The sequence below is a fragment of the Balearica regulorum genome, chromosome 1 (assembly GCF_011004875.1).
Source record: "Balearica regulorum gibbericeps isolate bBalReg1 chromosome 1, bBalReg1.pri, whole genome shotgun sequence".
Classification (NCBI taxonomy): Eukaryota; Metazoa; Chordata; class Aves; order Gruiformes; family Gruidae; genus Balearica; species Balearica regulorum.
In genome coordinates this window covers 121,150,656-121,220,945 of record NC_046184.1, presented here as the reverse complement: position 1 = coordinate 121,220,945, position 70,290 = coordinate 121,150,656, and the positions used below count along the sequence as shown (strand labels likewise).

The window sequence follows — 70,290 nt, the reverse complement described above, 5'->3', positions numbered from 1 at the left end:
GCACAGCGCTGTTGCTCAGCTTCCTCCAGCCTGGAGCACCTGGTGCCTCCTCGCCCCCCTACTCGCCCCCCTCCTCATTCCCCACTGCTGTTCACCCCGCTGAGCTCTTTGACCCTGCAGACGCGTGACCCACGCTCCGGGGTGGACGTGGGGCTTCTCCCAGGGGAGGGAGGTGTGCTGCTTCCTCGGGTTCAGGACCTGCTGCAGCGTGCCACCCAGCCCATTAGTAACAGCGTCCTTTGGGCAGGCAGGGATGTCAGGGCTGTCTAGGTAAATTAAAATCCCTTCAATTTGCTGTCACATCAGCTCCTGCTCTGCCTTGCTCGTCTGCTTGCTTTTCTCACTTGGTTCCTGTTGGCACTGGAGCACTTAAACTAACAGATACCTTGCAGAAGTTTTTCACAAGCAAGAGTCAGATTGCTCTAGGCAGAAACTGCATTTCTGAGGTTAAAGAGATTGATTTTTCCTCTCAACTTTATTATTATTGTTGTTGTTGCCATTTATATTATTACTTATGCTATTACTATAACTATTACTTTTACTACTCTGACTACTATTTTATTCCATCTATGCCAGACTATGCCTGCTTTTTGTCACCCCAGGCACTACAGAGTTAGGACTCTGGGGTTTGCGACAGCACAATCTATCTCAGGACATGGGAACAAGTTTTGAAGATAGTCCCGTTGCATGGATCTGAATATCCGTAATTATCGATGACGGTGGTGGCATCTGACTCAGGCCCGAGTTACCCAAACAACCTCTGTCATTGTAATACTGATGAGGTGGATCAAAAGCCCATTCTGATCCTACCTTGCACTGCAGTGTTTGCTGCCTGGATCTACTAGCACCATATATCAGACATTAGCAGAGAAAATCTGAGGAATCAGTTGCTTTCAGACACCCACTGGGGAAACGCAGCTCATGTCAAAACCCTTTTGCACATCAGAAAATGCTCCCATCCTGTATAAAGGTGTGGAGCAGTGGGACACTCTCACTCTTGTCTCCCTGTTCTCTTTTGTACCAGAGCAATGACCCCAAATCAGCTAAAGGAGGACATTTTTTTCCATGGGATTTCTGGTCTGAGGGCAAGGAGGGACAACTGGGTGTTTCATGGACAACTCCTTCCCCTCCTGCCATCTCCCAGGCTGTGCTGGGCCAGGGTGAAGCTCACCCCTGAGTCAGGGGAGGGTGCTGCAGCCCTCGTGTCCCACACCGCCAACCCTGCACACTCTCCCACTGCTCCCAGCACTATTCCAAGATTAAATCTTACTTGACTTAAATTTCCTTCCACTGCAAACATTTCCTTGAATTAATAGTTTCTCAACAATAGATAATCAAAACACTTGCCTGTATTTTATTTTTAAATAAACCAGGTGAGGGTCAAAAGCAGATAGAAAACAGGCTGATTAATGAAAGGGGGTGGTTTTTTTTTTTTTAAACTTGCAACACATGGAAAAGCAATTAATTTTCAGTCTGATTCTGTTGTTTTGATTTATTCTTCATGGGAATCCTTATAAAGGCTTCCAGCGAGTTGTGGCCCCAGTTAAAAGCCCAGCTGGGAAGGAGGCCACAGCCCAGCTCACTGCAGGAGGGCCAGCACGGTTCCCTGGGGAGGATGAGAGGATAAGATGTGTCAGCTAGTTGAAGCAAAGCAGGAACCCTCATTTGTTTCAAATACCTTCTTTAAACAAGTAAGAGGATCCTGGGTAGGAACGTAATTAAAAGGAATCTCTCTCTATCTCAAGGAAGCCAAATCCTAAGGACTTTTACCTCTGTCTGGGCAAAACTTCTTCCCCACGTTACCTTGAAAGGTTTGCCTTAGCGCAGGGTAAGCAGAAGACCTGGCAGCATCCTGGGGCTCGGGGCTCTGGCTCCGCTCCAGCAACGTGCCGGCACCCAGCCTGCACAGCGACTCCAGACCCACACGGCAGATGTCCGCAGCGCAGGGTGGCCCATCCTTGGATTTATACTGGGAGCTGGGTTTTGACTGGGAGCCACCAGCCTCCACTTGCAATCGTACACGCGCTTAGGGTGGGGTGAGGTTCCCAACATTGAGAAGCCCCAAATGCATATATTTTGCCTGCTTTGATTTCAATGGGGAATAAGGACCCTGAATATTCAGAGCATAGGTGGTTTTAAACTGGAAATATTTTTTCCTGGTTGCTTCAGCCAGACATATTGTCACACAGCTCAACAGGAGCAAGAGAGCACGGTGAGCAGGGGCCGCCTCACTTTTCCGAAAATTGCCTCACTGTAACTTCTGCCCTTCTTCAGAGAAAAGACAAGCCCTCCTTTTAATGTGGTTAAACTCACCAACCTTAACTGAGCTGACCTTGCCCATGCCCTTGAGCCAGAGGAATCTCCAGGCTCTCCCACGTGATACTTGTGCCCATAAACACCTGGATTAAGCGACCCGTGTCAAACACGAAATGACAGCTACGTGGTTTGCCCAGCACTCACCCGTGGTCATGTGCTGCAGCCCTTCCCAAGCAAGAAGGAGGTGGTGTTCAACAGGTGACCACCCACGGCCACGCTGGCAGACCTCAGCAGTGACAAGAATGGATGACCGGAAGCAGAAACAACCCGTGGGGGGTCCCTGTGGACCCAGGTCCTCCCAGCATGGGCGGCTCAAGAGGCTGGTGACAGGAGCTGGACTTGTGCTCCTGAGCCAGGGTCAGCGTTGTTTTTCTTTTCCAAAGAGTGCTTTTTTTTAATGTGAACACAATGTTATCTCATTATGTGTGCTCTCAGGGCACCGCAGCGTGAGGAAAGCAATGAAAACATCTCTCCCCTTAGGGCAAGGCGATTTTCTAACTGGGACGAGAAAAGAGTTGTCCTGGGCCAAAGCCAGGCAGAAGGGATTGCTGGCCAAGGGAGAAGCTTTAGTCCTCTAAAGTGTCTCCAAAATCCCATTGGCAAAGCTGAGTTACACCATTTAGAAGTAAACATCCTCATTTTAAGATGAACTGCAGTGACCAAAGCTGTACAAAACACAGGCAATGGGCACTGGCACTTGGCACTCATCCCTTGCATTTGACTTTGTCTCAGTCCAAAACAGTTACGGACCTTTTGCCTGGCTTGACCTAAGGTAATATTGCTTTCCTAAGATCCAGAGAGTTTTCTTAAACTTGGCCCAGACTGATGTGATTCTCACCTCAGGCTTACTTAACCTTTATGAGTCAACCCTTTGGTAAGGCTAAGGGACTCCAGGGTTAGTAACTAGACCTGAAACTTGGGGACTCTTGCAGAGCACAGCCCAAAACCAAAATGAAAGCTTCAACTTGTCCACTGGAAGACTCCTATCACTCCCTAAGGCTGTGCTGTGGAAACACACTAGATAAAATCTTGCCTACGCTAAAGCCACAATGCAGATGAATGACCTGTGCTGCTTTGAAAAATGAATACATTTTATCCCTTTAGATTACAACACAGGAATATGTCTTTTCCTATCAGTGAAAAGCATCCTACTGTTTATTTTAGTTGGCAGACTTGCTGCCAGAAAGGAAATGAGAATATTATCTCTAATGAGTCTTCTCATAATGGCAATTTTCTAAAAGAGGTACCAATTCTAGGTTTGTGTCAATAGTCCCTCATCTGCAAGCCATGGAATAAACCTCCCAAGCCTATTACAGTATACAGCCTCACTTCTCCAGAGCCAATGTGATAATGTCTTGACAGAGCAGCAATTCCTATTTTAACAGTGATATAGATTCTTCCCAAACACATCTAAGCCCAGACTGTGCCTCTGGTCTCCTCTAAACCAAACAGTCTAACCCACATTTCTCTTCCCCACTTATCTGTTGATTCTTTGCCACATTCAGGCTACCCGCCATTTAAAATGCAGCCCGGTGGGGATGGCATCCTGCCTCATTTCTTTGGAGGCGCCACATTTTAAGTCGCTTGACCCATGTCTGCCAAAGCCATTTGAGAGAATTAAGGCAATGTCTCAGGAGGTCTCTCTGGCATCCGTGGGAGGCATGAAGCCACAATGTTCCTCACCACATCTACAACTGGGCCAAAGAGTCCACCTGCCTCCTTATGGATCTTGGCAGCCGATGGGTGAATAAAGCCCTGATCAAACAGCCCTCTGGTTTTCAGGCTTTACAGAACCAAGATTCATCTCCTTTTAAGCCTGTTTCCAGGTGTGACTGAGATGTGTCAAAAGCCTTTGATCCTTGCACCATGTGGCAGGTGAGGTGGACAAGCAAGAACAGTCTGCAAACTAATCCCACTGCTTTGAGTTTGTGTTTGGTAAGATTTTTGCAAAACCATCTTTGTGCCTGGCCTTTGCACAAAAAAGGTCGTGTTGAATTGAATGCCTAATTGGTTCCACTGGTCTAGGTTTCACCACTCTTGGCCACTTTTCTACGTTTCTGAAGCGTATGTGTGTTAAAAAAATAAGTAATGCCTGGGGCTTTTTCAGAAACTTGGAGGTCCTACGTGCCCCTGTATGGAGAATGCTGTTTAAGATGTGGCAACACTGTTAATGATAAAGGCATGCAGCTGAATAGGACAGGATTTTAACAGACCACTAGAACAGAAACTTCAGCCATGGAGTACATATTGAGCATACATTACACTGGCTTGTTTATCCCAGTGTGCAAAGACCCCAAAAACCTAATGAGAAGCCAAGAGCATCTGAAATCTTTGCAGGATGCCCTTCAGCAGAACTTCAAAAATGAGCATTCCTGGTCAAGGACATGCTGGTTAAGTATACCCCCAGGGAGCAATTAATTCCTGTGCCCTGGCAGTGACTGCAGACCCAGGAGGTACTTTGAGTTGTCCTGTGGTGGCAGGATCCAGAGCTCCCTCCAAGAGCACAAACACTTCCCATCTTCCCCTGGACAAAACTCTCCATGGACACAGGGTCCCAGTCGTGTGTTCAGCTGCATCGCCCTCAGCTTCCAATCTGCTGTTTGTTTCCTTGAAAATGACTGTCATCGGTCTAGTCTGGTTTCCCACAGTTCTCCCCTCTTCTCTGCCTTGGGAAACTGGGGGCTTGTGTCTAAGTCGTCACTCAGAAAATGTTGAGCCAGCCTCAGACCAAAGAAGGAAGGTGCCTTTCCTATGGAAATCTGTGTTTTAAACTTTCAGGGAAAAGGAGATTCCAGTAAAAACTGGAAACCCAGAGCCGGGCTCTCCGTAGAGATGGGAACTACAGACAAAGGGGCTGCACAATGCTTCCACAATGGCCTGAGCATTTGAGACCCACGTGTGCAAATGTTGCATTGGCGCACATGACTATGCATATCAAAATGCAGTACTGAATCTTTTGTACTTCATCATAAGCCTATAAAATGAATGAGCCAAACCCGAAGGTTTGTGGAGGTTCACAGATTTTTCAGTCAAGCCAAGGCCAAGTCTCAAGCAAACCTGAGCCAATGACTTTCACTTGGAAATTGCAGGGTAACTTTAGACTCTGATAGAGCTATCAGCACAGAGGGGTTATAAGTCCAAATCCACCAGGTTGTTGTGAGACCCTTTCAAGACCAGAACAATGTGTCCAACCCCATTTCCAAGTCCAGACTTGATTCTCACCTGTAGGAAATAGTTGTGCAATGTGAATAAAAATGTAACAAAGTTCAATGCTGGACCTGATAAGAGGGGAAGAGTGATTTATTTTAAAACAAAAATAATTTCACTTCCTCATACCGTCATACCCACATAACCCTAAGCACTGAGAAGCGTGCATCCTCCTGATCTGGCCGGGATTCCTTGTGCTGGCACAGACGACCAGGAACACTGGCTACACAGTCCTCACCAAGTCTGAGTGACACTGTCCAGGTTCAGATATGCTATTTTTTACCCTTTGAGAGCTGACAGTGATAAGTGTCTCCATCCTGCCACACCTCTCCATGAGTCATCAGAATTTTGTCTCCTGAGTGCTTTGTCTCCTGATCTGGGTGTCCTGAGAGGCTGTGTCTAGATGTGCTTCTCAGAGAGCTGCTAGCCCAGCTGCCACCAACAACTGCCATCCCTCCTGTCGCCCTCCTGCCAGTTGCTCCTTTTGGAGTTTCACATCCCAATATTCCCACCCATTCTTCACATTTCTATGACAACTTTCTCCACTGCCACATGGGTTCCACATGAGGCTGTGCTTGGGCATACCTTTCAGCTGAGCTCCAGGATGCTACAAAGAGGGAGAACCCAGCTCTCAGTCCACAGGAAGGGTTCAAGGGGCTCAGACAAGAAGCAATGTATGCTCCAGCCCAGTCCTCCACCAGGTCTTCTGAACTCGGTTTTTCCTGAGCACATGGTGGGTGCTTTGAATAAGATTCATCTGCTCAGACATAGACAATTGCTCCCTTATGGGCTTGCCCCCTAGCCAATGGGCATAGCCCATTCTGGGAGCAATACCTCCCTTTCTGATGGAGATGGCTAAGATGGGTTAGATGGAGTGTGCCATGGAGTGGCTATTTCTTTCCATTGTCTACCCAGGCAGACAAGGACAGCGAGCTCAGACTGCTATGTCTACCCTGTTAGGTGAGCTGAATCCTCGCCCTGCAGCCCAGAGCAGAGCAAGCAATGGGGGTGGGAAATGCATGGGTGGTGGGCTTGCCATTCACAACTTGATCCCAAGCCCTTTCTCAGCTGCACATTGCACATGCAGTTTGAGCTTCCCCATGCTTCCTACGAACTCTCTAAAAGTGTGAGCAACCCAAGAGCGATTTCCCAGGATTGTTCCTCTGCGGACTTCTCCCTGCATTTTCATCTCACAAGCATCCTTCTCCTGCCAAGCTGCTGGGATGCTGGCAAGGCCCTTGAGTTTGCCTGCCATCCCCCTCTAGTGCAGCAGAGCTTGTGGCTTTTGATCTTTTGCCCTATCGATCTAAGTTGGCTCAAGGATGGTCAGGAAGTGCTTTGTGGTCTAGGGTGCATTGAAGCATGGGAAGAAAATGTTCTGCAAACCCTGCTGGGCAGGACAGGCTTTTATGTGGTTGCTCTAACAGCAGGGGACTGGATGGGGTGACCCAGGCGGTCACTTCCCCACCGATGTTCCTAAGTGCATGGGCAGCCTCCAGTTTACCTGCCCTATTGATGTGCAACTACCTTCTGATTTTTGCCCGTGGCTTTGATTCTTGAAGGACAAGCAAGGGAAACCTCACATTTCTGCTGGCCTCCTCTAAGCACGGGGGAGTTTTGTTGCCAAGCAAGAACAAACTGCACACAAAGTAAATGTACAACCAGGGTCCAAGGGGAGCACTGAACGCCAGCCAGCGTGTCGGTGGCAGCCAGTAAGTTTGCAGGCTCAGGAAGGACATTGCTTGGAAGTGTTACAGAAGACCTTGATGACTCCAGACATCTCTGGTGCATGTGTGCGCAATGGTTACCTCAGTAACAGGTGTTAAAAAGTCCCAGCTTGCTCAGGAATAGGCTTCGCCACCTCCCCTCTCCCCATAAAATCCTATTATCGGCATGCTGGCAATAAATAAACCCCTTGTCATGCACCATGGGCACACCAAGTACTCAAACAGGGACATCCTTTGGAAAGGAAGGTTATTTTCAGCAGCGGATTTTATCTGAAAAGGGGAAGGGCTGAATAGAGGCCCTGGCATTTTGCAGGGCTTAGCTGAATTGTTCGTGCCCGCTGGTTCCCACAGTCCTCCTGGCACGGTGGTGTCACTGTGTCCACAGGAACGAGGGTAAAGCGAGAGTTTGATTAATGTCAGCAGTCCGGCACTGGTGAAGGTGCAGTCTTTGCTCTTTCCTCAGCTGAAAAACAATATGGCTTTGTCACTCTTCAGCAGTCAGCAGGGACACATCCTGAGAACCGGCTGAACCCAGCGACTTGGTGAGGAGAAAGAAACAGGGGGAAAAACTGTTTATTGTTTTGATGGAGAGATGCTGTCTCTAAGATGCAAGGAAAGGGAAGAGCCAGATGCTGTGTACAGTTAATGGTCAGCAGCAAGTATGATTTCAATCTGACAGGCATATCCAAATGGCCCTCTAAAATATTGCTGGATCAGTCCCTTCGTCCTAGAAGGGACATGTTTCTTGGTTTCCAGTTGCAACCTGAATGTATTTCTTCTATATTAGAGGCTTTAATAAACCAGACTGTCTGCAGGGGTATTTTCTTGCCTTGATTCAGTTGGGATTAGCATGAGGCTAGTTGCTATTCCCTATCCTCCTATTTTCCATGGCTCCCATCCATACATGTCCACGGGTTTTCTGTGTGAGCTTTGGTCTGACAGAGGTGCTCTGAGGACCTGCAGAGGCATTGCAAGGAATGCTGGAGAAACTGGGGCTGGTCAGGGCTCTGCACATGGCTAAAGCTAGCCCTGCCTCCTGGGCCTGGCAGAGTTTTACAAGTGACCTGCTGCGTAGGCACAAAGCAGTTGTGGTTGGGGAGAATCTGAGTCCTTTGCGGGCAAGAGGGCGGGAAGACCATGGGTTTCCCCTGGAGATGCAGCCCTGGTTGCCACCAATGCAGAGTGGAAATGCATTGCATATACGCTTAGATGCATCCATGCTGTCTCTATCACTTCTTTGGCTTTCCCACTGCATGTTTACAACATACAAATCGGTGCCTTCTGTTATGCACACCAGATGTGTCTGTTCATTGTTTGCCACCTTTCCTTCCCAGCTCAGAAGAAAAGCCTCTAGTCCTTGGAAAGCACTGCCACCAAATTCACCCTGCTGAGCAGCTGCCACAGAGGTGCAACATCAGGAATTAATATCACCAGCTGGGCAGGAGAGAGCTGCAGGAGGGCAGCTGGGAGCTGGAGGGAGGTGATGCGGAGGCAGAGTGAGAGCTGGAGTCCAAAAGGCTGCGCCAGTTTGGGTGCAGGGCAGTACTGGGCACCGGCGAGTGGATCAAAAGCCAGTGGCCTTTCGGGGGAAGACGCTGGCCAGAAGGAAGCTTCAAAGGCAACCCAGTAAAGAAACCCCTGAGCTTCTCTGGAGCAGGGAAAGTTGGTGCTTTCTGTGGAGCACGTAGCACATAATAATATTCCCTCTCTTTGTGCTCTCTCTGCAGGGGCCCAGCTAATGCCCTGGAGATGCCCCAGGCAGTCTTGCTGTACCCTCACCTACAAACCCATCCCAAAGTCAGGCCCTGGGCCCTTCCCTCAGGGCGGGTAGGGGGTTTTCCACCTATGCACAACTTTGTCTTCTCCCTTGAGGCCTCCTCTCCACCGCCTCATGCTGCGGATAGTTTGGGGCTTTCCCAGAGAGTCTCTAAATTGCTAGCTACAGGGACTTTCCCCGGGAGCTTTTTCTCCCCACCAGGAGGTGTCTGAAGTTTTGTCCACTCTGTGCGAGCAGATGTTGTCAAAAAGCTGACTATTATGAGTAACAACACCCACACTTTTTCCCCGGGCACTGACCCACCAGGTGCAAAATACCATGAAAGCCATCCTCCAGGCACACATGTGCCTGGCTCACATGGGCACAGCAAACCCCCGCAAGTATCGCTGGCTGGCGTTGGTGCCGGTGCCCCATTGGTGCTGATGAAGCTAATGGAGGAACTTCAGCTCAGTTGATCTTTTTCACAGAATCACAGAATCACAGATTGGGGGGGGTTAGAAGGGACCTCTGGAGATCATCTAGCCCAACCCCCCTGCTAAAGCAGGATCTCCAAGAGCAGGTTGCACAGGATGGCGCCTGGGAGGGTTTTGAATCTCTCCAGAGAAGGAGACTCCACAGCCTCTCTGGGCAGCCTGTCCCAGTGCTCGGTCACCCTCACAGTGAAGAAGTTTTTCCTCATATTGAGAGGGAACTTCCTGTGTTCCAGTTTGTGCCCATTGTCCCTTGTCCTGTTGCTGGGTCCACTGAAAAGAGTTTGGTCCCATCCTCTTGACACCTGCCCTTTAGATATTTATAAGTATTGATGAGATCCCCTCTCAGTCTTGTCTTCTCCAGGCTATTTTCCTTAATATCCTCCTGGGTGCTGGTAACCAAATAGCTGTTCCCCATCTCTGGTACCTTCCTGGGCACTGGGAAGAGCTTGGCAAGACCTAAGGAGCTCTTGGCAAGAGCTAACTCACAGACTGGCCCGGTAAAAGAAAATGCAGCTGCCAGGAGCCACCTTCCTGCCCGTGCACTTGCTCTTGCAACTCCTCTTCTGCCTCTCCGCCGGCTTCTTAAATCTTGTCATGCTTAAGCTTTTGTCCTTACTGTCAAGGAGCTCAGTAATTCCCTCTCTCTGGCTCGGCTCTGCCCATGCAGGTCTCGTGCAGCTGCCTGAGCCCCTGTAATCTCTCTGCATAGAGCTACCCCAGCAGAAGCACTTCGTGCAGTTTCTGTCCCCAGCACTTCCAGCCTTAAAGTAACCCCATGTACAAGAAGAGTTTTCTCTCCAGCACCTGTATATTGCACATCTACAGAGCACTTTTTAATATAAAAAATCATGCCTATTTTTCACACTTATCTTATACTAAGAAGTAATGCAGAAGACATACCAGTCTTTTTTCCGTTCTGTATTTTTTACTTTCATCTTCTCTTTCCTTAAGATCTATCTAAGAGATTAGAGCTAGAGATTAAATGAGATTTTTGCTGCTGTTGCACGGTCTTCTAATTCTGCTCCCATTTACCGGCAGATACCTTGTGTCACCCGAGTGCTGACAGTGACTGTGAGCCCCTGGAAGGGCTGCAGCATAGGCATTGCACAGGAAAATTTTGGCAGACAGACTGGCAAATCTCGCTGCGGCCGTTGCCCCCCCCCACACCACCCTGCCCTCTGCAGAAGCGAGCACTGCAGACAGGAGGTTACAGCAGTGGAAGGGGATAATGTCTAACCCACCATAACAACCACGGTCAAGGCTCATCTCTCAAAGCCCTCACTGACTTGTAGATTGGCTTCAGTGCCCAAAACCTCCTCTAAATTTTCCAGCTCTGCTAGCAGATATAATGAAAAATATTCCCTCTGTCTACAAACCTTTGACCTGGCTGTGTCCTGAGACATTGCAGCTACAGCAAAATATGCTGGAGACCTCGGTGTCTGGTTCTCTTCCAAGGTAAAGAGAGTATTCCACCTCAGATGCTTGAGAAACGTGAGTTCACATCTGATTTATTTGGGGACTTTATTCTGCAGTGCAAACAGGCGGTAAGTAACTCCTCTGTGCCCTGAGCACTGTGGGGGTCACAGGGAGAGGGGGTTTTGCCACCCTAACTGCTCACCTCAGACTGACTCCCTCTCGCCAAAGCATCCCCGCATACAAACCCCTCCTGCAATGGCTGGCGATGAAAGGCCCGTGCAAAATGAAACCACAAATGCTACAGATATGCATTTTTCCTTCCATTCATGCTGTCTTACTCCAACATTTACAGGTAAAATGCTGTCAGCCTCTGCTGTCTTGGGTTTTGTTTTGTTTTTTTGGTTTTTTTTTTAATCACTCAGTTAAATGAACGCATTTTCAGCTGCTTGGTTAATGACCTAAATGTGCAAGTCATGCAGTGAGGCTACCTCCTGCAACTTGCCAGGCACAAATCTGAACGAGAAGCTTAAATGAGAGTTAAGCCCCCATCAGCGTTAGACTCCGAGCATCAGCTGCAGGGAGGGAGAGCAGTACAGTCCGGCTGCACAACGATCGCCCACTGATTTCTGCTATACTCTGCTGGAGGGCGTTTACAAGGATTTCAGATGCTAGGGTGGCTCCTGCACTTTTTTAACTTATCAAAGGAGGAATCAGATGAAAATGCATATAGCCTCTGTTGTGTTTTTTGGGGTTTTTTAAAGTTGGTGTTACTGAACCATAAATGAGTTGATCTATACTTACCACTTTAGCTGAAGACTTTGCCTCCGAGATAACTGCCTGCTCCCCAGGGGAGAAGGTGAAGTGTGGCTGGGCTGCTTTTTCCGAGGAAGATGGAAACCTTTATTATAGCCAACTTCACCCGTTCCCCCACTGGCACCATTTCTTGTCTGGGTCTTCCATGCATCCCAGCCTATACCTGTTTTACTCCATGCTCTCTTCCTTTCTTAATAAGTTAAAATGAGAGGGCATTAGCAGTGCCTGGAAGAGAAAAGCCAGCCTGGCAGGCTTACAAGTCACCTCTGGTGTGTACTGCTAGAGAAAGTACTGCCTAGTAAAGAACTGTGAACGATTGCTTTTCTTTGCAAAACCCTTTCCCAGACTCCACTGAATCTCCCTGCCATTGCTGATTAAGTTCATTGTATTCCATTTTCTCTGTGTTGATGTGACAGGGTATTTGTTTTGCATTAAATTCAGGTGAGAATTTGAGCTGACGTGTTGAAACTCAGTGAGAAGCAGACATCATCATCAGGGGAAGTCAAAATGCTACAGAGGCTGAACAAATGTTGGGCTTCCTGCTTTCAGTCCCATGGACAGGGTTGTATATTCTGGAGTCATGAACCTCACAAGGGAAATAATGACATATCCAGAGATTGAAACAAAGCTATGTATAGCTTTTCTTACCCCTGTGGCCTGCTGAAGCACATAAATAAGTCAGGCATTTTGCATTACTGTTTTGTGGACTGTTTGGAAATAGTTCATAAATTATCGGAGAATAAAGGTCAGGCTTTTAATGAATGCTTTGGAAAATCAGCATCTTTGGGAAGGATTTGACACGCTTTGTTTACAGTGTGAGAGAGTTCAACATACAAATCCTCTGAAATGCCCAAGGAGCCTTCCAACAAAACCAGCGGAGACAAGGCTAGACATCCCAAATATTTCTCCTTAAGTAAAAACAAACAACAACAAAAAAAGCAGGAAATTAAACCCTAGACCTTCCTTAGTCAGCACCGAAAACTATGAAGCAGGCTTCTTTTGAAGGTCTTTATAGCTCACCTCTGAGCTCTGGCAACAGACGCCTGATAAGTTATCTCAGTATAAACACCGGCAGAGCCAAATGCTGCTCTGGTGTAAGACCTCAGCCAGGTATCACGGGCTCATGCAAGGGACAAGGGTGGACAAAATGGGACCTTTCTGACCAGAGGCAATGGCCTGCATGTGGGGAGAGCAAAACACTTTGAGGTGCATTTCCCCCACTCAGCTCCCCTTTGTTTCCACCCCGGCGACTCTGTGGCCAGAGACTGTGTATGCCCTGTTCTCCAGGCTCTGGCACAGCTCGGCACAGCTCAGCATGGGGAGGGCTCAACGGGGAGGAAAAGGGCTGTCAAAGGTGGGAGAGAGCCTTCAGCTCTAAGCCAGTTCTCCAGTGGAAACAAACCAAACAACCAAACAAAAAAAACCCAAAAAAAACCCCAAAAACCAAACCCCCCCAGTGCTGCAATTAGCAATTTGGAGGGCAGACAGCAGTGCATTAAGTCCTGTGGCGAGGGGCTGACATCAGCCTGAGTGGGTGGAAAACCGAGACAGTGCGGACAATGGTGCTGCTCTGCTTTCCTTCTGAGCACATTGTCAAAGAAAAAAGGAAAAAGAAAACTGAAATAATTACTGCCGGCGGAGGGGGGACGGGACACACCACAATCTCTGGAGGAGCATACAGGAGATGCTCAGAAAAACACCGAGCGTGACCTTTCAGTTGGGTGTTTCCTTCCAAGCAGGGGAGGCCCCTCAGTCCCAAAGACGAGGGGCTGCTGCCACCTCTCGGCGCTCCCGGCCGCAGGGGCTCCCGCAGCCGCCGGGGAGCGGAGCGGAGCGGGGCCGGGTACCGGCCTCCTCCCGGGACGTGCCGCGGAGCGGCCCCGCTGGTGCCCGGCGGGCAGGGAAGGAGAGCATCAGCCCGCCGAGGAAGGACCCAGATGCAAAGTCAGCGCCGTTTGTTTGAAAGAAAGCAGGAATGGTTGGATGAGTATGTAAAAATCCTTCGGTACGGCATCTGTGAGCACAGCATTTAAGGCAATGAAATAAAACTCTGTGCGTGCAAATATGTCACCTATGCAAAGTTTTCTGCATGCTGAAATACACGTATGTTCAGATAACTATAAATTCGCTACATTGATGTCCTTAAAGACAGAGCAGAGACTCTGAATTAAGCCGCGTGTCTTTTCCCCTGATAGGAGGCTACTGAAATGATCAACCACCTATGAAATGTTCACAGAGAAAGCACTGCAAGCAAAGCACGGAAATTCCCTTTTTCCCAACTGGGACCTGACTGCCAGCTGGGTCGTTGGTTCCCCTGGGACATACCAGTCCATCCCAGGCAATGGCACCTGTCCATGAGCCCCTCAAGAGGTCACGTGCTGAACCTATCCTGCGCAGGGCATCCCTACATCTGGACCTTCACACAGATGGAGTAACCATCCCAAAATAGCTCCAGCAAGCTACGGCAGCACACTCTGGAAGCAATGAATGCTTTAAGGAGAAGGGTCCCTGCACCGGTTCCCAGGGACTTGCAGATCAGCCTCTGCCTATACCCCAGGGGTAGCTGTGTCTCTCCCCAAACCCCAAAGCAGCTGATTGACATGTACTGGCCCGTGGCCCTTGGACCTCCTCATTACTGCTACTGCAGTTTAGGTACATCACCTCTTTGCACACTGTGGGTTGAGAGAGGGGAACACTGCTCCTGTGTGTTAGGATCTCAAACAGCTCCTGTGCTAAAGCTCCCATCATTTCCTTGCCAGGCCAAGGAGATGCATCTATAGCTGTGTGCTCCGCAGCATGCTGGAAGTGGCAGCCACCCTGCCAGGCATGACAGACGCCTGTAGGTGGTGGCTGACGGCTCTCCCAGCAGCCCTGACATGGCGGGTGGTGTGTGTCCCTCACCCTGCCCGCTCCCTTGGTGGCACCCCTTGATTTACAGGTGCCTCAGCACAGCAGTGGTGGTGGCAGTGCCCGCTGGCACCCCGTCCCCACAGCCGTCTGGGCAAACATGGGCTGTGAAAGGGCAAGCCAGGCAGGACGTCAGGCGGAGCCGTGGGGCGATGTGCGGCGGCTGGCAGGTATCGCTCCAGCAGCGCTGGGTTTTGCCAAGCCCCTGCCCAGCTGTCGGCAGCTCTGCTGAGGTAGGGCAGCTCCTCCAAGTCGGGCTGAGTCCACCCTTTCCGAGCAGAAGGACTATTTGCTGAAAAGTTCAGGGCCCTCATGGTTTGCGGTAGGTCTGTGTAAGACAGCTAGAGGATGGCCTTTGAGGTGGGGACAAGTGTCCTAAGTTTTGGTTGAGTTACATCACCCCACAATCTTGCCTCAGCCTCTCCGACTGAGATTTCATTTTTACCCCGCTTGTGCTGCACTCTAAGATATGCCACAAACATCTGTGCCATGTCCCAACCTCATATTTTTCCATTAAAGTGCCAGTTAATTGCAAGCTAAGTGCCTGCCACGTAACCCAAGCCAGGAGAGGACTGCCCTTGGCTCCAGCCCTGCTGTGTGGCACTTCCCAACTGCACTTCCCCTGGGAAAAGCCTCGCGGCTGGATCAGGAGCTGGGAAACGAGGGACTCGGCAGTTACCTGCTCTTCTCACACGTGCTGGTATTTTCCAAGCCAGTCCTGATAAGAGGCCACACCAGAGGGACAAAGTCCAGGTTGGGGGGCCCACATCATCGCAGTATCCTCTGGCTGTGTCTCCCTAATCCACGTGCCCGACACAGCAGCAATAAACTGCAGAGGTGTGCCCAGTATGTCAGTGTTATGCACTTTTGAGGGAATACTGGGGGGTTTAAGGCGTGTTTGGAGCCCTTTTTGTTGCCAATGGAGGCAGTTACTGCTTTTTTAATCTCAGATCATAGAGACCTGTGTGGCAGATCCCAAATCTTGATGACGATGCCAAGGAGATGAGGGGTTATAGTAGTTGCATGTAAGAGAATTTGCTTTGAAGGAAAAAAAAAAGGGGGGAAAATTTTCAGACTACTCCTGATCTTTATGCAACACTGGCTAACTTGCAAATCAGTCAGAAACCAAGAAATGCCGGAGTTGTGCAAACCCCCGTTGGGTCCATGTGCCCGTTTGCCTTGTGCCCTGGGTTTCCATCTCTCTGGGGAGATGCTGAGACATGGGGCGGGGGGGCAAAGGGACCAGGGAAGGCTGCCATTCCGCGAGGACACGGCTTTGCCGGGAAACCCCTCCCTCTCTCCCGGGCTGTTGTTCTGCCAAAAGTCAAGGGACAAAAGTCTGAAACTAATGGAGTGAGAGGGGGAAAGCAGCATCTGCTGATTGCCCGAGCCCTTGCAGAGAGGGCTGTGTGAACTCTGTGCACCTTCTCCCAAAAAGGATGAGGAAGGGTCCTCCTTATCGCCCTGCCAAGAGGGGCCACAAGAGGAGAGGCCTGGCCCGACGTGCTCTGGGACAGCTTCCCGGCTGGAGGCCTGCAGGTCGGATCCTGCCACGCCTGGCTCCCAGTTTTTTCTCGGAGAAAATGGGATCCCAGCAGAGGTGATGTATCCTGCCCAAGCAGTGCAGTGCCAAGGAGGGGAGGGGGCAGGTAGAGCACCAGGAGCTGCTGCTGTCCCCCACGTCACTGCTGCAACCACTGGGTCACGGGGGCCTGCGGGAAGAGGGGCAATTGCTTGGAGTAGGATGCATGGCCCTGGACCAATGTCTGATGGATCAGACCTCAGGATCCTCAAACAATTTCTCTGGAGGGGAAGCGAAAGTAATTTCTGCGTTGCTGTAGGCAAGCAAGGTTAGCGCTCTGCATGGAAACGGACAGAAGGTAATAAAATCACAGTGCAATAAGGATGAATAGTCACCCTTAGCAGAAACCCTTGGTTACAGGCCACCCAAACCCAAACTGCCCGGATGCTGGAAGGTGCCATCAGTGCCCTGCAGGCAGGCAGAGTCCTTCGCTGCTGTTCTCTCCATGATAAAAACATTGACTGAGTTTCTAACCAAAAAACTTCCAAAAATTTTTGTTAATCCTTGAAGAGTGTTAGCAACACCTTCTTAACAGGTGAATTTGTGTAGAAAGCTGTGGTGAAGAGCTCCTGCTTGAAACTGTGATCATAGGTGATGAATGACAAGACTTTCTTTAAATGAAAATTAATCTCAGCAAAGGGAAACAATAATTTTTGCAGAGCCAAGCGCACAGAAGAGGAGGAATATCCCAGAGTGATGTGACTGACAAGACTTTGTGGTGAAAAATGTGAAATATTTTGAGTGACACATAGACACTAGTAAGCAGGGAGGCGTTATTGTCCATGCTCAAGGTCTTCTGCAGGCAGATGAAGCCCTGGGGGCCGGGGCGGCTCTGGGCCTGGGGACAGGCAGGGGAGTCTTTGGCAACATGCCCCCCCTCCTACACAAAACACCACCAGCCGCCCAGCGTGTCCTGGCACAGAGCCTTTTAGCAGCCGCTCGTGTTTTTAATTAGCTGATGGATTGCAAAGGGCTTTAAAATCAGCCTTTCTCAGAGCAGTGGGACAGCTGAGGTCTGGTGTCCTCAGGATTTACCCCAAAAGCGAGGGGCTGCACGTGTCCTTTGGCACCCGCTGCATTGCAGCACCAGAGCCGCCGCAAGAGCCACTGCCCCCTCTGCACAGCTCGTGGCTTGTCCCATACTGCCTTGATTTCCTATCATTAAAACTTTCACTTTCTGCCATCCAGACAGAAAAAGGGATCCAAAAATGGTTCAAGTGTCATTTCATGGGACAGACAGACAGACAGACAGACAGGCTGCCCAAACACCTGCAGCTAACGTCTGCACACAGATCACGCTCAAAATATGTTTCCCTGTTTTCACATCTCCGAGAGGTTTGAATGGGGGCTACATGTTTGGAGTTGGGTTTTGGGGTTTTTTTCCTTCCCTGCTTTGCTGAGTTTGTGTCAGGACGGAAAGAAATGTCAGCGCACAGCGGGGAGGTGCCGAGGCTCCGGCTGGGAGATGCCTCCGATGGGAGAGGAGCAGAGGCCGGGGGGCCATTAGCACCGGGCGAAGCAGCAGCAAGAGGCATGCAGCTTCTGTTAAAACACCCTTTCACTGCTTGTAATAAGGCTCCCTCCTGGTAGGAAATTGCCCTTTCCCCAAAGGCGCTCATTCATGCCTTTCCCCTGGAGATGAAAAAGCAACAGGCTGCACATTTATTGGTAGAAAGCTTTAGGATTGCCCAATAATTAATCTTTGTAGAAAAATAGGTTTAAAATAGTGTCAGACACTGAGGGGATTCCTTGCTTTCTAATTACCATCCCGTAATCTCTCTCCTTTCCTTCTCGTCCCTGCTTCTGCGGCACTTCCCCACTCCTGCAGCCTGGCCCCTCTCCCTGGGTCTCCCCCAGCCGCCCTGTTCCCAGCAGGCTCCACCACAGGCGCTTTGATGCTGGTCCCAGTAACGCTCCCAGCACCCCTGGCCTCAGGGCGTGCAGGCAGGGGACAGGGCTGAGCCCTGGAGCGCACTCACTTTCTCCGAATAAAGGGCAACGTCCTTGCTCCTGACTCCCAGCCCTCCCAGGGTTTTGGCCTAGATGTGGCAGAAGAAAGTGATTTTTAAGTTTAAACAGGCCCAGAGCTTCTGTATTTATGGCTCATATTAATATTTAAACTGTGACATGAGAAAAAACAAAACAAAACAAAACAAAAACCAGCAAACAAACCCTGCATATAGTTTCATTCTTTTTCACAGCTAATCAGCAACAAAGGGGAGGAGGTTGCTGGGCTCATCGTCTTGGCAGAGCAAACCCTCTTTCTCCAGCTGTCCTCACCTCCCAGTGAGGGCACGGACCTGTGCTTTTTCCAGGGAAGGATGCGCTTGTTTTATTGTTGCCCTGCCTTGTTTTGTAGGCGTGATCTGAGATCACCCAGAGACATGTTGATTGAGACAAACTTGTATCTGCTCCTGGGGAAGCAGTGGCCTTAACAGTCAAGGCAGACCTCAGAAGCTCCACTTCATATTGCAGGTCTTGGATGCGAAGATCTCTACCAAGAGGAAAAGCACTCACTGTCCAAGCTGATTTTACTTATGGGGCTAACTATGGGGATGCGGGGTTATCAGTGATGCTATACTTTTCCTAAACGCCCCGGATTTCCATCTGCATGGAAAGCTATTTGAGTCAAACAGGAGTGCTGAAACCTTCAGTCTTGAGTGCTCACATCTATGTAGGCTTGGGAGCCATGGATTTCATAAATGGCAATTGCAGGGAGAGCTCGTACCTACATCCTCTCCACCCTGCCATTGAACAGATTTTATCATTCATTTCAGATTAAATCCTTCACATCATCTCACACAAATGAGGTCTGCATTGTCACCTTTACTGACGTAATGAACTTAAGAAACGGTGTGGTTGTTGGGCTGTTGAATTTTGTTCTTTTTTTGATCCTTTTGTTTTGTTTGCATGAAGGAGAACAGAAACATGAAAGAGCAAGTCATCATCACAAAATGTACTTCCAGCGGCGGAAAGCGTGTCCTCCAAGCAGCGTTAGGCACCGTGCTAACCCTTCAACTTCAAAAGTTTTAGAAAGGCAGAAATGAAACCCCCAAAGCCAATTGCGTGTTTCCTATATCTCTTTATTGACCGCCACTGACCGCGTTCTCAGGTTGAGTGCCAGATACCAGTGGGAGAGGTGGAGCTACCCTAGAATTACAGCGAGAGCAAGGGAGACGGTGTGTTACGCGCAGGCTGGGGAGAGCCGGCTGGGGACGTGAAGCCTCTGCACAGCGGTGAGCCTCCCTCTCTCCCCTGAGGACCTACTAAGACAGTGGAAAGACGTGCTTGTCTTCGTGTCGGTTGTCCCTAAGGGAAACGACAGGGTAGTGGTGTGAACAGACACACTTAAAGGTTTTGCTGAAAAAAAGTATATGTTGCAACCCCCGAAGGCAAGACATTATTATTTCTCCTGCGGTTGCATGGAACTCATGGCACGTTCATCGCGTGTATGCAGGATCTCAGGCGTGGGGCTTGGCTCTGTTGGTTTGATTTTTGTTTTTTTCAAGAGTAAACAGTTTAACTCTGCATGGGGTAGAGCAAGTCTGCAGGGCTTTTCCCCTGCTCCAAGCCCCGCCTCAAGCCTCGGTGCACCAGCAGCCATCATTACTTGTGCACTCCCTCCTACCTGGTGGTGGTTATGGACTACAGCACCGGACGAAGACCCTGTCAGCAAGTACAACAGCGTGGCAGCACGCACCATCCATGCCATCCCCACAGCACAGCTCGCAAGTTTAAGCTTCAAAGTCCACCAGCCGCTCACCCAGCCCCTTGTCCCGTCTGAGGGAAAGGGAAAAAAAAAAAAAAAGAAAAAAAGGGAGGGGGGGAACCAACAAAATAAACCCCTCTAGATATTCACTGATATCTATGCAATGGCTCTGGGAATGAGACCTGCAGACGGTGGCAGCCTGCGTACCGCAGCGACAGGCGGGCTTAAGAGGAAGGCGCGGAGGTGGGCTTCTCCTCCCGGGACACAGGGATGGGCCTCTCGCTGTGGCTGGCGTCCATGTTGGAGGGGACCTTGGGTCCTGAGAAGGTCAGCATGCCGTCGTTGGACAGGGAGCAGGTGATGGCAGCCTGGTCCACGTTGGCGGGCAGGCGGTACCGGCGGTGAAATTCGCGGGAGATGTAGCCGTGGTCATCCTGAGAGGCAGTGGGGAAAGGGGGGAAGGTCCGTCAGAAACCCCCCAGCACCGCGCTGCACCTCCCTCTGCCCAACCCCGCGGCTCCGTCAGACGGGGGTCTACATTCGTCCTGGCTTATCGTGACACTGTACTGCCGGTATCGCCGGGTGCATCTCTGCTTTTTATTCTATTATTTTACATGTTGTAGGGGCAAATGTCCCCTCATGATGCCCCTAAAGCTGCAATAGCTGAGCAGAGCAGCAGGGTGTGATTTTGGCCATATTATACCTCGGGATCTGATTTGAATGTGGGCCCTGCCACAGCCTCCGATTTCAAAGGATGCTTGGAGAGAAAGTCTGGGATTCTGCGAAGGTAAAAGCACTGCATGCCTGTGCGCCTGTGTATTTCCTTACTAGGCAGAAATGCTGTGTCAGCCAAAGTACACAATCCTGCCACCCTCTCTTTTTTGGCCAAAAGAATGAGAAACGCAATAAGTTTTTTTAAGTCAGGCATGAAAGCAGCTGGTCTCTTTCTCTGGAAAAAATAACTACATTAAAAAAATACATACTGTTTCCAGGCTAGAGCTTTCTCTGGCCAAAAAAGTGTATGAGAAGAATTAAACCCCTGCTGGTATAATTCACTTTTCGACCCCCACAGATATTTCCATGACATACATGTTAAAAGTTTCCAAGCCTGAGGCACTCGGTTGTTTTTCTTTTGTTTTGTTTGCTCTTGCTTTTCTCCCCCAGATCAGCATATGAAAACTCTGTTTTCACTAACGATTCTGGCTTATGAAAACTCAGCCATGCTTCGGCCGCGCCAGATGATGTTCTTTGTCTGAGCCAGTGTTATTAGTGAACAATGGACATCACCATCTGACGATGAAAATTGAAAATAAACAAAAGAGGAGTGGATTAGCTCATCATTGTCAGATATCAGGTTGGGGCTCTATGGGAACGGACCATGCCAATAGTGACAACCGATAAATAACTCCTTCTTCTGATATATTTTTTTTCCTTCAGCTGAGGACCACTGGAAAGAAAGAAAATGGAGCTCAACCAGTTGCTCCACCATCACCATCACTTCCACTTACCTGTCTTTCACTGTGCTTGCCATGGATTTCCACAAAGTCATCGATAATCTTCACACTCAGGTCTTCGGGAGAGAAGTGTTTTACATCCAGCATGATTGTAAACTTGTCCCGGTCAGACCTCACCTGAAACGAACATTGTTAGACAGTAAGACCCAAGCTCTAAGCGTGGAGGCAGCGCCAGCATTGCTACAGCTTAAAAGCCAGAGAAGGGGTAGTCTGGCAGCGGCATGGTTTCCCTTTCGGCAACTACGGGACTCAGTGGGGGTTTTCCTTCCCATCGCGGGGAGCCAGGAACACTGGGAGGCTGCAGCAGGCATCTGTGCCTTCGCTACTGCTCTGGGGAGAGGCGTCACTTCTCACCACTATTCTTGTGGCGGGGACCTCTTTGCACTCAGCGATCTGCCAGATGCACCGGGCGTTCGTGCTCAGCAGCAAGAGGGGATGGAAACCAGTGTAATAGTCCCTGATAGCATGTGTTTCGTCCTTTCAGCGATTTATAGTTTCTTTGTGGTCTTAGCTCTGGGAGGAGACCAATAAGAGAGGGCTAGAGAAATCACCGGTCCCTGACCTTTGGACCACAGCCCCCATGGCTACATGCTCCTCCTACACGCTGCCTTCGGAGAATTGCTCCTGGGTCGTCCAGCATGGGCTTGCAAAAACCACAGAGCTCCTGAGGAAGAGGAGGGAGCTGGAGGAAGCTCCCACTCACCGGGGTCCTCTCCCACGCAGAGCTGCCCTCATGGGCGCTTACTCCAGGAGCAGCCTAGCTCTTCCCTCGCCATACGACCAGCAGGCATGAGGGCAGCAAAGACAGCCTTTTGCGTGTCAGAAACAACCGTCGGGAGCCAAAATATTTTCCATTTCTCAAAGGGAAGCCTTCTCCCCAGCGAGGGTTTCCCTCTGTGCCCAAGAAGGGGTGGGCGGGCTGTGCTTGGTGGTGGGCCGGAGGTCTTCCTTGCCCCCTCGCACCCCAGCGTGGGGTTACAGTCGCTGGCCCCCGCTGGTGAGCCGTGGGTGGGGAGGAGCAGGCGGAGGCGTAAGGAGGGAGAGGAAGGAAAAGGAAAGGAAGCTGAAGAGCCCTTACCTCTGAAATGCCCGACTCCAGCACGCTGCGGAAGAGGGACTGCCTGTAGTAGGGGCTGATAGTGGAAGAGAACAAAGGCAGGAGATCATACTCAAGGAGACCCTCTCCGAAAAACTGGTCAAACAAACGGCTTGGAATGAGGGGTCCCAGAGCACGCTTGAACCAGGGGTGCTGGATGGTAATGTCCATGCTTGCTGCTGCTGCGACCTGTGGCTGTGAGGGGAGAGCGGTGCGGGCAGTGCTGCTGCTGGGGAGACAGCGATGCCTTGGCTGGACTGCGCAGTGCAGCCCCAGGGAAGCTCCCCCTATATATACCAGTCTCGCAGAATGAAGGCATTAGTGGGATTTCTCTGGAAAGACATGATCTCATGATGGAGGCAACGTGGTCAGCAGAAATGCGGAGACTGACCTGGAAATGACAGTCTGGTTGGAATCGGTGCCAGGTCTCCTGGAGGGACGATGCCAGGCAGCAGGCTGTGAGACATGGGATGCCCAGGGGTACTGGCAGGTTCTCTACGGGATCAAGCAGGTTAAACAGGACACCCTGGCGGGTGTCTTGAGGATGCTTGTGAAGGAGGTCTGTTCTGTGGGTCTTTGTAACCCGCCCTTGGCTTTTTGTTTATTTGCTTCTGTTTCTGCCCCTCCTTGAAACAGAGACACGACGTCTCTTCCAAATAAATAAAACAGCTTTCTTCCAAGTCAGGAAAAAGGGTCTGATTCCGGTTGAGAAAGGGAAACTTTTTTTGTGATGTGCTATACAGCGTCCCCACCACTTAGGAGGGGCCTGATACCCCTGGTGGAGGGATCCTGGTGAGGCTGGCAGGGAAGCAGGACTAATGCTTGATGCAGAGCATGAACACGGGTTTGACAAAACAGAAACTTTTAACAAACAAATACTTTGGCAAAAGAAAGAAGAAAAAATAAGTTTGGTCACCAACCGTAACAGCAGTCCGAGAGCTTCTCTTGAGAGTGTCCTTGTTTTGATTTAGGTGTTTTGTGGGAGATTCATTTATCTCCTGGTGTCACAACACAGATCCTGCTTAACATGCATTTCTGTTTATGGCTGGTTTGCATTTCTGTTTCACTTAAAGCTGCCTTTAAGGGGTTGTTCACCATCCTGGATGGACCAGGGAAGGGGTAAGTGGGCGTCTCACTGTGGGAGCAGCAAGCTCTGCCAGAGAGCTGAAGCGGCTGGGTGGCAAAAGGATGGCGAAAGCACAGCAAGGCTGCACGGCTCCAGAGCAAGGCTTGGCACGAGGCCACGGCAACAGCCAAAACCCCATTTCCACTGGAGCCAGTGATGTAGGGACTGCATCCATCCTAGGGGACTTCTGGAGAGCAGAAGCACCTACGTTAGGAGTCTTGTGTGTCTTAGCACCTTTTGCAGTCAGCGGAGAGCAAGGGAGAAAGAGGAGAGGGCACCTCCAAAAGGCAGTTTGGAACTGACGGGCTGGATGATCCTCTTCTGGTGTCAGAGACTAAGGAAACCAAGGGTGGCGGAGATCCTGGCATCAGTGCTTCAGGAGAAATGGGATCAGTTCAGAGGAGCTAAATTCAGAAAAGCACTGAGGCAAAGTGACATACAGTTGAACATCCTTGGCTCTGACTCCCACACAGTGCATGGAGGCAGGTGAGGAAAAATGGGAACCAGAAGATCCGGTTACAGAGGCTTTCCTTCATGGAAAGCAAAATGTTCAGCAGAAAAACACCCAAAAAGGCAGTAGAGACCTCTAACAAGACAGACAAGAGTTTAGGTTGAATCTCACCTAGTTTCAGCAAGAAAAGGCCCTGTGGTCTGGCCATGGCTCTCGGCCATGAAGGCTTTTCTAAAATCAGGTGCCAGAATGAGATCAATCCCTCCTCGAGACATGCAGGAAAAAATCACAACAGGCAGACCTAACCTCCATTTAGTCCCATTGTCCCAAATCTGTCATTTTGCTTGAGAAAATGAAGGGAAAGCAAACAAGAGTCATAAAGCTCTTGACAAGAGTCAAGAGTCATTTTCTTCAAGAGCTCTAGAAGATTTGGGTCTTTGCCCCAGGAGAGAAGAAAATTTCTCCTCAGCCACCCAGTACCAGAGACCTGCTAACCTGTATTTAACCAAATGGCAGCAGTGACCCAATATACGCAGAAAGGAGAGATACAGGAACAGGTTCAAATCCCAAACCACTTGCTGGAGCACACATAGCAAATGATTTATTTGGCTGGTAGAGGACCAGGTGGGTGACACAGAAAGCGAGACATGTTTTGGGGTCTGACAAACCATATGGGCCCCAGTGATGCGTGAGGGGTGGATGCAATCCCTGCAGTGTGTTGGGAACATCCCCTTTCCAAACCAGGGGTTACACACAATGGCAGGCTCCTCCCTGGGCATCTTTCAGTCCTTGAGAAACTGCCAAACCCTTGAGGTCTGACCTCCAGCATGTTCCCCATGCAGGAACAGGGGCAGATTATTGGGGTGGGGAGGAAGGAGGGAGACCAGGTGGGCTGTACCTCTCTCAGCAACACCAACCAGCAGCACATCAGTACTCTCAGGCACCAAGAGAGCAGTCGCTTGCCTACACACCACCACTTACCTCACAGGGAAGCCCAACAAAATCCATCATCCACCCATGGCCTGAAGCTTGCTCCAGGATCGGAGCATGTGTGTGTTTGACATGTGATTGGAGCATCCTGTATGTACACTGGGATGATGGGAATGGGCTCTTGAAAGAAAAATGACAAATATATCTTCACTTAAATTTCATCTAAAATTATGTATATTACTACACATTCAAATACTTGAAAAGTGGCAGCCAACTTTATGATTTTATGTCTTTAGTTTCTTCTGGACCCACGTTCTCATGGCTCTCCCTAGAATTAATTACATCCATTTTGTCTTTGATGGCCATTTTTGTCTTTTATGGGCAAAATATTTCACCGAGGAAAATAAATGTCATTTACAGAAGTTTTTTTTTGATACAGACTTCGCACTGCCTGCATGCCTCTGGGCAACAAGCAGTCTCCTGAGACTCATGACATCTAACTTCCAACAGTCTAAAACTTAGGTGTCCAGCCCAAATGAGTGGCCCAGGCTCCCTGTCCAGTCAGTGGAGAGAGACAGATGCCTCCAGATGGCTCACATGATAATGCAGGTGGCTAGGAAAGGTGAAATGAAACACCGTTCAGCAGTGCTTACATCTCACCTGACTAAGGAGGAAGCCTGGCCAGCTGCCTTAGGGGAGGCAATTCTAATGCCAACCTCCTTCCGGACAAGCAGGGCTGGTGAGATGAATCCCGTCTAGTGTGATTTGTGCCTCCTCTCAGAAGGAAACTACACCTGCGAATACCAAGAGGGAAATGGCAGTTACAAACTCCACTTACTGGATTAAATAAAGAATTCAGTATGAGAGGAGAAAGCAACCACTTTGCACCAGTTCAGGGGACCAGACTTCTCACAGGATGCACGACATTTGTGCATCATTATCACCTACTGAGCAAAAGCAGTGAGATCTGTTGGCGTTCCTATAAAAGGAAGAAAAACTTGTGCATATGCTCACGAGCGCACCCAAAAGCAATGTATCAAAGGCAGGTTTTCCCAAAGCTTTGTTGCAAATTTGGAATATGAGTCCAACTCAAAAGGTCTTCCAGGAGGATCTGCTTACCTTTGAAAGAATCCCTTCCTAAACTATCATGGATAATTGCCAGCACATGAGATGTTTATTAAACAATGTTGCCCAGGACAAGCTGCAGAAATCCTAGATCATGTTTCTGAGTAAAGCAGGCATTCAGTGATCAAGTACAGCCCTTGCTTGTATTTAGCTGCTATTAGTTTGCCCGCATGACTGACTCTCACCTACCGATTTCTAGGTGAGTCCAGTGCTGTTTCCAACGCCCATACCAAGCCCTGTACAAGACCAATGTGAAGAGAAAAGCAAGTATTTAAGTGAGGCAGTGACTGCTCAGGTGTAACTGTAGAGGATTTGTATGTGATTCTGAAGCACTAATGTAACTGAGATTACCATTTCCACCTGGTGTGTTGTAGCCCCAGGAGAACCAATCTCTCTGCTCAGGTCTGCATGTCCTCTTGAGTCAAGTGGTCTCTGTTACCCTGAAGACGGTGCAACTCTTCAGATAGCTCTTATAGAAAACAGGAATGAGTCCCGGTGCTTTTTCTTTCAAATAGACCTGTCAATCCAACAAGGTACGACCATACTTATTTAGATGGTCCTCGGCATTTAGATGTAAGCTGTTTAGTGACAATGTAAGGGAGTGAATAATTTCTGCAATATTTAATGATAAAATTGTTGCAGCATGCTAATCAAACTAAGTTTTCCCTTTGGAGGAACCTTTCTATGAGGTACAAAAAAGGAGTACATGACAGCCACACAGAGTTAGGGCAGGTAGTAATGTGATTTTGTTGCAAGTTTTCTTCCTACCAGTCTTGCTGTGGTGGAAAATACTACATAATGTGTGTGAGGGAGCTGGTGAGTGGGAAAAAAACCAACCATGCTTTTCTTAATCTTACATAGACCTAGCTTTGGAAAGGATGCAAGAAGTCCATAGAAGTCAGTATGCAGGCAGACAAGCTAAGAGGGCACTAGGGAGCCGGCATTTTCAGTTTTGGCTCCTGAGCTGCTAAGCACTTACTAAAAGCTCTCCCTAGAAATGAATACAGAGCATTTATTTCTTTCTTTTCAAGGGAAGAGTCCTTTCTTTAGAAGACTCATATCCTGTTCCTCAAACACAGCATGCCACCCAGGGCAGTTCCATGATCAGGAGCTTCAAGCCTTTCTACCACAGTTTTCCCTGGGATACTGGTGGAGAAAGGAGCAACTGACTCATTTTTCCTCTGCACTCCACCCCCCCACAAAATATCATGGAAAGCACTAGAGTAGTTATTTCTGTCGAGTTCTGAATGTTGTTGATATCTTGCTAAAGTTTGTAATGGGTGGGAGGAGGTGAGGCCATGTTATCAGTGCAATTTACACACCATGCTTAACTGTGGTTGGGGCTGCAGGGCTAACACAATGGGAGGGCTGACATGAGAGAAGGCAGATGTGATATTCTTTTTTTATTAGATGAATAAGTGTTTCTTGTTAAAAGCAAAGAGAACACTTGAAAACCCCTCTTTGAGGATAGTTCATAGCAAGAAAGAAGCCAGTTAGTGGGAGGGTTGCTACATGCTGAGTACCTTTGAAAATCAGGCCATGTATTAAGAAGTTTAAATATAGATCTAGGAGCCTAACTTTCGGCAAGTATATTAAAAAAAAAAAAAAAAAAAAAAAGATTGCTTTTCTTTTAAAGAGAGTGTCCCTAGAGAACTCTGCAAATTCCCATGCCTCCCAAACAGCCATCAGCTGCCCAGCTGGGAGCAGGTGAGCAACCCCCTGCACTCCAGCAGCTTGGCTTAAAGAGCCAGAGACAGCCTGTCCTGATGTAAGTCATCAGAGCTCTCCCTTCCCTCATGTCTGCATCTCTTGCCTGATGAATGCTCAACCCCTGTACCACAGTTTTGTCCCAGGTGGTCCCGACTCTCGCTCACAATAGTTTTTGTCCCACAGGCACCGTGGTTGCAAAGTTGCTGAACACCGGGACCAGGGAGAGTGATCACAGAGGGGACAAGTTGAGGTGACATTTCTAGTTTTCTACCTAAAAAGAAATCTTTGTCTCACTGATTTTAAGGCACAATCCTCTGTTTTATTGCTGGCCTTTGGGATTCTTTGTCCACTCCAACATCTCCTTCCTCCCTATTTTAGAGCTGTGGGACAATTTTTATTTCCTGGCTTGTAGTGATCCACAGTCAGATTTACTATTCAGCTGTATACTGGAAAAGTTAAATATCCACTCTCCTCATACAAAGACTGATATTTATTTTATCTAAAGAATTTATATAATACCAACAGTCTGCCTTGGTGCAGCCAAAGAGGCTTAAAAAATTACTAGCAATCCCTTTTTTCCACCTCAGAGCCCACATCCTAAACACTGAACAAATCCCATCAGTGTTTAGGGCACATAACATCATTGTTGTCAAATCAATGGTGAATTTACGTGCTGTTAATCCTTGGCATTTATTCAAACAAGCTCAGCAAGTTTTAGCAGCACAATGCATTTTATGTTTTCATCATTGGATTTGCATAGGGAATGAGAGATGCTCTTTGCTTCCCAGTCTGCAGCAGCACTCCCAGAGTGGGAGATGTGAAGAGAGCATCTAGCGCGCCCAGAGAGAAGGAGAACTGGGACGGGAGCAGGTTTGGAAATTTACAGCTGCTAAGCATTGATGCTTCTCCCCATCTGTAGATCTCAGAGCACTTTCCAGAGGAGGTAAGTATCATCATGGTGACTGGGAACAACAAGTAAAATGACTTCTCACCCAGAAAGGCAGAGGTACAATTTGAGTCCTTTTCACTCCCCTAGTGTTTTCTGCGAATAAAACCACCTCTCTTGCAACTCCACAGAGCTTGCTGCTGACAGTCCCTCTGCCTTGCAACCAGACCTCATCTCTCTGAGCTTTCCATGGCCCCTCTTCCTGCAGTATAAAATATGCCCTTTGCTCTGGAAATTACACCCATTTTTTTCAGACCAGAGAATTTGAGAGTGTAGGGTTGGTTTGTGACATGATGTTTACTCATCTAAAGCAAATAATTATGCTAAGTGATATAACAGTTTGAGGAATTAAAACCTTGACTATTTTTCAGAGGAAAGGAGAAATTACGTTTATTGGGTTTTTTTGGATGAACCTCTACCAAATAAATAGATAGATAGATAGATAAGAGAGATCTTCAGATTGAGAACTCTTAAAAAAATAAATCAAAACTTGCTATATGGTTCTTTGATTTTATAATTTTTTTTTTTCTTCCAGTATTCTTGACAGCTTAGATGTGCGTTATTTCTGCATGGTTAACATAAGCATTCCTGCAATGAGCAGATCATCCTACGGAGCCTATAGCAGAGCAATCCTATAGATCATTTTTTTCTCCAAAGGATCGATACCCAGCCTCCACACTGGGAAGGTACAGCCTACAGGGAGGAGCAGGGGTATCACAGGGAATGCTCTACCACAATATTCACTCAGCAAAGAGGCAACGTGGAAGGCTTGGGAAGCAGACGAGACTAGCGGCAGTGTCTGGAGAGGGGGAAAAGAGATTGCAGGAGGGGTTAACCAGGAAGAAAAGTGGCTTTATCTGCTGGTCCAGGGAAACAGGGAAATTGAAGAAGTGGTGCTGATGTAGTGGGGAATGAGAGGCAGGAATGGGAGGAGGTCTGTAGGAGCACTGGAAAAAGATTGGCTCACAGGGAAGACAGGCAGACAGGGCAAGAAGGCAGTATTAGATCTAAAAGGGACACTGATGAAAGGGGGTTTGGGCAGGGAAGTCGTATTATTGATTCAGCTTAGAGAGTGGAGAGGCATTGAGAGACCTGTTGGTACTACAGAGGCTGAAACCAACACAATTCTCCACCAGGTACTGTGGGTACACAGGCTACCTGTATAATTAGGTTATTTAATCTAGATAACCTACTGTGATTGCACAATAGAACCAGCATCCAGATTCTACTGCAGGGAGCACGTCCTTTAACAGACAACCACCAGAGTGAACCTCTCTGAACCTCCACCAGGTTCAGAAGTACCTGTGTAGCGCCATAGGATCTGCAAATCTCCCTGTACTGAGGAGAAACACAAAATAATCACAGCTTTCAGCAGGCTCAAAGGGATCCACTTTGTTCATCCAGCAGCCTAACTGAGAGCAAAACAGCTAGCTCTTGATGGGATAATGATAACCGTCCCTTACGCCTGGATGCCAGACGAGTCTGATGCGGTGGCAGCTGTCTAGTGACTTGGAGCACTTATTTTTACAGTAGCTCAGTGATGGGAACCTTAGAAAAAAAACATCACTTGGCAGAGAAAGACCCTAATGAACCATTTGTCTAAGCTGCTCCCAAATCCTCTTGCTGGGTTTATGTGCACTCATGTGAGGACGAGCATTAGTATGAGGGTGGTGGAGGTTAGCGGCAAAAAGATTAGCACGATAGGCTAGCGAACAAAATGCTGTGCCTGGCTGTGTGTGCGTCACTGTGTGCGTGCACCAACGCCAAGGCCCTCTCTCAGCGGTCCTCAGCTGTTATGCGCCGCAGGTTTATGGCTGCTTTGCATCACCGGAGGAGGGGAAAGAGTCAGTATGAGCCAGCGATCCCCTTGATGTCTCTTATGATCTTGCAAGGTAAATAGAGCACACAGGCTGGGGACTGGAGCACACTCCTGGGGAGAAGACCGCAAACTAAGGGATAATCAAGCTGAAAAGCATCACATTTCCCAGACTTTAATCCATAGGAAAGTGTTACGCTCAGGCACAGCAGACGGGATAAGACTTCAGATAGTTGATGTAAACACCAACGACCATGGCTCTGCTGTGCATAATTAAGGTTAAATGATAAAGATCATCACAACATCACCAGTCTAAACCCCTCTTTTCCCTTTCTTTTTTTTTTTTTTTTTTCCCCAGATGCTTTATGCATTTTGTCAAAAGGTTCTATCAGGGGAACCAAATATAGTGAGGGAAAACAAGCAAACAGAAAAATCCCCACTGCAGCTCTTGACTAAAAGCAAGAAAGGAATTTTGTATTTTTTTGAATTTACAGCTGGGAAGAGTGGTGCAGAGGGGGGCAGTTGCAGCTATGGGTGCGATAATAGGAGGGAAATTTAGCACAATCATTTTTAAATGCAGGGGCCCAAATCTAAACTTACAGCATGCAAACACAAAAGTCCTTGCATAACACTGCTCACTTACAAGGGTGACACAATGACCTGTAGATCACTGAGGAGCTTTTTCAGTGACCCAGTGAGGATGCTCTCAGTTATGAAGGTTTAAGTAATGCACTTTATGAGCGGCTGCAGATGTAGGAGGGTGGTTCTGGAGGCTTCTGACAGCATTCTGGCAGATTAGCAAATAAAACTTTTCACTAAGTAATGTTGCCCAAGGCTTGGTGTTCTTTCTCCACCTACTGCATGACAAGAGGAATGCTCTATTGCCTCCCTGAGCTACCAGAGAAGTGATCCTCTTCTAATGCTTTGCACTGCTTTGCCTCTGACTATGTCCAACCTTCCTTTCTCACTCCAAAGTCTTGTCCAGCTCTCCCCTCTGACTCCCCAGTTCTATTCACTGGGATACCTCCATGTATTTCTGTGCTGCTGAGTGATTCAAACCTGCTGTCAACGCTGTTCAGTCTTCCTCTGGGCCTGTGTTGCTTTACAATCCTGTTCCAGGATAACTAACAAACGTGTAACTTCCAAAGAGCTGCTTGCTCTTCACAACACCCCAGCAAAAAGCAGGCCACCATCCTCTGAAGGGCATGAAGACTTGACTGCTTTTCTGGCCCTATTGTGGCCATCCTCTTCCAGTGTCCCAGGCTATGCTGGAAGCTGTCTCCTGCCCCAGGGATGAACTGAGGGTAAGAGGGATAAGAGAAGCACGGCAGACACTCAACCTTCCCTGTGGTAACAAAATGTCCTGGGGTGTCCATCAGCTCTGCTCCTCTCTAGGATGGGCAGTACATCCCAGCTGGGAAGGTCCTACCTGCAAGCAGACATTCAGACATTGGTACTAATTACCCTGGAAAGGGAAAAACGGGAACCAGGCACGACCACGTTGGCTATAGTACTGGACCTGCCTACTGCCCACTGTGCTCCCCCCCAGAAGGGTTGTAAAGAAAGTGTTTACAGAGGGCAGAGTCATGTTTCCTGATGGGAAAAGCATTCCCAAGAGCCTCACAACTCAGCCTGGCACATGTCACCCTTCCCCCTGCTTTTCCAACCCACACCGCTAACACCAGCCATCATGCCAGTCCCTGTGCACTCTGCTCCTCCTCTCTTGCGCTACCTTCTTCTGGAATTTGGGGGTTTCTTTTTTTCTGCAGACAAGACTTTCAAGAGGCTGGCAGCTGTGAACGGGCAGTCTTCGGCCACTCGACACTGCTGTGGCTGTGCCACTTCATTTCAACCCTCTGCCCTGATCCAGGGGCTGGGTTATCTTGACCTGCAAGGATCCAGCTTGGCTGAAGAAGTAAACAATCAGCAATGAGAATAGCTGCTGTAATCAATAAAAGCATGAAAAGAGATTGGCGTGTATCTTTGAGAAAATGAGGATGGCCTTCCTGAAAACTGCTCCCCTCCCTTTGGGATTCACAGAGCCCGAGAATTTCAGGCCATGTAAGTAAAAGCGCAGCCCTTGTAATGCTATGATGTGATAAATATCTTCACACAAAGCAGAAGAGACATTGCCCTGAAAAAAACTGCCCTTCTTCAGTGAATGTTATTGCACGGGGTTTGATGTGGCCGCTCCATGGCTTACCGCAGTTGGCAAGTGCTTTTTATCTCCATAAACTGTAGCACAGGCAATTTTTCCAGTGTGCTCACAGCATATCAGAAGCAATGTGCAGTCTTCGGTTGAGATCACAGTATGCTCTACATCCATTTAGCATCTATTCCCATAGGTTGCCACACTGCACAGTTGGCTTTTCCTTCGCAAAGCACTCCGGCAAAACACAGTCTATGGTCTGAAAATTTGCACAAGTCTGGAAAGGACTCAGCGGGGTTCCCAGACACACGTAAAAGACTTTTTTGAACCTCTGAAAAGCATCAGCACCTAAACTGCCTACAAGATGACCCGAGTTAGTCAGGAATCTCATCCTTCCCATCAGCTTGCTCTATCAACATTACTTTCTACATAAGGGACAAGCTTAGGTGCTCATTTTCAAATGAGCTTAGTTTTCATTTTCACACTTAAACCAAGGCCTAATTTCCAAAGTGTTCATCTTTCAGCTCATTCTGGGCCACAGACAACCAGATTTTCCCGAGTAGCCCCCAGGCAATGTGCCATATTCTTTTAATACTTGGCCTATAGCACAAGTAGGCAAGAGGAGGGAAGCTGCGTTATCAGCTAAAGAAAAAGAAGGTGCCATGGAAAAAGCTGAGGTTTCACAAGTGCTGCTGCCTAGTTTCACACCTTTTTAGCTTACTACCTTCCAGCCAACAGTAGTCTTTGGAGGTAAGCACTGGTTTTACCTTGCCCCTGCATGCTTACTTCTCAAGCTGAGTGTATTTCCCCGGCCCAAACAGCCAAAGCTAAACCCTTCCAACTGCGAAGGGAAGCTCAACTCCAGAGCAAAGCCATGTTATGTGACCCTCAGTCTAAAGGCCCTACGTTGTACAAAATCCAGAGCTGAAATGTGTAGCTTGAGCCCTCCTCAGCTCTCTAAGCATGGCTGCTGCATCCATGGCCAGGGAGGCTCCCATCCTCCCACATGTGGCATCTCCTGACCTTTGCACCAAGTCCTCCACTAACCCAGAAGTGGCACATGTACCCCGCGCTACATCCAGCATCACGCCTTCGCGTGAAGGGTGCAGAGGCAGGAAGTGACCTCACTGCGGCCCATCAGCTCTTCATCGCTGCACAGTCTTGTACTGTCTGCAGGCAAGGAGTGCGCTTTAGGGCAATGCCTCAGGGACCGGGTGATGGAAGAGGGACTGGCACCCCCTAATCAGAGAGCCATATTTGCAAGCCTGCTCCACCCCCACCCAGTGATACGTGCTGGAGATGGCGCTCTGTGCTCAACTGGTCACAGGATGAGGATGGGGAATCACGAGGAAAGATGAACTGAGCAGCAATTTCTCTTTTTTCCCCCAACCTTTAGCTGGACTGTAGGAGTGCTCAGGACCAGATGCACAGTATCTACCCCATCAAAACAGGGCGAAGAATGACAGCTGTATGATTTGACCTTGTTAATCCAGCTATTTAGTAGAATGTGTAAGTCAATAGCAGCTGTTAATGAGTCTGCATCAACATACCTGCTCAATAACCAAGCACTGCTAACAGAACATTTTTTGCAGCTGTGACTTTAAAACCACTTCTGGTCCAGAAACACAGTATACCAAATTCCCATGACATTCCAGCGAAGACAACTGCTTAGGAAAGCAGTTTATATGGGGAAAAAAACAAGCAGGCTCTTTTGTAGGCATTGGCATTCTGATTAAAGTGCCATGTATCTTGCCTTAGGGTCCTCAGTGTGGCTGCTGATTTGTTGGGAGAGACAAAGGGCAGAGAAAGCATGCATGGAAAAGTGCACGACAACAGGCTTGGATGGGTATCTGCTGCCATTCAGCCATTGCAAAGATGAAAGTGGTCCATTTTAATGACTGTTACAAAGGTAGACCAGCAATTCCTCTTCATCTCGTGGAGATGCGCCCCTCAACATCCATTTCAAGGTGGTGAACACCCTGACTGTACACCACAAATGCCACTGGCTCCAAAAGAACTTTTTTCACACATTCTTTTCAAAAACTGTAGCAGGTGCGTGCACTTATTGGGCCAACGATTCAGCTATTTTCAAATAATTTCAAATGTCCCATGCCAGGTCGGGTTACGGCCAGCCACTTTCAACCTCTGGATAATAACGTCTTCCCTCGAGGTGTGTCAGGCCCATGGAGGAGTCCCAGGCAGAGCCAAGGAATCCGGTGGAGCCTGGGAAGCCCTTGCTGCAGGCTCCCTCCAATCTAAGTCCATCTTCAAGTAAGAGCAGTAATTTTATCTCCTGTTTTGTTAAGGAGGGTTAAGGAATACAATTTTGGCCCTTTTTTCGTGGTAGATGAGACGTGGAAAAATCACTGAGAGCTGTGACATGAGTTCATTGAGACTGCAACACCATGGCTGCAAAGTCTCCTGACCGCTGCCACGTCCCGGCCCACATTTGCAGTCTCCCTGAGATCAGGCAGGACAGGAGGGTGTCTGCAGGCTGGGAGCTGGGGGAGAGCGAGGCATGGGCGGCTGAAGCGAGGTCCCCCCAGGTCCCTCTGCAGCTGCCTGAGCTCCTCCACCAGGTCCACAGGGAGGCTTTTAGCCCTTCAATACGAGAAGAGGCAATATGGGCTAGAGAACTGAAATCAGCAGGGTACAATCTGAGCCTAACGAGTGCCAGGGGCTACAGGAAAGCTGTTCCAAGTGACAGGAGGCACAGTGGTAAAAAACCTTTCAGCAGCATCAGTGAAGGGACAGGGGAGCCTCTTTAATTTAGGATCAGCTAAATGCCTGAGTAGCCTCACGCCAGTTCCCGAGCTACTGAGCTGTGCGGCCAGTCCTAGCAGAGTTCGGGTTCCCTTTTCATGACAGTCATCTTCCAGCTCTCTCACTACCTCGTATCAACAACATTAGCAGAAACTAATGCTCTTGCTGTAGCTGTTTTAAATAGATTTTAATCTTGTGGGGAAATAGCTGTTTAGTATTACTCCAGCATTTAGTATTGCTCAGCTGTGAAAACTAACTCTAAAACTGAGCGCCTCGGAAACCCCCTTTGTCTTTTACTAATCCAGGCGAGGAAGGTAGGTCCTTTCCAGGACCCTGGTTGTGCTACACCTAAAGGACATTTCAACAGCTCTCCAGTGTTGCGTATGTTTCCTGCAGCAGATTTACACCCCTAGTGTTACTTATTGAGCTGGTGTTATTTCAGCTACAGCTACTTTATAGTTCTGAAACTAGCAATGTAAATACTATCAATCATGGCCCCTGCTCTGAGTAATACAGTTCTGCTGGATGCTGTGAACATTTATTTCTTGCTAAGCTCCAGGGAAATGCATTAAGATAGCAAATAACTTAGCATTAACAATACTGACCTTGTTTCCTAAGCCTCATCAGTTCCTTAGTCAGGTGGTAGAAAGGAAGTCTGTTGTTGCAGTTACTGCCCTGAAATTAAAGGCTAAAATAACAATGAGAAGAATTCACACAAGGCAACACAGCTCTTCAACTGCGTCAAAGCCAGCAGCTTTGATGCTTGTGCTTTCATAGGACTGACTAAACAGATCGATCAGATCTGCATCAGCCATTCTGCAAGTCATAACTGGAAAAAATTATTTTCACAGGATCAGAGTTTCTTGCTTTGAAAATAAGTGGCTTGGCTTTGGGCAAAATTTTCCAAGGCACCTATGTGATGCAGAGAGAAGAGCCTGATTTCAGCATGGTTCAGAGATGCGTGGCAGCTTACCTGGCCTCAGAATGGCAATGGTGGCAGTGGAGAAATGACAACTTGGGCTTCACCTCACGCTATCCCTCACAGCCTGCTTGATGGTAGGTTTCTACTGCAATTGCTTTTGCAGGGTGAATCTCCTCCTCCGCCTCTTTATCTGTGGTAATTAAGGCTCTCTGACAAAGGCCAGAAATGCAGTCCCATGTGCAGGCTTGTCTGTCATCCATTTTATGTACCTGTGCATTCACATGGGACAGGGACAGCCTGGACAGTGCAGCTGTGTAGGGCAGAGCGAACCCCTGGGAGCTGAACAAAACCCCATGGCAAACCTGCAGCCTCCCGTGCCTAGCTCTGGCGCCCTGGGAAAGCAAGGGGGGGTTGCAAGCAGGCTCCACTGCAGCCCACTGGCCTGCAGAGGGGCTGTCTGCTGCTGCAGGACGCTGCAGGGAGCCAGGAAAGCAGAGCTCACACGCCACAGCCTCTTTAGGCCAGGCACATCGCACAAGGCAAGGGGCTCCTGTCTTCCTCCCAACAGCTCCTGAGGTGTGATGTACCCATCCCCTCTCAGGGCCTCCCTGCAACCGTCCTGCGCCCCTCTCTGCACCAGGAGTTTCCCCAGAGATGTCACCTCACAACTCCAGCTGTAACACTTTGCTAAGTGCTCCCATGCTGGTATGAAGTCAGGAAGCCTTCCCAGGTTATCGTGCCCTCCCCCAAAGTGGATCCCACATTTGAGTCCCCTCACAGGCATCTTCTGTCCCCTCCAAGATCTCCATGCCTCCTAAACGATACATCAGGCTCCCCCAGCATCACCCAGCACCTATGTACTCAGGTGAACGCAAGCAGCACAACCCATGGCGCCTTGTTTCACATGCCAACAGAGAGCTCCTCTGTGCACAGCACATTGCTGGGGGCTCCCTGCTGCTCAGAGAGGGTCCCAGGGGAGGACAGGGCAGTAGCACCCATGTTGCAGCTGCATTGGGGAGAGGCCATGCTGCAGAAGAGGGAGAGGCAGCCTCCAAAGGCGTGAATTGCATGCTTAACATGCAAATATTAGGGTGGCCCGGGTCTCCTGCTTAGGCTGCTGGGGCTCACAGGAGGGTAGCCTGGGCCCACCACCTTGTTGAAGCGACTCTCTTGCTTCTGGAGCGCAGGGGTCACTCACCACCCTGCGCTGGGCCATGCGACCTGCTCTGCCAGCCCCTCAACGCCCATCCCAAGCGCCTCATGCTATCAGCAGGGTCGTCATGGGAAACACTGCCCTGGGTTATGTCCAGCTCAATTTCTGCCAAGGATTTGTAGCGCCGCGTTGGGTGAGCCCTTCCAGCTGAAGGCCACCGGAGGGAGCCCCAGCAAAGCAAATGAAGGCTCACGGGAGCTTCTGCATTCGAGAGCGGTGGCTTTCACCAGGTCATCCCCAGGCCCTTCGGAGTCAGGGGATTATTTCGGGGGGGATCACCGAAAGCAAACAAAGAACAGTACACCTGCTGTCAGGAGGTGTCCATCACTGCACATCAGTCTGCTTCTTTGCTAGACCACAGGGCACAGTGATGCAGAAAAGCTCTAGAGCACCCATTGAGTACGTGCCACAGGATAATGGGAACAGCCTGTTCACCACCTCTGGTCGAGGAGAACTCCTGCTGGATTTGGTGGGAGGTTTGTTTGACACATGGAAGCAACAAGAAGCTTTTTGTAGGTGTACTGTGCCTTGCGTTTCTGTAGGCTGTTACAACTGGGCTCTTTTCCTAAACAAAACATCTTCTGTAAATGTATTGCAGGATAAATCTGGTACGCTGCTTTTTTTTTTTTTTTTTTTTTTGTGAACGTGGAGCTGTGAGCAGAGTTCAACTGCAGACAGCACACAGAATGTGCAGGAGGTTCCCCCCCCACCTACAACAGTTTACTCTGATATTCCTCCTCTAGTTCACTGGCAGAAATACCTGCTATTTTTAGGTCTGATATTTGCTGATAAAAAAGCTCCACTGGGAGGGTACAGTCATGACGGGCTTGAGCTGAACAAGTTTGCTGCTACAGAAAGGGAGAAACCTTACACTCTGTCTTCCCCCTTCTACCTTATCCTTCCTGCTTTCCCTCCCTCCTCCCGCCTTGTGTTCCCATCTGTGCAGTGCAGCCTCATTTCCCCTTGCAAATTCTGATTGCAAGATAAAATGATTCAGCTTATTAACCCAGCCATTTGAGCAAGTTCAATCCGCTTACCATGCAGCCAGGCAAGTATGAGAGATGGAACAAAATAAGCACGGGGAGGGGTGGAGAGAAACCTGCCCCTTACACGGTGGGTGAGCTTATGTTAGCTAAGCTCCTGCTGTATCGGGAAACCATAACCAAATGAGGCCAGCTGGAGCCAGGCTGAAAACAAACAAAATGATGCAACGGGGTTAGCAGATCTGCAAGCTGCTTTCTGGAGGACGGTGTATGCAAAGAACTTGCTTAAGGGGCACTAGACAAGTCCTTGGAGAAGAGATATAAGGTGTACAAAACTGATGAACCACTAAGGGCTCAGAAGATCCCCTGAGCTGCAAAAAGATGGAGGCTAGGAGCGTACTTGGGGAGACAGGGCAGCTCATGTATGTATACCCTGCTCTTCTTCTCTCTTGGGGATATACCTTTTCTTTCACCATGCACACACACCCACTAGCGATCTGCTGCCTCCTGCCAGAAGGCAGTGTGTCCTCCTCCCAACAGGGAGGGGTTTCTCAGCATTTCCAATGCAGACTGACCTCCTGATAACCATGCAGCCACGGAACAGGCAGCACCAGCCTGTGCTCCACCATCACGCTGCAACAGCTGCTGGCCTGAGGACCTGCAGACGTTTAAACCGCTGCTGCTGGCACCTCCGTGCACACAGTCACCTGCACTGAGCTGGAAGCAGCCTCTAAACACGTACGAATCAGTCCCCGTAGCCTTATCGGCAAGCTCCTGCTGCACACCCAGCGCCTCACCCCGAGGAACTGCTTCCAACAGCCAGGCAGCTGGGAAGGTCACTGGTGTTCTGGCCAAGGCCAGATCAGACAACCGTTGTGATGGGCTCCCCACCACAGAACACAGCGGTGTGACTGGCTGGGCTCCCTCCAAATTTGCCAAGGTTTCCACCAAACTCTCCTTTTGCTGCCTTGTTGTCCTCTCAGTCCTCTGACTGCCACGAGGCACCTGGGGGCAGCAAGCAAGCAATACCTGGAGAACTTTTCCAAGAGTAGTCAGAAGGGTCCAAAGAGATCAGCTTCTCCCACAAAATGCTCCATCCAAACTGCCCAGGACAGCACAGAAAGGAATTTCCCTCAAAGAAGCAGCTGGATTTGCTTGTCAGATGGACTTTGATTACTTTCCAGTCAATTCTTTTGGCCCTTGGGGCATGCGACAGGGGCGAGGTGGATCATGCACAGCCCTGGGACAGCACTTCACAAGGCTGGGAAAGGAGGGCTGAGACAGGACAGCCAGGATTGCATTCACAGAGGCAGGCACTCAGAGTGGATAAAAAAAAAGCTTTTCTCCTTTTTCTGGGGAACAACAGTGATGCCATCCCCCCACTGCCACAGCACAGTGATGCCACGGAGTTGCCCACATTTGGGGAAAGAGCAGGGGTTGGCATAGCCAGAGGGCAAGTGATGAGGCTCACCCTTGGGAAAACCACCTTCATGGTCCCAGTGCTCGCCTGCCAGGTCAGTACCACTACTGTCTCTACTGACTTCTCTTCAGGGCCAGGCTAGCATGTGTCCTGAAAAAAACTTGAATCCCTGTCTAGCAAGGGGGACTAGAGGGCTATGGTGAAAGAAAACAGGGAGAAATCAAGTGATTTGCACCTGGATACAGAGAGTGTAAATGATGGGGTGCAAAAAATCAAGCCTCAAAGAGTGTTTCTAGAGGAGTCAGAAGTGAGGCTGCAGCCTTGGGCACTGGAGGTACTTGTGCGCTGAGGTCTCCCTCTTGACATGAATGAGGGGAGGCCACAAACAAGCCAGTTCTCACTGCTGTGTGCAGAACGTTCCCGGTTCTGTCCCCCAGGCCGTGCGACCAGGTGTGCACCCCTCGCTGGGGTGTTTCACCCTCACTGCCAGCTAAGCGGTCCTGCCACTTCATGTGTGAGTGAGGAGATGGAGCAAGTGCAGCACAAGCGCAGAGAGGTGTCTCCACAGCAGTTTGGAGGTGGACGAGCTGGAGGTAAGACCTCCCTCCTTGTGGGCTTGGGCTTGGTGAACCCTCCATCTGAACCGCCACAGCTGTTCCTAAATTCTTACCCTGACTCCAAATGTCTCCTGTCCATCTTGCTGCTGGGAAACTCACCTGATTTCTATGTCTCCTCTGTAACGGGAGGAGGATGGAATTTTTGTCTAGTTTGTAAGCTCCTCTGGGCAGGGAGAGAAGGCCCTTTATATAAAGGAACCAGCATAAGGAGGGTCTTGACCCTCACAACAGACCTCACAGCAGCTTGCTGGACCAAAGTGCTAAACACAACATCAAATAATGTGTTGAACTTAAAAGTCTTGCAGCTTTATTAATTTTCCCATTTCTCAATTGTAAGGCACTCTCTAGTAGCAACAGTTAACAAATCAGCAATGCTCCTAATCACAGGTTGGATCTCAAAAACTCTCCAAAGTTTCCATAAGACATCCACATCTCTCAACCATGCTCTGCAGTCTCTGGACCATTGCTTCTCTAATACTGTTCTTCAATTCAGCATTTCATCTCCTCTTCCTTGCCATTCATCCTACCCCACTGACTGCCCCTCATAACAGACTAGTTAAATTTACCTTCACCCACACGTCACCCACACCCACAGTATCCCCCACACCCACGAAGGCATGGTCGTTCATGCCTGTGTATGTTGCCCCCGGCACACAGAACAAAGCCACAGCCAGTTTGCACCAGACACACTCCTCCCCCAGACCCACATGGAGAATATGGCTACGAAGACCTCACCCTCCTCTCCACTGTGCTGTGCAGCATTTACTGAGGTTGCTATAATTAAGGATCTTTGATAAGATCTGCTTATATAACCGTGGTGATTAGTGAAGTATAGGCATGGAAGTAGATTAAATGAGATCACTAGCTACAGCTCTGTTCTAATGTACACAAGTTGCCTTCTCTGATTAATTTTTTGACGTTACATCTTAAATTGGTTGTCCTTCTTAACGGTTGTGCCTTATTCCAAAAAGTGTCAAGCAGAGCTGGCAAAATTGTTCAAAGGGCTTGCTGGCTGTGGGTTACTAATTATCCCTACACATGCACTGTCAGTGAAATCCCTTTAACCTGAGAAACCAAGTCCTGTGCACTGGCATGGAACTCAGGTACCTCTCTAATTAACACAGAGTTCTGAGCGCCGGCAACAAGAAGGTGCTATTTTCCAGTGAATGCATTAAGTACTTTATGTACTGACCCCCAGGATGTGTTTCTGTGTTTGTTTTAATCTCTTTTTTTCTATATCCAAGCATTGCAATCTTGTTTCACAATCATTTTTTCTTCCCCTTTCCCCCTTGCTCTGCCTCTCTTAAAACTGGCTGCTTCCCTAAAGCTTTTTTTTTTCTCACCTCTTTATCTCCAAACCAAATCTGGGTGGCACCATTTTCTCCTCACAATGTGTTAGTTGGTGTGCAGTGATGACACCAGGCTTAAGAAGGCAGACGAAAACAGAGGAGGGTTTGTGGCAGCATTTAACCCAATAGAGCTAAGCAATTTGGGGCGGGGGAGTTAAGCCACTAACCTGAACAACCTTGTAGTAGTGGACGGTATGTGTAAAGCCCGGGAACAAAACCGAGCTGTGGTTCCCTCTCCCGAGTTCTGTAAATGTCCTTGTTTAGATTTGGGCAAAATAAAATATGCAGTAATGAGTAGTAACATAGAATTCTGCATTCGATTCCTGCTTTTCTCTGGTGACCCTTTCCTTTACTTTGCTGGCTCTCATCTTCCCTCCCACCTTTCTAGATGTGCTGTCAACATTAACTTCAAAGGGTCTTCTTCCCTCTTCCTCTCTTCTTACACTCCCTAGTTTCTGTCCCACGTCCTCTTCTTTCTTCTTAGCTTGGCCTTGTATGCAAGGTGAAGTCACTCAAGGAAGCTGAGGAGTCTTTTATCCTCACTGTGACATGTCCACGCTATGTTGCCCTCAGCGTCCGCAGGCTCTGCCCACACCGCTGCCCTTCCATTAGGCAGAGGCACTGCAGCATCTCTTCCAACAATGGTTTGGCTACGTTGACACAAGGGGAAGAGGTCCCAATTTTCAGATAATCAGTTGCAATACTGCTAACACCTTTAATATAGATGGCTCTTTGACACTGGATTAATTACAAGCTCGTTGATATCTCATGAACTCACACACAAAAAGACATTTTGTTTCATTTCTTGATTCATTCTTAAATACCCGTAGAAGGAAGAACGTGTGAAAAGACTGGCTGCTACTACTAGGCAAAGCACAGAGATCCCTCCCCGACACACCACGGGTCCTGTGCAGGTGCAGCACCCTCCTGCTTTGGTGTGTTGTGGTGCTGGTCTTATTGTCGGCCAAATTGAGCACAGGAGGGAAAGGGGACACAGAAAGAGGCAGAGGGTTATGAAGTTCTGGTGTGGGGACAGACTCCGCTGTCCCCAGTGTAAGGGGCACCTCTGGTACAGAGGAATGTTGAGAAAATGAAGAGCAAGGTACAAGTGGGTTTATTTTTCAATAGTTCCATGACATCTAAGGTGTAGTCCTGGTTCCAGGACTACCGTCTCACAAACCCAAGAAAAGATACTACTAGTCAAGCACTCTTTACCCAGCCAACTACTACCAGTGCTATAGCAATTCCACAGGCCACAAAGCAGAACTCCATGCAATTTTCTCTGCAGCTTGTACTCCTAATGAGTTATTTTAGGCATCTATTTTTGCTGGAGGCATCATAGGACTTCTGCTGGTTGTGCACAAAGCTGTATTTCCAACATGGGAGCAGCTGTTTTTCTAATAGTATCTCCAGGTCAAGTTACTTGTCTGTGAAATGTGGGTCCCAGGGTCAGCAGACTTCAGCACAACTGACAAGAGTGTCTAAGTTAAAGCCACACTCTAGAAAATGTTTCTCACTCTCAGCAGTACACCGTGCAAGCTAGAGCAAAGCGAAATCTAAAGCAAATGGGGTCTTTACAAGATAAGGAGAACCCAGTGCATTTCAGATAATGAAAACAGATTTTAATTCCTCAGGAAAGACATATTTCAACATATTTTAGCTGAAGACTTTAACAAAACCATTAAAGCAAAAATCAATGCACTTTCGTTCTGCTTATGTAAAGCATATACTCTGTGAACACACATTACAGGCTGCTTTTGGTGATGAATGAAAATCACCAGGAACTTCTACTTTGTCAGAGCTCATTGCAGGCCACTGCAGTTGTACTTCCCTTGATGACCTGGGCTAGGTCAAGACTTGCAGCAGGTTCCCACCAGGTGACTGAGCTGATGGCTGCTAGTGAAAGGGGCTGTCCCACTCCTTCATCACCCTCGCTCCAAGCTACAGCAGTCCTGATCTTCCCTTGTGCTAGCTCTGGCACTCATTGACCTGCTCAGTGAGCCAGTACATGAGCACGAACTCACCCTTTTATTTGCAAGGTTTGGCTTCTGCTGGTTTATTGAGTTTAAAGTGCAGTGGTAAGCCTAGGTGGGAAGCAGACCAACAGTGAGCAACTGAGGCAAAGAAAGTACTTCTTCTAACACACCAACCTTATTGGGCACATACACTGCAAGGCAAAGCTAAGCAGCAGTACCTATTCTCTGGTAACAAGATCTTCTCAGACTTTGCCAGGGATTTCTGCTTCTAATGCATGGATCACAACTGTGAATTTGAAGGGAAGTCGGGGATCACAGGAGGAAGACAAAGGGAAGCTAATCTGTCCGTACGTGGCAGAAATTCTAGCAGAAAGCTGTCATCATCTCAGTAAGGAGCAGTGGAGAGCAGGTGAGCTTAACATCCCAAAAGAGTACATACAAAAAGAACGTGGCAGGACATACAGCAGTTCCAAGAAGACTGTCCTTGTTCTGCGATCTTTTGAATCAGCTCAAACCATCTGAGGAATTCCAGGGGGTGTCATTTTAAAATGCATTTTAAAAAATCTTTTGAAGTCACAACAGAAAAACATTCAGCTTACTTCCTCAGAACTGCACTTGTTGTTAAGTTTCAATTGTATTGTGTTAGAGCACAACACAGAATGCACTTGTGCTTGCAAATAGTCCTATTGACTACAACTGGGGCTGTGAACACTGTGTGAAATAAAGCATATTTGTAAATATTTCAGAGAATTCCAAAATATCTAAGGGATGAATTTTACTTGTAATACAGTGAGTGCTCAGGCTTTGTTTTCTGCATCAACAAAACGAGTAAGGTTGCTTTCCTGCAATGATTTTCAGACTGGAACACCACTTTTGTTGCAAATGCCGATCAGGCTGTGAAGTACCAGTCTTCTGCATGCATTACTATTCCAACTCAAAAATTGCAATTCGCTTGGTTTGCTTGGTTCAAATTTGCAGTTTTTGAAACTTCCCAGAATGACCAGAAAGAATTTGGTCCTACCCTCCACTCTGCTTTTAATTAAAATGCCTATTTTTCTTTGCAGCTCATCCAACTTTTATTTAAACTCCTTCAGAACCTGCACCTTCCTGCCTTTGAGCGTATACTTTATTCCAACACTTGAAGCCGTGATAACAAAGGTCTACTTCAGATTTCTCGCCAGTGCTGCTGTTTGTACTGATGACTAATCGCAGGAAGACCCTTTAGCTTCTAAGCAGCATCCGTATCTTCCTTACACTCTATATATAAACTCCTGTTCATGCAGTTTTAAAACAAAACCTTAAGCTCTGCTTTCAGGTCTGCCTTCAGCTGTTTGGGTTTGGTTTTTTCCAGACTGCCATCTTTTGAGTTGTCATGGCCTTCAGCCATGTGCCTCAATATCCATCAGAGGCTTCTCAATTTCCTTGAACCAGCGGCTAAGGTGTCTGTCTCCTGCTCTGAGCTTACTCTGGCAACATTCACATTGCTCCTTAAGTCTGGGTACAGCACCCCAATGGCCACGCCACACTGCAGAATGGGAGGAGGATGTAATTAGGAAATTTGGGTACACATCTGGACATGGAGGTCCGGTACACTTCAGTAATTCCCCCAGCTGAACCACTGCGAGAGTACAACGTGCTTTACAAGCGATGCAACACTCCCGACAAGATACCCGCCACTTTTTTTCCCACAGGGCGGTCTCCACTCCGCCACAGGCCGCTCAGTCCCGGGGGGGGGGGGGGGGGGGGGGGGCCCTGGCGCCCGTCCCCAAAACACCACCTCCCGGATTCCTGCGGTGAAGAGCACCGCCGTTCCCTCCGCTCTGGCGAGGGCAGGGCTCTAGCCCCGGCGGCAGCCGCCGGACACCGGCCCGGGGGTGACGGTGGGGCGGGCGTGGGGTCCCCCCGCCGCGGCCGGGTGCGCTCCGCTACAGCGCATGCGCGGCAACGGCACCACATGGCGCGAGCGGCAACTGCGCGCCCTGCCCGCGCCGCCGAAGGGGGAGGGGAGAAGAAGCCCACGCCGCTCCCCCAATGAGGCGGCCGGCGGTCCCAAGCGCATGCGCAAAGGACCCTGGTCCCCTCCCATTCCCCCGCCCGCAGGGCTCGGCAGAAGTGTTTCCGGCGCGGCGGCTGTGACGTACGCGGTCGGCGCCGGGCTGTCCGGCGGGCGGGCGGTGGGAGATGGCGGAGTATCTGGCCTCCATCTTCGGAACAGAGAAGGACAAGTGAGTGGCCCATCCCCCCTTTCCCGCGCCGCTCCCGCGGCTTCGGCGCCCCGGGGAGGGAGCTCGAGGGAGGCCGGAGGCTGGTGGCGGGTTCCGCGGGGACGCGCAGCGCCCGTCTGGGCGGCCTGTACCCATCGTGGCGGTCAGCCCTTCCCTCCCCCCTCCCCCCCGGGGGGGCACGGCCCGTTTCTTCCACTCCCGCCTCAGGGGCCCTGCGGCACCCCCGGGACTGTGGCGCGCGCCCGGGAGTTCCCCCGTGGACGTGGCTGCGCGTGGCCGCGGAGGGAAGAGGAAGCGAGGCGGGCGCGCTCCTTTCCCTTCCCCTCCCCCCCCCCCAAGGCCCGCGGCGCGGCCGCCCTCCTCCCCTCCCCCCTTCGCTGGAGCGCGCGTGCGCGCGCCGCCAGGGACAGGGAGGGAGGGGGCGCGCGCGCCTCCCGCCGCGTGGGGCCTGCGCGTACCCGCGCCGCCGGCCCCGCCCATGCGCTTCCCTCTCCCCTCCCGGGCCGGGCTGGGTCCGTTCTCCTCGGGGACTTCCTCCTTCCCCACACACCCCCCCGCTCCCCCGCCGCCATGCGGGTGTGCCCGCGCCTCGTGGCGCGTTGCCGTCGTTCCCCGTCGTCCCCCCGCCCCCGTCCGCCCCCTCCCTGCCCTCCCCCCCCCTCCCCCCCCCCGGCGGCTGCGCTTTTCTGGCGGCGGGCGGGAGCGGTCGGGGCCGCTGGGTGCCGAGCTTCCCGCCGCCACCGCCTCCTGCCAGAAAGGGCCTCTTCGACCCCTTTTGTTCGTGTCTCTGCGCCTCGCAGCAGCCCGAGAGCTTCCGCTCTGCTGCAAGGACAGCGACTGGTTATTTCTCCCCCCTCCCCAGGGTGCGGAGGATTTCCCCGACTGCTGCATCCTGATCCTCAGGCTTCTGCCTGCAGCCTTCCACGCGTCGGGAACGTCTCTAGTTTCTCTGGTTGTTGGAAGCATACTTACAAAACCCTCCTAACGAAAATTTGGTCACCGTCGGCCTGACCAAACCAACGTGTTTTTCCACTCGTAAAAATGAAAGGGGGCATCGATGTGCTACTGGACTAAAATTACTCTTGTCAGCCTCTGGCCGTGAGGCTTCTGTTTTCCTTCTACTTTGTAGTGCTGCATGCCAGTTCCAATTCCCTCATCTGTCAGAAAAGCGGTATCGGCAGCCTCTCTTGAGCTCTGTTACTGTAGCGTCCTTTCTGATATAATGCATTACAGTTTCACGCTATTAGTATATGCCGATACAGCAGGCATGAAATTCCTGTACTGCTCTTATTTTCTATTCAAAAAGCAAGCAGAACTGTCCAGAAACCGTTGAAGTTGGAAGCACTATTGGAAATTTTGTAGTTAGATACCTTTTTTGTTTCAGGATAGAGTTCAGAAAAGACAGTAAGTATATTGTAATGCTAAGTGTATATTTTCAAAAATGTAATGAAGAGTAAGCGTGTTACAATTTTACAGTGGAATGTTTTGCTACCGGTCAGATATGCTTTAGTACTTAAATATTTCTCCCTTCCATGAGCTGATGTTGGTTACACAGGATTCTGGAAAGAATTGGTGTTAACTGTGAGCATGGGAATAATAATCTTTCTTCCAGGACAATTCTTATATTTCACTTACATATATATAGCCCGTAATAGTTTTCTTGCCCTTCAGAATTTTGCATTCAGTTTTCCCAGTCAAGGTAACTAAACTCCGTATGGTTTTCTTTCATCATTCCGTGTGAATCACGCTTATATGAGAGTTGTGCTGGCGTTCCTCAGCGAGCATAGTTTTGAAGGTGTCGTTAGATGATAGTTAATTCAAGAAGAGCTTGTGGTTTAAAAAAATATTAAATGCTTCCTTTTAAAATTATTAACTACATTCATGGAAATGACTTAAATTTATTTTGCTTATGTGTATTCTCTTTGTAACATGATCTTTCTCTTCTCTGAATTATTTCAAATACCGTGTTGGCAGCAGTCTGCGTTACCCTTAGAGTCTAACTTTAAACAGGTGGTTTGTAAAACATTAGGTAGGTGCAACTGTATCAGCTTTAAAGCAGGTTATATTGCGTAGATTAGGGTGTTGCATGAACTAAGACACAACCATATATCTCATAGCTTAACTTTTCAGACTGTTTTTCACATTTTTTCCCATCCTGTCACCCAGTGAAACCGATCTAAAGACAAGAATGGAGAACCAGAAGGGTAAAACAGTAGTGATTGCTTCTGTCTGTGGTGGTGTCATGAATGCACTTTGGATTTGAGTAGCGGGTGAAATTGATAAGATGACTTGCTGTAAATTAGGGATAAAGAGGAATGGATATGAACAGGTTTGCTGTAAAGCTTTCCTATACTGTTTTGATTAATTTTTTTTTCTATGTTACTTCTCCACATCAAGATAAAGGCATTTAGGGCTTATGTTTTATAGGAATTGCATATTAATGTCTTTCTATTCCAATATGTAACTACCGTGGTGGTTTTTTTTTTACTTGCAGAGTCAACTGTTCGTTTTATTTCAAAATCGGAGCTTGTCGTCATGGAGACAGATGTTCTCGGTTGCACAACAAACCAACATTTAGCCAGGTTTGTTTTCCTTTTGTTTTATTTTTCTTGTGGAAGTATATTCTTGCTTCTTAAAATGTAGATTCTCAGATAACGTGAGATAGCAGATAAGTGAGTAATTACAGAGCTCCAGATTAACTAGTTCACTTTTGGCCCCAGTTTATGTGGGGTTTTGCTTTTTTTGGGGTATTCCATTTACTTCTCCCAGCATTTCTAATTATCTCCTGTCACCCTTAATGGCTGCAGGAAGCGATGCTGTTGTAAGCTTGCCTGTAGTAGAGACCAACCAGTGCTAACTTTCAGGTGAGTGTGCCTTCTCAGTGGTGTTTAGGCACTTAAACCATCCCAGATTTTTTTAAATCACAAACAGTGGCAGCATGTTCCACCTGTCTCAAAGGTGTGAACTTCAGTCCTTTATGCGTATAATAAAAGAAATTAATAAATAAAAAGGACTCTTCTGTTGTTATATTTGCTCTCTGACCCAGGCTCTTAAGTCTCGAGAGTAACTTACATAGTTGCTTTGAATGTGAAAGAATTGTTTCTTGAAAACAACTTGCCTGGTTGCTGAGGGTGTATATGTCACTTGACATATTATTTAATCTTTGGCTGTATGAATGTTTTTAGAGACATGATGTGTGACTGCACCACAAAAAAAAAAAGGTACAGTGAGTGATAGGGTTTTTATTGTTATGAGCTCTCTAGTTTTCAGAAATTACATTCCTGGAGAACTGTATGCTTTGCCTTTTTCTATCACTGCTGATTGTCAAAGTATACAGGTAAATAGATTTCTTTGGGAGTATTTTATATGATAAGAAGTGCCTGTGGAAGTTGTTGCATTATCAGCAGTTTAATCTACAAAGGTAAAGTTTACTTAGCCGTGGAGTCCTCTGCAAGTTCATCTTAGCTGACTTGGAGCAGGATTGATGAGAATGGTGTTGGTTTGGGGTAGAATTTGGGTATAACTAGGGAGGCAGGTATTATTCACGTGACCACCAGAGCGATGGTGCTCATGAAGTTAAACTTTGTGAGTGCTTGAGTGGGCAGGGGGAGTTCTAGGGGGGACTGTCTAGGTTACTAATCAGTAGGGACCACTGCTGGTACTTCATCAATGATAAGTTTTCCCCTTCTGGGAATTTAATAATTTTTAATGTAAATCTTGTATCTCAAAAAGAATATTGTCCGTTTTCAAAGCTACTCCGTGTTGCTGACCTCCATGGAGACTGTGCTGAAATGTGATTGGTTTTTTAGAGACCTGAATTTAGGTTATTGGCTACTAGAAAATATTTATAAATTAGACAACTTCCACAGTAGTTGTCTTTAAGTTAAAAAACAAAAACAACCCAAAAACCAAACTACATCTTTTTTTACCAGAAAACCCAACTTCACGCACATCAGTGGTTTCCTCTGTCAGTGCGGTCTTTAGCTTCACTTTAGAAGCTGCGGATGGCAATGCCAGCTGAAGTGGGTCGGCGGGGCATGTCAGGTTCACCCAGCGGTGCCTGGGACAGCTGTGGCATCCCACCTGGCAGGCGTGCTGCATTGTAACATCTCAGAGGTACATGGCAGGTGTGTAGGGTTCACTACAGAAATCTTTATTTGTATGCAGATTGATAATCAGCTGTGATAGAAAATAGAACAGATATCTTGCTAATGGGAAGTTACTGGCACAATATTTTTATCTTGTGTTGCTATTGCTAGTGCAGCTACTCTGTAGAAGAGCTGTGTTATGAAAGGTCGCGCGATCCAGTGTGATCAAATTACCACCAATCAGCAGAAACACTGTAACTATCTGCATGTTTCTGGCTCTCTCCAATTGTAGGCTAAAACATAGTTATTTTAAACCTGGGCCATGGAAGCACAAAGCTTTGGTTGGTATGACCGTACCCATTATAAAACAAGTGCGTGATTTTTAAATGTGATGTTACAGGTTATCTTTTTTACATGTTAAGTGGGCAGCATATGTAGGTATGACATTGCTGGTCCTGTGACTTTTTTAAGCTCTGAATTCTTACTGTGACTAATAATAATGTGTAAGCTAAAATTATTTGGGGATTGCAATTCATACTAACTAACATTGAGCTGGTATTTTAAGTAATCAAATTTCAATTTTTGAGCTGCTTACAGTGATATGGACGTTTGGAATTTTTTTGTAATATTAGTTTACTAACTTAAACATGGTTTGTTTTTTCAGACAACTTGATTTTAAGAAGAACGGTACAAATGTAAGGTTTCAAGTCTGCCTGGGCTAATTCTTCAAGTAAAAAGCAGAAGGGCTAAAAGGAAATTGTCCTTATTTGAAGGATCGGAAACATGTGAACCTATGATGCTATTATATTATTTAAACAGAAATTCCACCAAGAAATTCCTGATGCACAAAATGAGACATAGCTCTTGCCTAAAATCCTTACTGTCTGGTGTAATGTTTTAGACTCTGTGGCATCATGTATTATATGCTGTGCACGTAACACTATTCCCCCCCCCCCGCCCCGACTTACAATAATGAATCTGGTCTTGAAAGCTAGGCATCTCCTTAATACCGTGTAGTTTGACATCTTAGGTTACTGTGCCTCACAACTCCCATATTGAGGATGGCTGTTGAGACAAATGCAGCTCTTTCTTGGTGGTTAATTAAAACTGTTTTCATAATATGATGGTCTGGATGCAATTTTGGAAGATATTCTGCAAATACAAAAGGAAGTCTTAAGAATAAAATATTACTTTTAGCTGTTTGCAAACAAGTTGTCTCTTTGCAATTGTCTATTATATGCACAGCAGCCAGTAGAATTCCCCTTTTTATTTTTTTTCCCCGCAGACCATCTTGATTCAAAACATCTATCGTAACCCCCAAAACAGTGCACAGACGGCTGACGGCTCACACTGTAAGTCCCACAGTTGGAGAAATTTTTTTAAAGAATGGTGTTAAAGAGCCCACTCCTAATTATGAGAAAATAATGTTGGCTTCTGAGCTGCTGACATAAAGCTGTTGCAAACAGGACAAGTGACGGAACTCTTCTTGCGCATAGATCAAGAACTTGTCAAATGTGTGCAATTCAGAATGCAGAGTTGACTGCATAAATTGGCCTTGATGCAGGTTCTCTTTTGTACTGCAAAGCAAAACTTGATTGCTTAGTAATGCTGCATTCTTTTTAGAGGGTTAAACTGCAGACATTTCTCAAATTCTTGATTTAACAAAAAAAAAAATAAATAGGTATATATATAAAATGTACGGTAAGTTTCCCAAAACTGTGAGTTTTCTTTCATATTAACTTTTTTAGGAAAATGGAGATTTCATGTTATGCTGTAATTATTGTATTACTTCCTTTCCTGGGGTTTTGCTACTCAGAAACTATGCAGTAAAACCAAATTCAAACAAATTATTGTGCTTGTAATTTGAATACTGTGTTTGGATGCCATCTATTGCATATCTGCCTGAAATCATGCACTAACCCTCTAGTAACTTTGGTGAATAAAATAAAAAATACAATAATGGAGTATCATGAGATCTCTATTACTTTACAGTGTTAGGTTGATTCAGAAAGGTCACCAGCTAAGTGAAAGTTCTCCTTCTTGGGAGAAAATAACCACCTCTCTTTCAGCACAGACTCGGCTAAAGCGACCCTAAAGGAAACCGGTTTCTTGTTAAAATTATTTTCCATAATATAAAGTTGTTGCGTTTTGTATTTCAGACCATTGCCCTCTTGAACATTTACCGTAACCCTCAAAACTCTTCCCAGTCTGCTGACGGTTTGCGCTGTAAGTTCATACAAGTTCCTTCACTGGTTCCCTGGGCTTGATTGTCAGAGCTCAGTGTCGACTTAAGCTGGTCTACCATTTTAGTTTAACAGATCAAACTGACCACATTTCATTAAATGTGTCCAAAACAAACACACAAAAAACCCACCCAAAAACTTTTTTGTCCCACTCACCTTCCTCTCTACTCCCAAAACTGTGAGGGGAATCTGAATACCACCTATTAAAGCAAAAAGGGTTGAAATTTTACTTCCCCTGTAAAGCAGTCTTGGTTGCACTGCTTTCTTCCCTCCGCCTTTCTCCCTGCCAGTTGCCTGCATTCTAGGAATGTTTTTCTGTATGTTTTGTGCTATCCGTTAGGTTCCAGTGTCTAAAAGAGCAGGACAATGACACCTTGACTTCATCCAGAACAAATTTCCTGCTCTGTAAACGTTAAGAGAACTTGAATTTGAAACTTTTCAGACTGCATGCAGAAACTTGTCCTAGGTTAATGCAGCTTCCATTTAGAGTCTACTTTGGAAGAATACACTTTGACTGACAAACGCTTCCCTTCTGGCAGCTGTCCTATTTGGATAGATGCACGCTTAAAATGCCTTCCATGTTTTGAAAATTCAAATTCCAAAACCAAGTTGCACATTTATCTAGGAAAATATATCTTTAAAAGTACTTTTGAGGAGGGGAAGGCATTTGGGTATGGTCACAAACTAATTTAATGACTCCTCATGAGGTAGGAATGGGCATAAGAAAACACACCTACTGTGAGACTGGCAGAAGTTAAATGACCAGGATTGTTGATCGGCGATTACTGATATATCATTGCGATTGAATCATCAATATTAGAATAAGATTTAAACACAGGAAAAGAAAAAGTTTTAGGACCAAAAAGGATCAATGTTATTTTCTAACTAATATTTCTTGTTGAAGTGAATATTGACTGTGTGGTAATAAAGCTTTGTTTGGCTGTTCCTTTTTTTGACTGTTGGATTATAGACTAGTTCAGATTAGTTACCAGCATTTGATTAGACGTGCTTTGTGAAATCAGCCACTAACTTAAAAGTCAACACTGTCTCTTCTGCTTCTGAAAGTAATAATAGCCCAATTAAGTAAGCTAGATACGTAACGAGCTATGTAAGTTGTCTAGATGCTTAAACAGTTCTATTGGTTTGTAGGCTTTCTTGTTGCAGATGCTTAGTAGTTAATGCCGTTTCAGTAAAACAAACGATGTACAGTTGGGTATTTCCACTCTGTCCCTAAATTCTCAATACGCTGGTAACTAATTTGCACAGAGTTACAGCAGTTTGGTCTGTGGAGCTGTTTAGATTGTACAGCTGCAAGAGTCTTGAACAGATTCTTTAGCGTTCTCGATGCTCTGGTATCCAACTCTAGTTTGTCTTGACAAGCGGGTAGCTATTTAACAGAGCCTAACTGTACCTTCTGTGGTAGAGCTGGAGCTCTGTTATCAGTAGGTTTGCTGAAACTCCTGGCTCCCTGGTTTTTTGATACTTGTCCCTACTTAAGTACTGCATGTATTTGAAATGGATAACTTGGGTAGCTATTTAATGCTTTTGTTGTTGTTGCTTAACTGTCTTCCTTTCTATTGCCGTCGTAGAAGATTAACCTTAGTTTTGAACAGCAATAGTTTTCCGGGGTATTTTAATTAGTGATTGGGCTTCTCAAGGTTCAGATACCAGTAGCCCTGGAATATGAATGTTTGTAAAGCCTGTGCATATGTATGCTTCCCGCTTCAGAAGGACATTCAAGTAGTCATTAACTAACTGTTGCTTGTGATCTAATTTGACAATGAAATTTTATAAGTTTTTAGCACTTGTCCATCTTGTAAAACATAGTTATTCCCAGTGTGGCTCACAGACCCTCTGTCTGATATCTTTAAAAAAAAAAAAATTCTTTAGGTATTAGTAAGCTGTTATCAGTGGTGTTGGCAGAACCTTGGGAATATAGTTAAGTATTAAACTGTCTAGAAATACTGGTTTAATGTTTGATATTCTTTAATTTGCTATATAACAGTGGGGAAGCAGTGGGAAAGAAGAAAATTCTTAAAAGCAAACATGTTTCAAACACAGAAACAGTTAGCCTAAACTATATAACAAATGCCCCTTAGCCTTCTTCAGGAGGTGAGCTGGGTAGAAGAAAAGTAATTACAGTTCCATAAAGTGTGGCCAGATAATATTAGAGCCTTTGAAGAAAAATGTTTGTCCGAATACTAGGCAAAAATGACTGAGCCCAAAGCATCTCTTTTTTTTCATAGCAGCCTGAAGTGAATAAACTCAGTTGGTTCAGTTTCTTGTCTTTCACGTTCTGTGAACTAAAACAGTAGTGTTTGTAACTTAAAGGCTAAACTATTTTTCTAGCATAAAATGTAGGGTTCGTTTTAAAAACTGCTCCGCTTGATCTTAATAAACCACTTAACTGCTGAAGAGCTAATACGTTAGGCTTTAATGTATATGGCTTCATGTAGTTTAAAATGCTGTAGACTGGAAGAAATAAATGAAATTCATTTTTATATTCTTAATGCTTTGAAAAATTAGCCAAACTTTTGTTGTTTTTTATAGCAGCAGGCAAGCAGCGCTCATTTATCAAGTCCAGCTTGGAGCATGAAAATTATCTAACCTGAATATATGGCTGGCTTGTCTTGCACTAAAAAGTTGTCTGCAGGACTACAAAAAAAATAAGTGATGTTCAAAATTAAACTAAAAATTGCTCTCCTTTCTTTGAGGGCACTGAGAAAAGTGTGTCATTGCAAAAACTATTTTGAGCAAATTTAAAAAAAAAAAATCTGGGCTGTGTTACATTGTGAACTCTCAAATTCTAGTGTATATACTGGAGAGGTGGACACATTAAAATGAAATTCTGCCTTTAGGAAGAGGAACACTAAATTGTAATCATGCTTTAAAATATGCAAATGTAACAAAGCACTTGCCTTCTGTTTAGGTAAAATTGTTGGTAGATAGAGAGTGGGACTGTACATTAAATTTAAGTGATATTTCAAAGTAATTCCTTTCCCCTTTCTTTAAATTTGTGGCATACAAGTTTGGCTCTGATTAAAACTGGTTTTGATTTGATCATGTCAATGTAATGTTTTGACATATACTTTGGGGACTCAAAGCTCTTCATACATACTTATTTTTAATATTCCTATTAGTTAGCTTCATGCTATATGGTGTCTTTTATGCTCCAGATGGCCTCTCTAGATTGTTTTGTAGTATGATCAAAATCTCTTCTTCTGTATTTGTAAGCTCTAATTGATGTGACTCTTGATTTTTACAGGTGCTGTGAGCGATGTTGAGATGCAGGAACATTATGATGAATTCTTTGAGGTATGTAAAAGATGTAAAAATGCATTAAAATGTTTGTGGATTTGTTGATGCAAAGGAGTTAGATGGATTCAGAGAAAAGCGCTTGTTCCCTGAGGTGTTCATATAAAACTTAGAACTTTCAGTGCTAATATTTCCTGGTATAACCTTTGGTCAGTTTGGTTTTAACTTTACGGTTTTTAATAGACTTTGTTTAAAAATCAGCAACTTAAGTGATGTAGCATTTTGATTTCATGATCCCCTCCTTTCCTGTAAATTTAAAATATACTTAGTTAATTTGCTTCTATACAAATAATTAAAACTAGCATCAAGGCTTATGTGTCGTGTTTTCAGTTCATCTTATGCATTCTATAAATACTGTATGCATAATGTTTTCCATAGCTTTTTGTTGTATCCTGTTAGTGCTGTACTTGGATGGACACAGTACAGGCGAAGCAAGTGTGAACTTTAAAATCAGAAATGTAAAAAAAATGTTTTCTTGTTTTGCTCTTTTTTTAAAGAAGGCTGCCTTTTGCACTTACTAACAGTGAAATGCAATACTTTGTACTTTAATGTGCTGCAAACTCTTAATTGGTTGCTTTTTTGCTTAGGAGGTCTTCACAGAAATGGAAGAAAAATATGGTGAAGTTGAGGAGATGAACGTTTGTGATAACCTTGGAGATCATCTAGTTGGAAATGTATACGTAAAGGTAGGATAAAGAGATGTGTTTATATAATCAATAGGGGTGGCACTTACTGATTTATAATTTTAAAACCTACTATATGCTTGTAGATTTTGTGAGAGTAGCTCATCAGGTTGTAAGCTCCTCTCCAACTTCACAATCTAAAGTAGAAAGAGTGAAAATGTGAATGGAATCTGAAAGAAGTTTTAAGAGATGATGAGAAGCTTTCTTGATAATCAAAATCTGTCATTTTCATGAAGATTAACACTTCTTTTTTTTTTTTTACATTGTTATAAACACAGTCACCACTGCTGGACTGTTTAGCTTGCCAGGATTAATTTGGGGTCTGTCTTCCCATCACACTGGCTTTTAAGCACTTCATTATGAGCAGAGGTTTATTCGCAACAGGTGTGTTTATTTTCAACAGCTGCATTTATTTTCTAACTTCCCAGTTAAACAAAACATTTTGTAACCAAGTTACATTTGGCAGTAGCTGGGTGGCTTAAGGTGCAAACTGGAGCACTTGAGTTTAGCTCTTAGAAGTCATTGGTGTCTCTTGAATAATGAGTACAAAGTTGTCACCTGCAGAAATGTTACTGTGTGTACACAGTGTTGGGAAGATGTGCGAGAGTTTGAATATTTTTACTGTACATTCCCTTAACTGGAAAGTATTTTCATGCCTAAAATTCTCAGCTGTGTAGGTCATAACCAGGAAAAAAACCCTTGTTTTTAAAAATTTGCAAGTGGTTAGCTGTGAAAAGGAATTTCAAATTTAAGTTTTACCTTTATTGTAAAACAGGATCAGATTTTTGTAAGTTCTAATTTAAATGAATGAGACCTTCAGTTCTCATGGAGATTTCTTTTAAAATGTTTGAAAAAAATCCATTGCATTTGGAGCATTAATGTTCTAGAAAGTACTCTTAAGCATTCTTTTTGTTTAAAGTTGTCCTAAGAAAAGACAGTATCTTCTGTCATATCTTTTAATACAAGCCACAAAACTTGAAAGACCAAGTAGAACACTACTAAGAGAAAATAGCAATGTTTTGATTAGCTCCAAGTCCTGATTAATGAAAAGCTAGTATCTTTACCTTTGATTTGATGGATTGTCCCAGGAACTCTGAAGTAGCTTCTAGTTTGATTACTAGTCCTAAGCCTCAGGTATTGCACAACTGATTTGCTAAGAATCTTTGATCTATTTCTGCTTCTTTATAATGTGAGAACGTTAATTTTACCTTCAGTTTCGCCGTGAAGAAGATGCAGAAAAGGCTGTGATTGACCTGAACAATCGCTGGTTTAACGGACAGCCCATTCATGCTGAGCTTTCACCTGTGACTGACTTCAGAGAGGCCTGTTGCCGTCAATATGAAATGGGGTAAAAAGTGACTTCCTGTTTGCCTATGGCCATATCCTTGAAATGCTTGCACAGGCAGAGTGGGTGCTTGGGTGTGGCTCCGATGTGTAGGAAGAAAACCACTTCAGGTAATGTCAGTAGGGAGGAACTGCGGTCAACTTCTTGACTTGTGCTGTCTTTTTAGGATTTTGATCTAGGAGTGAGTCGATGTCGGTAAATGATGCTTGCAAATTACTGGTTTTAATGTTAGAGGTGATTAACTTTTAGATGGCTGGAGGTCTGCTAGGCTTAGGGCGAATGGTTACAGTGTAGAGCTGGGAGTTTCAAAGGTGTCTCTTTAATTCTGTTTCAGAGAGTGTACACGAGGAGGTTTCTGCAACTTTATGCATTTGAAACCCATTTCTCGAGAGTTAAGACGCGAGTTGTATGGGCGTCGTCGTAAAAAGTAAGTTTGCTTTTAAACATGATTGAAACAGGTAAACTAAGGATCAGGTGCTGAAAATTCTGAATGCAAACCTTTAAACTTAAGTCCTCTTGTTTTTTTCTAATGCAGTTCTGACACATGCCAATGAAAGGGCATCAAGTAAAGCTGGCAAGTGGCCAGTTTAGAACAAAGGAATAGATCTTTGTTTAAACAAAGAAAAGTTACAGTGCTTTTTGCTCTGCAGTGCTGTGGATGCTGAAGGTTGATGTGGCTTTAAGAGAAGGCCGGGCTCAAGGAGAGGAATATTCACTGAGTTACTAAGTACATAGGGCCTACCTGTGGTTCAGATCTCCAAACTGCAAATTGTTACAGGTGGACATTATTTGGGAGAAGTATTGCTTTATGCCTCTTCTCTATTTTATTGTCTCCTAAACGTACTTGCTCGTGGCCTCTGTTAGAAGCAGGCTACTTGGCTAATGGGCATTTTGGCAGAATCAGATCGGCCGCTTCCAGCATTATGCATGAGCATATCTATAGATTATATTCACTAGCCAGCCTTTTTTATATTCAATGGTTAATGGCTAACTTTCCTAGCCTGTATTCATTCCTTAGTGTTAGCAACAGGCAATCACTGTATTGAGCTCACTTTTTATTAATGCTAGCCTCACAATGTGACCTTTCTTGATAAGAATTCTCAGTAGGGCAAAGGAATAGTAATTTTGCTTAGTGGCAAAAAAAGATTGTGATAAATATGTTTTATATATTTATCTTGAATTATTTATTGAGGTACCGTGTAGAAAGGCTTATACCACTGCTGTTACTGTGATACCTGTCTTGTGAATGGTTCACTTGGAGCTGAATTCAATCTGCTTGGTTTTAGGACCTTGCGATTTAGGATAGGCATATAAAATTGTTGCGCTTCTTTTTATGTAGAGCACAATTTTGTAGGTTTCTTTAAATCACAGCAGGAGCCTAGGATTACGAATATGTTTCTCCTATAAATGTCTCTAATTGGCAGTGTCTTGGAATTTGTGAGGATGAATTTAACTTTGGAAATTGTGGATTGTGTTGCTTAGGCACACTTATTTGTGCCTAAATACTTTCCTAAAATATCCCAATTAATATTAATTTCAACAAATGTAAGCTTTTAAGATGTTCGAATGATTTATGAAAAAGACAAAGTATGCTCTTGTATCAGCCTTCTGGTCACTTCTACAAATCTGAATCTGTTGGACTTAGTAAGGCTAACTAAAAGGTAGCACCTTCTGTTGCAAGAAGGATCAGACATTCCCATCCCAAAACATCTCACCATGGAAGAATATTCTTCAAACTTAAGACTTATAGCATTCCTTTCCCTGAGCTTTTTTAGTTCTGATGTAATTTCTAGACCTATTTAAACTGTACTGTTTACCTATTTTATAAAATTGAGTTTTCTAAAATGCTAAAAAACATTAAACTACTCTTTTCCTTGACAAGTGCCATATAAATCCATAGTAGCTGTGTTAGCAGTACATTCTGGGTGGTTTCAGCTTTCTTCCTGAGTTTAAGTCATTGACCTCTGAGGCAGAGAAGATTATTTGCAAATGCTGATACCTTCTAGAAGCAGGGGGAGAGGGGCAGGAAAAAAGTTACCTTTTTTTCTTTTGAGTTGTAATTGCTAATTAACGCAGTTGATCTAATAGGAGTGGACTTACAAACAACTGTAGGCTTTTGCTGTGTGTTAAGAGCTATTCATAACTGCAAAAGCAGGTGTCCCCTTCTCTTCCTTCTTCAATTAACAGCTGTGTAACACTGCGTTTGGTTTCTCTACATGCCTTTCCTTAGATTTTGCACACCCGTTACAATGGCTGACTGGCAGTGAACCGTTGAATCTTTACGGTGTGTGTTGGCTCCTCGATGTTAAGTTTGTTCAGTTTGTAAATACGGGGTTTCGCAGCCTGAGTGCCAATTTACCAATCCTTCTAATGCCACATTGTCTTTCTTCTCCCTCATTACTCACGTCCTTAAGTGTTCTACTGTCTGGTACTGCAGGTAAATTGCTGAATGTGATGAAACAATAAAATGTTCAAACTTTCTTTGAAGGCATAGATCCAGGTCGAGGTCCCGTGAACGTCGGTCTAGATCCAGAGATCGTGGTCGTGGAGGTGGTGGTGGAGGAGGAGGAGGACGTGAACGTGATAGGAGGCGGTCAAGAGATCGTGAAAGATCTGGTCGATTCTGAGCCATGCCATTTTTACTGTATGTCTGCTAGAAAGTGTTGTAGTTTGACCAAACAAGTTCATAATGAGATTTTTTTTAAAGATGGGCTTCTGAATAAAAAAATTTGTAGTGATACAGTATTCTTTGTGTAACTTGTTTCTTGTGGGGGGAGTCTTTTTAACTGTCATTCCTCTATCTTGACAAATACCTGAATTAACTATGCCTGAGGGAAAGGTGGTAAATGTATTGGAGGAGCGCCAGTTTTGTTTTTGTTTGTTTTTTTTTATTCGGGTATAATTTGAACTGTTGATGAAAATGTGTGTGTATATAATATAAAATATTATATACATAGTAAAAATAATATACTGCTTAAGAAACAGTTACTCACATAAGTTTCCCTTTTCTGCTATGCTGTCTGCTTATTTAGGTTAGTTTAGGCACATTTAAAAGGAAGGCTGTGCAAAATGCATTTATTTACCAGGTAGAAACGCTTAGTTACAAAAATGTATGTTTGTTTGTTACCAGAAGTCTGTGCTCTGTCTATCAATGTGACTGTGGCATTTACAATAAATCCAATTTCTTGGTGTAAAATCTAAAGCCTATTTTCTAAGCACTCTGGAGTAGTTGAGTTGCTACTCCTGGCTGTGCCAGTTCATAGTTCAATTTTTTTTTTTTTTGATTCTTGACTAAATTCCTTGTCTTTGGCTGGAAGGAAAGTTGCCTAGTGCAGTGTGGAAAAAAAAAAAGTATTCTTTTTATTGCAATGATTCATAAGAGGCAGGTGAGGTTTTTAAAAAAAAAAAAACAAAACTCATGCTCCATGCAACATGATACATAGGAGCTATTGAAGGAAATGCAAGGTCCTAAATGCAAGGACCAAATTTCTTAACAGAGTGATTATTTTTTTTCCACTCTATGTTCTCTTAGCTGTCATTTAATGAAAAGCATTTTGTTAGCTTTCAAGGTCTTAGGAAACTAATTGGATGCTAGTGGAAAATAATTTTTTTCCCACCTTTACTTGCTTTCTGATAGTTTGAAGTGTGATAAAAGCTAATGGATAGGTGGCAATTTCTGCACAAGCGACATCTTAAATAGCACAATAGCTATATATCATAGGTTGTGTATCACTTAAGGAGTTAAAGCTCCAATTGAAATGTTTCTGGAACATCTTGAGAGACAACTTGTACAATGGCTGGCTTGCAGTGTAACTTCATTCATGTCTAATTTTATTCAAAATGTAGTAAGAAATTGTGTCAGTGGCCATCTTTCTGCAAGATACACCTTCATGTACATGAAGCTACGTAATACAATATAGCTTTCCAATGAGGGAGAGAATTTACTAGTGCTTTGTTAGTTCTGAGTTGAATAACTTGCTAATGATAAATCTACTCCTTGATTATTATGAAGTAATGAAATAGAAAGGATATGGAACCATTACATAGCCAGATCAACAAACCAGCTTCTCTCTGCCTCCAAAATTAATATAAAACCATTTTGTTCACTGGAGCTTAAGAGTTAGCAAACAAAAGATTATTGAAAAATGAGCTCATGTAAATGAGTCTGCTTTGCCTCTTACAACTAAATTCTTGCACCAATTCAGTTTGAATTTATTTTGTGCTCACTGGATGGTTTGGCCAACCAGATTGTGAAACTTTTTTTACCAGTAACATTTTTAAAGAAATGTATCTGTCTATATGACGATGGCTTCACTGCTTAATGTTTCATTGCAAAGTACATAAATTGTGCTTTCTTTTCACTGGAAGAAATTGAGCAGTGCCTGGCAACAAATGGCTGAACTGAAAGCTGTGGTATTTCTGCTGGCATTAGGAATTTAACCTTGATAATTTGGTTCTTGCAGTTTGCAGAATGTTAATCCAATTCTGTTTCCTCTTCAGTGAGACTTAGGATTATTAGTCAGCTAATTTAAATCTCAAGCTCAAAAAGGTGAGGATAGTCTTTCTGGTTTTTAAAACAGTATCTAGTATAATGTGGATACTATTTAAAAAGGTTTAAGGGTCTTTTTTACGCAGATTAATGACACAAGCTGATTTGCTCTGTAAACAAGTTAATTTTAAACTTGTATAAATGTGACCCTTTAACAGCTTTCATCTGTTTATCTAAACCCTATTATACTGCCGGTGTATATTTGTGTGATCAGATAGCAGTAGGTTGATTTCTCCCTCTCCCCCAATACAATTTTTCTTAAGAAAGCATTCTTGAATTCCACCAAGTGCATAATTTTATGGTCTGATTGCACAGCGACCCAAAAATTAACCACGTAACTGGAATATGTCATAACGGGCACTGAAAGGAATGGATTTTACTGGATACTCAAAGGCAAAAATGCGTGCACTGATCATTACCTGATCGTGTAACGATTACGTAGTGACAGCATTCAGTATATAAACTAAGCTCATGACATATCTTCAGTTAGGTTCACCTTTTAAGACTATACTATCAGTAAAATTCATCAAACTTGAAATGTAAACTGCACAAATTTGATTAAACACTTATACATGGACACATGGTAGTCCAAACTGTATTGGTTTACCAGTATGAACCAAGTGGAAATCCTACCTGCTATTGTTGCTCACAATGTCTTAATTTTTTTTTTCCCCCCCTCCTTCCCAAAGGTACCTACTTCTCACAAATACTTAGTTGTTGACTCTTCTGTTAAAAAGTGGATCTTAACTTATGGAATTCCTTTACCTCAAATAAGTGACAGCATACAGTATTTTCTGAAGTCTGAGTCAATTAGGTTGAAACTGTTAATCCCAAGTGGCTTCCTCTTCTTTGTATTTGGCTCTTATTCTGTGAAAATGCTGCTTGTCCATGAATATGATGTATGCTGAGACTGTAAAACCAAATGGAGAAAACTTGTTCAAAATAAAGCCTTTTTTTTTATAAGAATCTGACAAAAATTATCCCTTTCCTTTAGATGGGATGCTGCTCTTTAAATGACTAATGAGGACATAGACTACAAGTTTCAAATTTTTAGCTCTTGTCTTGAGCTATTTTTTGAATGATTCTTTGCCTTCTGTTTTTTAGAGCTAGTGGAGCATGTCTTCAACTCAAACCCCCCCACAAACCCCAAATGAACAAAAAAACCAAACCCAACCAAAAAACCCCGAAACCCAGCCTTTTCATGTTTACTTGACAAAGTTGAAGTGTCACAAGAGTGCAACTTGGGGTTAGGAGGTGGGGTTTTGTTTGGGGTGGTTTTTTTTTTTAATTGGTAAGGGTTCTGGTTGAGAGATCCCGCAAGTTTCTGTTGCACTGATCTGTAGAGAACAAGAAGGCTCGTTTTTAACAGAAAGCGTGTTTCACTGAAGAAATGAGTAACAGAGGGATTGTGGCTTTTTAAAGATGATTCTTCCTGGTGTTGCTCAAGCTGCAGAACTTTGGGTGTTAACAACTGTGTCCACTGATGCTATTTTACATCAGCACCTTAAACTGAACATACTGTCTTTAATACATTAGAAATGAAACTACTTTCACAGCAGTTGAGGAGGGGGGATGTTAATCACTCCCTCTCCAGACGCTTGTAACCACCGCTGTTGCTGCACTGCTAACTGCCCCAAAAAACCTGTCCTGTTCAAGAGAAGTCAGAGCCGAGAAACGGAACCGAGTTGGTGTGCACTCACTTCATCTGGTAAGGAAGTAATCTCTGATAGGTAAGGCTGTTGTAGAACAGAGTGTTTGTAGCTGTATTTGCCAATTTTTGCAAGGATGAAGATGAGCTAGATTACTGTAGAGCACAATTTTACCTTGGAGTGTATTTTGGAAAAAAAAAAAAGCAATCTGTAGAATAAATCAATACATCTTCATGTTGAATTGATACATGATGCATTCTGAAACTGTGCACAAGTATTTCTGAATTCATCCACTTAGCCAATGTTATGTTATTTTCAAATGTCTCCAAATTCTTTTTGCAATATTCAGTTTGTTAAATCTACGCTTACGGAAAATGGGGCAATTCTCCTGAACTATGTGGACAATCCTTCCTTGTCAGCAAGGTGCTCATCGGTCATAAACATCTAATCCTCTGTTAAGGCATGTCATGTTTTACTTCTTATAGAATTGTAACCTCCAGCAAGAAGAGCCACCAAGTGAAAGGACACTGCTATCCTGTACCGCGGTCCCGCAGTCTTCAGCAGCAGAACCACTTCAGAAGGTCCCCTGTTTTCCTGCTGGAGGTTACTGCCAAAAAAGGTGTTAATTCAATTGATCTAAAGTTTCAGCTGTAAATTGGATTTATAGAATCTGGTTTCAACAATGGAAGGTAACAAACCAGATCTGCTGCCAACAGTAGCTCTGGTAGCCGGTGGCTTAATTTTGACATATGGGAAGTGTGAGGGGGAAGGGTGTGCTTAGCTCATCTCTAGCTGTTAAGGCGCAAATGCCTTACTACTTAGCAGTGCTCCACTAATCATCAGGTTTGGTACTTTTTCATAATTTTTCATAATTTGCTTTCTAAGTAGGTTGTTTTGACAGGACCAAAGGCAAGTTACATGTATTGGTAGATCAGCAGAGCAAAAAGGTGGTAACTTCTGATGAAGTGGTGAGATGCAAGTGAGGCTGGGGGCAGCAGCCACTTCTTGGGTGAGCTGGAGCCCTGTAGCAGCTTGTGTGAGTATGGTTGCCCCTTTGATCCAACTACCTTAAAAATATTCAGAGCTTTGCAAGCTATTCCCACTAGGAAGAGAAATGTAATATGATTCAGGTATTCCTGAAAGCTCAACGTGACCCAACAATGTGCGCTTGCAGCCCAGAAAGCCAGCCATATCCTGGGCTGCATCAAAAGAAGCGTGACCAGCAGGTCAAGGGAGGTGATTCTGCCTCTCTACTCCACTGTACTGCATCCAGCTCTGGGGTCCCCAGCACAGGAAAGACATGGCACTGTTGGAGCGAGTCCAGAGGAGGGCCGTGAAGATGATGAGAGGGCTGGAGCACCTCTCCTATGAAGACAGGCTGAGAGAGTTGGGGCTGTTCAGCCTGGAGAAGAGAAGGTTCTGGGGACACCTTCTAGCAGCCTTCCAGTACCTGAAGGGGCCTACAAGAAATCTGGAGAGGGACTGTTTACAAGGGCATGTAGTGACAGGACAAGGGCTAATGGCCTTAAGCTGAAGGAGGGTCGATTTAGATTAGATGTTAGAAAGAACTTCTTTACTGTGAGGGTGGTGAGGCACTGGAACAGGTTGCCCAGAGAAGCTGTGGCAGCCCCCTCCCTGGAAGTGTTCAAGACCAGGTTGGATGGGGCTTTGGGCAACGTGGTCTAGTGGAGGGTGTCCCTGTCCATGGCAGGAGGGTTGGAACTAGATGATCTTTGAGGTCTCTTCCAACCCAAACCATTCTGTGATTCTTTTGGGACAAACTCATGTGTTTTTGACAAAGGTTTGCTGAGCGCTGTTTTCCCAAGCACTGTGAGATCAGTGTGCTGTAGACCACCTCCAGCTCTCAGTTTCCAAAGCTGCTCTTTTAGTTAGGTTTGGAAGAAAAACAAATAAATAGTTTAAATAAATTGTTTCTGCTCTGGTTTCAGTGAGCTGTAAGACAAAGTGGGGAGAAAGGCAGATAGCAATCAAGCTGGTCTCCCTGCCTCTTTGTTTTTCACAGAAAAGCCTTTAGTCTACCAGGCTGAGGCCTGCTGTGCTTTTGCCAGCACCTGGCTTGATTTAAAGTCTTCCTACCTATGCAACTGAATATTGGCAGTGTTTCAGATTGTTCTCACTTTCATCCTGGAGCTGTCTGGGATTCCAGCCAGGCGGCAGGAGGGAGCTGCAGCCTGTGCACCAGCCTGCCTCCTGCACCTGAGAGCTGTGGGAAGAGCTGGGGGAGCGACCGCTCCTCCCTTTTATACCCACCCTTGTCTCTCTTGAGAGCTAATACTGCTCATGTGTACAAGAAAGATGAGAGCTTTCATGGACCAAAATAGTCCTGCATCTTCCATCATTTCCTCTGCCTTCCTCCTTTCTCTAGTGAACACGAAGGATGCTTCCTCTTGTATCGGTGGAGAAAAAAAGGCCTGGAGCTGCAGGAAGAAGAGACTTGATAAAGGGACTCGAAGACAGGATGCGAAGAACTGACTTCTGGACAAAGCATGAGTGGAAAGTGAGCAGACTGCATTACTGACTTTGGGATTGCACGCAACATTAATTGTTGCTGGGCTGGGCTGGGGATGGGCAAGGGAAATTCCAAAGTCCAGGACAAGCTAAAAGCTGACCAAGTAATAGTCTCATTAATGTCTGGGCCAGTCTTTTCATTCTGGAGGCGTTTGACTCATGATTTTTGATCCTTTCATGTGACTGCATTGACCACAACAAAGAGACATTTAATTGCCCTGCTAGCTCAGCCTCCAAGGAGCCAAGCCTCTGGTCTTTTGGACAACTCTGTGATTCTCACACACACACATGTGGTGGCAGCTGTAGCACCTTCCAGAAGGATCATCTTTATGCAAAGGGAATAGTGAAGTAGTGAATTGAGAGTACTGGATTATGTCCTCCTTGCAGTACTAGTAGACAACCCGAGCAAGGTCTCCTGACAGTCTCTCACTCCACCCTGGTATCCAGGCTGGGTTATTGCAGTCTGCATGGGTGGCTTGCCAGGTGAGAGAAAAAACTGGCTGGGTCCTTGGGCTTAGAGGGCAGTGATTAATGGTTCATACCCTCCCTGGAGACTAGTTATGAGTACCATATGGGTCTGTGCTGGTATCTGTCCTGGTTTAATATTTTTTTTATCAGTGACTTACAGGAGAAAATGAGTGTGTCCTCATCATGCTCGTGGATGACACTGAACTAGGGTGGTACACCTGACACTAGTGGGCAAGGCAGTCACCCACAGGGACCTGGACAGGCCAGAGGGACAGGCCAGCAGGAACCTCATGAAATTCCGCAAGAACAAATACAAAGTTCTACCCCTTGGGTGGACCAACCCCGGGGAAGGCACAGGCTGGGGACTGCTCTGCAGTTAAGGTCCGGGGTGTCACAGTGGGCCGCAAGCTGGACAGGAGACCACAGCGTGTCCTGAGAGCAAAGCAGGGGAGCAACTGCATACTTGGTGGTATGAACACGGACAGCCAACAGCCTGAGGGCAGTGATTATCCCCCTCTGCTCGGTACCCGTGAGAGCATACCTAGGTACTGCCTGCTGTTTTGGGCCCCAGTAGGGGAAAGACACGAGTAAGTTGAAGTGAGTTGGTGGGAGGTGGGCCTCCAAGACAGTCAGTGGCTAGAGTGGTGGCCAGCCCTGTGAGGAGAGGCCAGGGGAGCAAGGCTTGCTTAGCCCAGGGAAGGGATGACTGGGGGGGGGAACCTAACAGCCACCTCCTTATGCCTCCAGGGAGGTCAGCAAGAGGAAGTCAGGATGTTTACTGCAGTCATATATCGAAAGAGAGAAGGTTCCAGCTGGGTGTAGGGAAAACATTTTCCCTATGAGGATAGCCAGGCACTGGACTGGCTGTGCAGCCTCTGTCCCGGGAGGCTTTCAAGACCTGACTGGACAAGGCCGAGCAACCAGGGTGGACCCTGCTTTGAGCAGGAGGCTGTACTGCAGACCTCCTGAGGTCCTTTCCAGCCTGAGCAAGGCTGTGGTTCCAATGTTCAGCATAAATCCTCATTGCGGCAACTCTGACCTTTTCCACTTTATCCTGTTCTGAAGGAACATCAAAAATGGTTAATCCCTTTCCTCATTGCCCTTGAGCTAAGTGAAGACAGTTCTGCCTCTATTCAGTTTTCTCTTCTCCGAACAATGCCACTTCCTTCAGTGTTTCATCTTGGGCTGTGTTTTTCTCTATACCTTCTTCTCATGTTCCTCAGACCACATCCCATGTGGGCCGTATCTTTTTTTGAAATGCAGCATTCCAGATTGGACATGGTACCTCAACAAAGCACACCAGTGCTGACTGCCATGTGTCCTGCAGACTATATTCCTGTTTGCATAACCCTGTATGATATTTGCTTTTTTCACAACAGCAGGGCCTTGTTACCTCACATGGAGTTTGCAAGGCACTATAGTCATACCTTCCACTCTACACAGATGCATCCAGATAGGGGCTATCCTACACTGCAGTCCCAAGCAGCTGATTGCTCCTGCCTGGCTGAAAATTTTGCATTTGTCCTTATCAGCCAACTTCCTGTTTTACTTTCTCTTCTCATTTCTCCAGCCTGTCAAAGATCGTTTTGAATGGTGATTCTGACCTCCAAATTGTTTGCGGGCTCTCCTGTGCAGTTAAAATATGGAGTGGCTCTTCTTGGGCTGCCTTTTCGTCCCTTTGTATAAAATCATTTCCACAGGCTTGTGCAAGAGCCTTGTGCTCTCCCTTCCCCGACAGGCTCTGGGTACCACCAAAGCACCATTGGTTCTTTGGGTGACTTCATTAGTCGCTCACAAAAAGCCTCCTCCACCTGATCTTCCTCCTTCAGTGATCCTACCACAACAGCATTTACCTTCCCCCCCGCCCTGCTTTGATCACAGATCACAGATGTCCAAGGGACCTCTCTCCTCAACCTTTCAGTCTTCAGCATGTCTACTCATCACTGATAGAAGAAACAACATTCTCTGCTTGCCATTCCTAAACAAGCTGTTTATTTCTACATTAATATTCCAGCTGGTGCCACATCACTGCTATGCTGATCAAATCATAGTTTTGATTATATACCAACCCCCACCACAGCTCCTCTTCTTCCTTGGGAAAAAAAATACTCCTGAGTACTATAAGATCTCAGGAACTGGTTTAAGTGAAATCGGTAGTGACCTGCTGATTTATGGGAGTTATTCACAAGGCTAGGTTCAAGAGTAATTTAAGTGTCCTGCTGATTGGCCTCAGCCATAACGGGAGTAATTAGTGGGTGGTGGGATGGAGAAAAGCTTTGTGTATTAATTCCCAGCCACCATGACTGATTTTAATGCTACTAATGCCAATGGTACAGTGTGGGTCGGTGTTGCTGTGGATATCTTTTAAGTCAGGGGTTTTTTAAAGTCAAAACTCCGATTTTCTTGTAAGTGTCGCCAGTTTACCTTCACCTGGCCGCTGCCATGGTGAAGGAGATTGAATTTTGAGTGCGGAGTTGTGGTGCGATTACAAATCCCTCTCATTAGCCTCACATGTTATGTTCAGACAGTTTCCAACGCGCCTAGTGCTGTCACTTGGTTTCCTCTGAGGTATCTGTTTTACATTTTACAGGATCTGGCAAATCCATCTGTGCTGCCAATTTCGTATCTCGATGCCCATCTGCCTGAAGTTGCAGTGGTTGCTGCAAGGCTGGCACTTTTTCAGACTCAACAGCTGACTCAGTGCCTCTTCCCTCAGTCCCTCCTGTAAGGCATGAAAGGTATGGTTCTGTCTCCTTTGGTATCCTCTGTGTGTACACCTGCAGTTCTCAAACACTTGCACCCATTCTGTTCCAAATATTCATGGATTTTTTTTGCTTCGCTGTGCTTTGTGGCTGGGCCTCACACGTGCCCTGGTGTCTCACAGTTTTTCTGATACCCATTTCAAGGGCCAGGCATTCTTAACATCACTTTTCACGCTCGGCATCCCTCTTGTGCCATTCTATAATTTAGCTGCACCAAATGCGAGCTAGAAGCTGATTCCACATACTCTTCCAATTGATATTTTTCCCCTGGGGCTAATGGTAACTTGTGCAAACCTCACTTTGCATGCATATTGCAGACATAATTAGCTAAGCAAACTGCGATTTAAAGTAAATAATTGTCCTGTTTAACAGCAGTATTTTCTAGTAAATTTTTCTTTAGG

At 46.2% G+C, this 70,290-nt stretch overlaps 2 protein-coding genes and 1 long non-coding RNA gene across 12 annotated transcripts; 2 read left to right on the top strand and 1 right to left on the bottom strand.

The window, feature by feature from the left end:
* Nucleotides 1-11,155: 11,155 nt before the first annotated feature.
* On the bottom strand, nt 11,156-22,708 carry CRYAA (crystallin alpha A). Its single transcript, XM_075773106.1, has 4 exons — nt 22,520-22,708; nt 21,436-21,558; nt 19,147-20,361; nt 11,156-11,284 (listed from the first exon to the last, which is right to left on the bottom strand). The coding sequence occupies exons 1-3, from the start codon at nt 22,706-22,708 to the stop codon at nt 20,152-20,154; spliced, it is 522 nt and encodes a 173-aa protein (XP_075629221.1). The 3' UTR covers nt 11,156-11,284; nt 19,147-20,151.
* A 23,255-nt stretch (nt 22,709-45,963) lies between these two features.
* On the top strand, nt 45,964-60,677 carry U2AF1 (U2 small nuclear RNA auxiliary factor 1). Of its 10 annotated transcripts, XM_075773064.1 has the most exons (11): nt 46,129-46,258; nt 47,121-47,662; nt 48,753-48,840; nt 49,066-49,122; nt 51,632-51,698; nt 52,506-52,572; nt 55,855-55,904; nt 56,492-56,590; nt 57,802-57,935; nt 58,267-58,359; nt 60,421-60,677. In XM_075773064.1, exons 7-11 carry the CDS (start codon nt 55,875-55,877, stop codon nt 60,557-60,559), a joined length of 495 nt encoding a protein of 164 aa, XP_075629179.1. In that variant the 5' UTR covers nt 46,129-46,258; nt 47,121-47,662; nt 48,753-48,840; nt 49,066-49,122; nt 51,632-51,698; nt 52,506-52,572; nt 55,855-55,874; the 3' UTR covers nt 60,560-60,677. The 10 variants fall into 10 exon arrangements, with proteins under 10 accessions (XP_075629155.1, XP_075629162.1, XP_075629179.1 ...); XM_075773013.1 differs by lacking the exons at nt 47,121-47,662; nt 52,506-52,572 and adding an exon at nt 51,011-51,041 and having other exon boundaries at nt 46,136-46,258; XM_075773075.1 differs by lacking the exon at nt 47,121-47,662 and having other exon boundaries at nt 46,177-46,258.
* A 2,947-nt stretch (nt 60,678-63,624) lies between these two features.
* LOC142604699 (uncharacterized) lies at nt 63,625-69,093 on the top strand. The gene is made up of 4 exons (XR_012838546.1): nt 63,625-64,189; nt 64,616-65,166; nt 66,517-66,648; nt 67,278-69,093. It is a non-coding gene; the product is annotated as an uncharacterized LOC142604699 (long non-coding RNA).
* The last annotated feature ends 1,197 nt before the right edge of the window (nt 69,094-70,290 follow it).

Coding starts and splice junctions, on each gene's coding strand:
- CRYAA (XM_075773106.1), bottom strand. CDS start 22,708: ATGGACATTACCATCCAGCACCCCTGGTTCAAGCGTGCTCTGGGACCC. Junction 21,559..22,519: donor TGGAGTCGGGCATTTCAGAG/GTAAGGGCTCTT, acceptor TGTTCGTTTCAG/GTGAGGTCTGACCGGGACAA. Junction 20,362..21,435: donor GCAAGCACAGTGAAAGACAG/GTAAGTGGAAGT, acceptor ACTGCCTCTCAG/GATGACCACGGCTACATCTC.
- U2AF1 (XM_075773013.1), top strand. CDS start 48,794: ATGGAGACAGATGTTCTCGGTTGCACAACAAACCAACATTTAGCCAG. Junction 51,699..55,854: donor GACGGCTGACGGCTCACACT/GTAAGTCCCACA, acceptor TGATTTTTACAG/GTGCTGTGAGCGATGTTGAG. Junction 56,591..57,801: donor TTGGAAATGTATACGTAAAG/GTAGGATAAAGA, acceptor TTTTACCTTCAG/TTTCGCCGTGAAGAAGATGC.